This window comes from Diadema antillarum, unplaced genomic scaffold (assembly GCF_040938485.1).
Source record: "Diadema antillarum isolate AM-2024a unplaced genomic scaffold, OU_Dant_1.0 seq00000305_RagTag, whole genome shotgun sequence".
NCBI classification, from domain to species: domain Eukaryota; kingdom Metazoa; phylum Echinodermata; class Echinoidea; order Diadematoida; family Diadematidae; genus Diadema; species Diadema antillarum.
In genome coordinates, this window is record NW_027271328.1 from 124425 (window position 1) to 196513 (window position 72089).

General features: G+C 40.0%; 1 protein-coding gene across 1 annotated transcript; it reads right to left on the reverse strand.

Moving 5' to 3' along the window:
- Positions 1 to 14395: 14395 nt before the first annotated feature.
- On the reverse strand, positions 14396 to 54477 carry LOC139730382 (cilia- and flagella-associated protein 65-like). The gene is made up of 35 exons (XM_071641248.1): positions 54305 to 54477; positions 53171 to 53309; positions 52533 to 52663; positions 51680 to 51882; positions 50986 to 51131; positions 50153 to 50266; positions 48904 to 49012; positions 47987 to 48102; positions 47222 to 47371; positions 46343 to 46471; positions 45556 to 45714; positions 44571 to 44789; positions 44087 to 44140; positions 43386 to 43523; positions 36815 to 36918; positions 36238 to 36433; positions 35488 to 35658; positions 34707 to 34792; positions 34259 to 34325; positions 33168 to 33333; positions 31848 to 32277; positions 31005 to 31202; positions 30084 to 30168; positions 29078 to 29236; positions 28142 to 28330; positions 27137 to 27250; positions 26214 to 26516; positions 24913 to 25029; positions 24221 to 24340; positions 21721 to 22028; positions 21285 to 21413; positions 20113 to 20266; positions 18225 to 18406; positions 17445 to 17543; positions 14396 to 14735 (listed from the first exon to the last, which is right to left on the reverse strand). The coding sequence occupies exons 1-35, from the start codon at positions 54475 to 54477 to the stop codon at positions 14396 to 14398; spliced, it is 5697 nt and encodes a 1898-aa protein (XP_071497349.1).
- Positions 54478 to 72089: the final 17612 nt, after the last annotated feature.

Genomic DNA, 72089 nt, shown 5'->3' on the forward strand with positions numbered 1-72089 from the left:
GTCCCCTGCAAGCGAAATTCCTTCTCGAAATGAAAAATGCATATATCTTTAGAGTCTCAATCCTCTTACGTGACTCTGCTTTCAAAAGAGGGAAAACTTATCGGAAGGAGCTTAAGACGTTTTCACACTCCTAAAAGCTACGAACCTCTTGAACTTGTATACAAACAAGGTCCCTCTTTAGCTTATACATAGGGAAATGACAGCACGTGTTTTTGCATAGATCCACTTTCTGATAAAGACAGCTTTGTGAAAGAGAATAAAAATCTCTACCAAACAGGATGGTGAAAGTTCCATCAAAATATATGGGGACCAGAGATAAGGTCATCGTAACGCGAGGTCCATCACTTTTTCACGAAGTGCGGAATGATACCGATATCTTAAACAAAGATGATCATGATTATGTAACCGAAAGTGCTTATGTATCTCTTGCTTGTGTATGTTTGTGCTTGTGCCGAATTTTATGTTAGTTATAAATCATAGAAAGGAGAGACAAACATTGACAACATTTAACTTTCACGTTGTTATTTTTCGATATGACTCATTGTCTTCTCATTAACCTCTTCACTTGATAACTTCGGTTGTTTGTTTGTTTGTTTGTTTGTTTGTTTGCTTGTTCGTTTGTTATAGTCACATTTTCATGCATGCGTTTTTTATCAAGTAAAAATAAATAAAATGAAATAAGATGAAATGAAATCAAATGAAATGATGATAGTGAAAGAATTCTAATATGCAGATACCACGAACTCACAAGTCTTTCATTAATTTGTATCACACACAAGAGTCTCCTCTTGTTAAAATGTCTTTCTTTACATAAAACCAAAGGGGAAAATGGGCCTTCAACTCCAAACTACTATCTCGCAGTAACCTAGAAATAATGACTTTGATAGGGAGAAAGGCTTAAAGTTTGTAGAACATCGACCCAAAAAAAAATATATATATATATATGTAAAGACCAACGAGAGCCATAACATGACAATACCATGACATCAGCTAGGTTGCGTGGTACATATAGCATTGTTTTTTAGACAAACATCACTTTTTGTGAAAACAAATAAAACTGTAAAGATCCAAAGCTGTGTTATTTGAATTCGGGTTAAATTTTTATGAAACTTTGTTGTATCAAGAAGCCCAGTACTTCCTTTGTTGTGAAATCGATTAATTCGATTCAATTCAATCCATTTCCATAATTTATTATATTCGTCTTGTGTTAGTCTGTTTATTGGAGTGAATTTGAAAATGGAATTGAAGTTACACTCTAATCTATTTTGTAGCTGGTATGCTCATCTGTAGATCTTAAAAAGCTTTCAACGTCTATAGCGAGTTTTAGCGCATTCCGATTTATACGAGAGCAAAACACTTTAGGGTAATCGTTGCTATGTGAATATAGATATCACAATTTCATTTTGGGTGGATGAAAACAAACCTCCGAGTGGGTTTAAGACGCTTATGCATATCTGCCCGAAGGCTGATAGCTATTACCATTGATTTAGTCTTGTGGGAGGTTTATTGAATAAGGACGTTCCTTTACGTAAGCAAAAAATGAAATAGATAAGAACGTTTTGTGTAATCTGATTTGCGGTAAGCAGGTAAAGAACTCAGAACCATGGGTCTAATGAATATGGCGGGTGCAAGCGATAGGACCTATTCGAAAGTGCAGTGGTTGATGAACCTTTTAGGATTAGATATGCCTGTTAACATGAAGAAAATGGGGAGAAAACATAATACTGCATTAGTGCATAGATAGTGTACCTGATGTTTTCCATTTTGGGCACAGTATGCTTCGTCAACTTGTTCAGTTATTACCAATGTAATGAATGATTTGGTAACTCATTTATCCACTCTTGATACTCGTCATTCGTTCTTCATTTGACAGGTTATAATGCAATCACTTAAATTATCTATTTTAGATTCATATTAATTGATTTATAAATTCTTTGAAACAGCTGCTCACTTATTTTTCCATTGTTAACCTTCGTCCCTTCGTCTTCGCTGATCACGAGTTTCCATAGCAACCATCCGCTCCTTCCCCTGTCATTTCTCTGATTATATGCCGAATCCCGCCACAAAATTCCGGCATCAGATGGAGATTAGAAGTAATTCCCTCCCTATATCGTCTGCTCCTCGAGCCATGAAATATGCCGTATAAGTGGCATACGTGATATCGAGATAAATGATTACGCGTGACACGGCGTGTCAGCCATGCATAGAGCCTATATTTGTCATTTGTGAAGGGGAACATTTTATGGTAATCGAGTGGCGCCAACATGCCATGCAGTAAGACACACCGACCGTGTTGCTCCCTTACATCATCTTGCATTGGAAATGCACGTCGTGCCTAGCTCCATATTTCGGTTTACAAGGGAAGCTCCAAAAAACACAGATGTGGTTTCGGCGAAGGCAGATAGAGCAGTTATTATGGGTGATGTTCGTTATTCTGAAGGTTCGTTAATCCGGAATTTGAAAATGGGTTCGTAAATCCGATCATTGTGGCGTTATTCCGAAGGTTCGTTATTCCATGTATAGGTTCGTTATTCCAAAAATGAAAAAAAAAAAAAACTGCGTACTAGCGAACCTTCGGAATGAAGAAGCTTTATTCATTTTCTTGTAACGGACCTTCGGAATAATGACGCTCATTCAATTTTCGGACTAACGCACTGACGAACTTCCGGAATAATGAACCTTCGGAATCACGACCCTTATTTTTATTTACGGATTACCGAACCTGTGGAATAATGAAATTTCGGAATAACGAACTGTAACCGTTGATATACATCGATTGAAAGTTTTAGGCGAACCGGGCATAAGGTGCCTGTTTCATTCTGCTTGATTTAGATTTATTTTTATTTAGTTTTATGTGCGTTAAATTCCATGAGTCTCTGTCTCGATATCGAATATGCGAAACAATCCAGAGCGTTGACAGTACGTGTTTAAGCAATCCCTTTTTGCATTTGCTGAATTCATTTAATATACGTGTTTTTTGTTGTTGTTTTGTTGTTGATGTCTTTTTTTGGGGGGGGGGAGGGAGTCCACCTCATTTCCTAATTAGTTCACCTTCATATACATGTGGATTAAGTGAATGCAGCAATATTATTACAACACATTAGTGAAAGTTTGGGGAAATTGGATAATCCGTTCAAAAGTTATGAATTTTGAAATTGTCTGTGCGGTCACTGCTGGATGAGAAGACTACTACAGTGTATGATATCACGTGCGTACAACGATATAAAGGAAATATAAAAAGAATTTCACAAAATTCTATTTTTTGAAAAAAGTGTACATGTCCTCAACCGGCCACTGATGTATTTTAAGGGTAATATCATTCCCACTGCCTTCTGAAAGAGGCAAGTCAGGCGTTCTTTTATTTTGCGAGAAAAGTGAAAATATGTTGCATTTTCCTTGTGTTTTCTTTATAACGCTGTACACATGTGACATCACAAGTTGTAGTAGTCTTCTCAGCAGTGACTGAGCAGAAACTTAAAAACTTCATAACTTTTGAACGGGTTTGCCCAATTTTCCTCAAACTCTCACTGATGTGTTCTACTAATATTGCTGCATTCTCTCAATCCGAATGTCTATGGAGGTGGACTTGTCCTTTAAAGATTGAGAGCATAATAAAAGAAACAGAGTATAGCGCATATCAGTGTATACATATACATAGTGAAGAATTGTGCTCAAACTAATCTACGGAGACATGCATGTGTGTGATCGAATTAAGATCATGAACAAATTTAATAACTTTCATATTCTTCTTTTTATTTTGTCTGCTTCCAAAAGTATTTCAGCTGTTTTGATTGTTTGTTAGATATTGCTTTATCTGTTACAGCTGATTCGTGCATGAACGCAGCTTCACAATAAAATGATGGCATTTTCGCCTTAAAATAGAAAAGGTATACGGGTAGAGTGCGACTCTATTTGAGTAACTTTTCATGAAGCGTTTGCCCAACGAGCTCCTAAGTTTAAAGGTTAAATGGACTATTGGGAGAATTTCTCCAAAACATGTATGACGCCCAGACGCTTTTATTTATTCATAAGAAAAGAGCCGTAACGTATATCTTGCCACGCAGGATTCTAACAGATGTGAAACATCAAGTTTTAAAGGGAACTCTATTCCGTATTTGAGTTGAGGGAGGAGAGTGGCGGAGGGGGGAACGCGGGAGAAGGAAGGACGGAAGGAAGGAAGGATGAAAGGAGAGGAAGGAAGATGGATGAAAGGAAAGGAAGGAGGAAGAAGGAGGGTGGAATGTAGACGGATTTCATCTCTTACGGCTATCACCGTTCCGTTTAGAGAGGCTTCACACTGTTCCGGAATTGACACAAGATGGCCGTGTTATGCGAAGGGAAGTTGGCCCCGAACTTGGTTAAAAGCTAATCAAGAGCTGAAGCAAATACGATGCCTTCAGAAGGCGACACGATGACACCCGAACAATACAAGAAAATGACGCGAAGATGTGAATCTTCTATATATATATAAAGATAATCAATTCCAACATCTTCTGACTATTTTTTTCCCATGAAGTTGCTGCCGGAGCCTGAGAAGCTACATCGGCAATGATCGGCGGTCATAGACGGCTTAGGATGTCCTCACAAATAAAAAGAAGTTTATATGATCAGATCCGAACCTGAATATTTCCTTCTTCCTGCATCCGTCTTTGCTGAATTTTTGGTGAGTGTGACGCCTGCATTGTGGAACAAATATCAATCCGCATGTTTTAACAGGCTTTCATGGCTTTGGTGACTTATTAAGAAAAGTTCGTCGTAGAATTCCTTTCATAACGTCCCAGCGTTTATGATTACAAACAAACATACATACGCACACACACACACACGCACACTCACACACAAAGGAAGGTGACAAGTTATTGTTAATGCTTTCGCAAATATCAAATAATGGTTGATACAAAAAGCTCTGCGTCTGCTGCCGATTTTACCCCCGTGAGCCCGCACTCTAGACTTGATCAGACCTGAATAATCGCCTGGTCGTCTGCCTCCGAGAAGGTAATCTCCCCAATCAATCCCACCAAAGGCTAACGATAGGTTGGGTGTGGCGCCAATCTTCTACTAATCTATCCAAAAAAAAAAAAAATAAAGATTCTTTTGGGGGATGTTTGCTACACCTATCGTCATTTCTCATCCTGTGCCGACATGGCCGAGGACGAATAAAAACAAGATTAGTGTATAAAAAGATTTGATAAGAATGCATAAATTGAGACCAGCGATGCAATGCTCAGTGCCAACCAGCAGTGTAATAAAAGCATAGGGAGCAATCATCACTAAGATGCCCCAGATAATATTCCCGAGGAGGAATTGTTTGCGTCAGACAGTTGAACCTGTTTCTTTCTGTCTTAACCATTATAAGAATATACAATATTATCATAAAAAACATTTTTTTTTTTTGGTAGTGGAATAGCACTATCATTCAGTGTCTCCTTTTTATCGATTTTCGTAAGTGTTCATTCTCAATTTATTTGGTCTAGCTGGAACACTGAAATGGCTCTTTGATGTTATTCTTTACCAGCCCTTTAAAAAGACGACAATTTCCTGTAAATTCAAAACCTGATAACACCCTCTTTCCTCCTGTCCTGTGTAAAAAGATCGTTGGCTGCTACACTAACGTTAAGGCACTCCCCCTTATTTGTTCCTGGAAAATGCACCTGAAACGCCTGTGGAAATAGATCAAATGATCTCGAGGTGTATAGTGACGGTAATTTTGAGTAGGCGAGTATACATGCGGCCATTTGTTCTGAGGCTGGCATGTCGACAGCCCATTACCTGACTGCCGTTCGGTGCTCTGTATACTTCAAACATAGAATGAACATAATTTTCTGAGAGGGTTATATGTACCTATTCTCATGTCTGAGTCAACTTAAAGGCCCTCATTGTCTCTTGAAAGCTTTTTTATTGTAGTTTTACACATACACCTATACACACGGACACAGACACACACAGACACACACACAGACACACACACACATAAAACCTACGTAAATCCATGGCTGTAGTACAGACTGGTGTTTTAATGGTAGGAACGAAGTGACATGGATGTCTTACATAGAAGTATTTCTTGCTTATTATGGCGTAATACATACAATTCGAAATTATTTAAGCGTATAATCTTTCAATGCAGATCTGCGTTTATCTTGATACAGTGAAAACAACATTCTCTAGATTGGAAGTTTCTCTTTCCCACTGAATAAAAATTGTGAGTGGGTACAAACATCATTATCTTCAAAGCAGCAAAAAAAGGTTACTGTACGCGCTGATTTCATTCCCACAGCACCAACGTTAATATTCTTACCGGGCATCCTCATCTATAACGCTCAACTCTACTTTATTTTGATATTTCTGACGAGGACAACATTGAAGAAAATAGGAAAGATCTCTCTCCACCTCCCCGATAAATCCTACCTTTCCCCAGCATCAGCCCTTGATCTTTCAGCAGGATTTCGACGAAGAATAATATGTATCCTTTCTGGGACTGAAAATGTTTTGATGACTGGTTCGTCTTAATTGCAAATGAAAACTAGTTCTCGGTAAAGATGATAATTCCCACACCCTCAATTACTAGGGTAGCAGTTTGTTTCGCAGCTACTTGATGGTATAATGAAACAACAGATGAAACTCTGGATTCGTAGTCTGGAGCTTCTTCGGTCCGGATCTTATCCGGAGCTCAACATTACTTGGATAAGAAGTTTAAAGTCCAGGTGGGTAGGGTCCGCTTTGGAAGATTATAGCGCTGTATATCGCCGAGGAAGCTACCCTGGGTGTAGATGTTATCATGGATGTAGTTTCTTGTTTCCCATCGAGGGGATGACTCAATCCTCATGAGTAGGCATGCATTTTCGAGAGCTCGAGGGAAAAAAACGACTGCTGAAAGAGGGAAAAAACAAACCCTGGAATAATGCACTGCGAACTCTCTGTTCCGAAATTTGAGAGGCTGTATCTCTTTCAACAGAGTGAGAAAGTACTGTGCCTTCGCAGAGGAAGGATGTACACATGCATTTGTAACGGAAGCTTGGGAATTCGTATGAACTTTCGTCAGCCAAACGGGGGCGTGGGAGGGGGTGGAAAGAGAAGCTGATAACAAAATTATAAGCGGGGGGGGGGGGGTATAATCTGAGGCACTTTTTAAAGTGGGAGGGTGTGGGACCAGGGCACACCATTATGTCCCTGCGCTGATGTGGTCCGGGTGCAAAGAAACTGGCCCGGTCCATGGTCTTCAAATATTACATTTATATTGTTTGTTTGGTATTTTCTTCTGCATGCCCTTCCCTCACCATCCGCCGGTTACAGCTCGTTATTCCGAAGGTTCGTTATTCCGAAGGCTCTTTAGTCCGAAGATTCGTTATTCCGAAGGTTCATTTTTCCGAATTTCATTTTCGAATTAACAAATCTCCGGAATAACGAACCTTCCGGATAACGCCACAACTGTTCGGATTAACGAACCCTTTGTCATTTTCGAATTAACGAGCCTCTAGGTATAGGGAATTTGTGTGTTTCGGATTAACGACCCTTCGGAATAGCGAACCTTCGGAATAACGAACAGCACCCCATTGCCCCTATCTCCCACACCCACCTAACCCCAGGTGTTCCCGCGGCTCACAAGTTATACGTACGAGTACTCGTTGCTTACCAACTTCCGCCGCCAGAAAGACATTCGCCATGTCAATATTGCCATTGCTTTTTGTCGCCTATCTCTCTGGAGCGCTTTACCGTACAGCGGCTTTCATTCTCGGCTATGACTCTTCCTGCCTTAGTTTTGTCCTCTTTTTTTTTTAAACTCACCGAGACCCAGAATCGACATTTCTATTGTTTGATGTGGCACCTTTTTACCATATTCTCTTGTTTTTCATTGCCGGTATTTTATGTAACAAGAATAAACATTTCTCTTCAACTTAAGCCATTTTCCGGTCATATACCATTATTTGTGTTGGTTGCAGAATTATCAAAATCATCTCAATTGCTGTATTCACAACTGATCATAAATTGACAATACATTTTACGACATTATGTTAGTGTTTCTGTCTCGAATTGGCGATTTTATTTTAGATTTCACTCTTATTCTTCTCTTCCGCGTATACTGACATGCATCTATTTTTCAACGAAATACATTTCCAGAGAAATAAAGTTGTATGTTAGTTTATACAATTGTTCTCACAAAAAATACTGTCGAAGGATAAGTGCTCAAAAGGTGAGGTGAATTCAAACAAAAATAAATATCTTTTGGTGAATTACACACTTTTCCTTTTTTCCATATCTGTAACCATTGTTTTATTGATTTCCTGGCGCAATAAGTAGGCCGAAGTACGTTCTTTCCCAGTCGTTCATGACAAGGATAATTCTTTACAAGTACGTCAAACCGACGACATCACGACAGATGGCTGTAAGGACTTAGAAGGAAGAAGAAATACAGATAGAATCGATGGCAATATTAGATGTCTCCCACAGGTTTTCATGAAACCACCCTTTACTCATTCAGACATTCATGAACCTTTCCATTCTATCTTCTTCGTAACTATACTTAAACAGTGAATAATTCCTTCTAATTCTACCTCTACTATACTTCCTAGCTCTTAATCTGTGACTTTGCTCCACCCTACCCCCCCCCCCCCCCCCCCAATCGATTATGGGCGATATTGAAGTTCATATTCTCTCGTGAGACGCGTCTTCGGAGGGTGCGGGGGTAACCCGATATTTCGAGGCGAGGAGGCAACGGCTATGTACCGAAGAGTAAAAGTAATGTCACTTGGGCACACGCTGTCAGCTGATGGGGTTATGTGACGCCAAACAAGTAGGGCCTTACGGACGTATGTATTGGAAATTCGACAGAGTTTGAGGCCGCCGCTGGGGAAGAGGAATCGAAGCTGCCGTACCCGATGCCCCGTCACGGAGATAACCATGGCCTATCCACCCCCGAAAATCTTGAAGGATTGTCATCCACACCTCGAATGGTGGAACATACGGTTCCCTTGAGCCCGTGCGGCGATCTTCCCTGTATTAAACTTGACCTTGACATCGAGAGGCAATAAATGTTCGCGTGTGCGTGCGTCAGTGCATGTGTGCGAGTATGTGTGTGCGTTTGTGTTTATGTGTATACATTTGTTTACCTATTATGATTACACTGATGATGCTAATGACGGTCAGTAATTACGATAGGGTAATAATGGTGACGACGATGATATGAACTGGATGAAAAACTGAAACGATGGTTTAATGGTGATTATTAAGTTAATGACTAACACGAAGAGCAACCAGGGAGGCGAGACGAACCCCCCTGGAGCGTCAAAGGTGATGGCGTTATTGCGTGTACCAACATGGCCCGTTGCATTATTATGAACTACAATGATACCTTTTATGGAAATTTAATCATGGTATCTACCTCGAAATTTCCAGAAATCCTGACAGCTCACTAGCCGTTGCCATGGTAACTCGTTATCGCGGGTCACCATCATGATAAGTCCTTACGCCAGGGGGTTCTTTGGGCGGTGTGTATGTCGTTTACCGAACTCTTCTCATCTTATCTCGTCTGCATCGGATCTCGAGTATGCAATATCCGGGATATCAAACGTGTAAATCAGACCTCCTTTAAGGGGCGTCCTGAAAAATGTCACAAGTTGTGGAAGGGGGGAGGAGGGGGGAGGAGGGAGGGGGGAGGGGGAGGACTGGGAGAATCTTTTTACATCAAGAAGGAGTCGACTTCAAGAGCAAGCGACCGCACTTGATTTGGGAGGTGACGATTTCGTAGTGCCCACTACCGGAAGAATGCCAGCAACGAAGACATTTTTTTCTCTAAAGTCGTGATATAGTCAACTTAATTTTTAGCTGTGTATCATAATCTCATAGTCCTCTTCGTGGAGTGGTAACAGCTCTTCTACCAACACTTGTGAATGAATGTCTTTGATTGCTCGGTCTTTTTTTATTTTTTTTTCCAATTTAGAAGAATATTAAGTAGTAGTTAGTTTTCACATTCGCTGAAAAAAAATATCTTTGTAGATTTTACTCTACAACAAACGGATTTTTATAAGCTATTCGTATGATTTTGCTTCCCTCCCTTAATCACCCCCCCCCCTCCATTTTGAAACAAATGGTGCTCTAAATGGCTTACTATGAAACAGTGTCCTAATTTCAGTGGACATTTCATGAAGCGTTCTGTCATATTTTTTTTTTCTGACAAATTTGCTCTCAGATAATCAGATGCAAGGATTTCAGTAGCTTATGACAGTTTTTAAGAGAAAAAAAATCTGACAAAACCCTTCATGAAATGTCCCCCTGAGGACTGACGGATCCCAAATGTGTAAAAGTGGAATAAAATTTTTAGGATAGATTTTGTAGAGCACAGAGAAACAGCCCCTTGGTGCCTGTAGTCGGTCTCACTGTTATCAATTAAAGTCATCAAGAATACTCCATCACTGTAAACAATGACACTCACTTACCTCTCCCACTGTCTGAAGAACATCCGACAAGAAATGTGGTAGCAGCACTTTTAAAATCTTCAGGCTATCCCCCCCCCCCCCATCCTTCCGATGCCTTGGAGAATATATTCCCACATAACAAATAGTACTTCTCCATGGTCCCAGTAGTAAGGGGGATTGAGGGAGAAGGTTGGGGTGATTAGCTAGGCAAGGGATGAAAGCAATTATATCTTTTGTGATGAATGTGTCAGATCCCTGAATTTATCATTTGAATATGCTGAAAGTACTGTGTGTTATTGCATGTATCATTCTTCATTACTTATCATTTTCTTCTGTCATATATGATACTCTCACAAGGGCGGATCAAGGAATTCTGTAAAGGAGAGGCGCCTTTACAAAATTAAAGGGGGGCGCGCGCCCCCTTTTTTCATTTTGATTTCTTTTGTTTTAACAAAAAATAAAGAGGGGGCCTGCCCCCGGCGCACCCCCTTCTGGATCCGCCACTGCTCTTACCACTGACAAAGACATGATGTGTCACTGCCCTTTGTAAAATGAGCCATTACACTGATCACGCACTGTTCTCCACGAGATACAAACATAAAGCAAGGAAGATTTGAACAATGTCTTTCACACTTTCGCAAAAAGATAAAGAAAGTTTATTGAACTCCAGTTAGTTCCAGTACATATACTTTACAAACACATCTTTATCTACACGGATAAGATATCATATTTCATAGATATGTACACATCCTATTTACAATGGAAAGGTGATAGCAACTGTACATAAAAATATCAACAACAGTAATCTCGACTTTGCCTATATACACACTGATGTCGAAGATATGAAAGTAATGGACGGTTCTGTTTGGTTTGGTTTGGTCTGTCTTCTGCTTCTTGTCTTTTTTTTTGTCTACTTGCATACAGACATACACACAAACGGCCTTGGGCAAAAAGAACAGAGTGCTCTCAATGGTATGAGTTCTGCGGGCTAAAGCTTGGATCTAAGCCGCAATGGATGATAATCTAGATCTCGATTTCTATCTCGGTTTCCCGAACCACCGCAACCAACACAACAGTAGCCGGGAGCAAAGAAAATGTCATTAGCATCGCAACTTCTCCGTCCAACTAATCTCCAAAGAAAACTTGGAGGACATTGCCACCCTTACGGTCTTCCAGAAACTTCAGTCTAACTCAGCGATGGTGATTCTCATAGCTACTATCCCTTGCTCTCCCATTACTTCAAATCTAACCTACAGATATTCCCCAAGCCCTTAAAATATGACCAAAAAAAAAAAAAGAATTTCAACAAGAAGAGGAACAACTTTGTACTTTGGGGGAAAGCTAATGCAGGCATTATACAGGAGTTGGACATGCTACACACTTCTAAATACTGAATGTCCCTCAGGTCTCCATGTTTTTGTACTTTTTTCAATGTTCTTTCCTTGGTAGCATATCTTAACCTGCAAGAGTGCATGATGGTACAACAATAAGGAAAATGAAATAATACAAGTGCATTTCATGTACTTTTGAGTTTTGTAAACTCCAACAAAGCCAGTCGAATCATGATAACATCTACCACCCATAGCACATGAAATACAGCAACCAGAAAGTGGCATGGCTTGTACATTGCTAGAAATTACGGACCAACGGAATCTAGAATGCGCATATCCAGCGAGTTTGCATAGATCTGTATTGATATCATTGTGTAGAATCCACAGTGCACACACACAAACTCACACACACAGCCTTTGCCGCACATTGGTTCTTTGCTGGCTAACTATCTGTTCAGGTGGGGGCAATTTCTATTCTATTATATTTCAAAATGCCTGAAGCTACACCAGATTCCCAAGACTGTATCAAAAGAAATACGATACATATTAATAATACATTTTTTTTTAATCCATAGGCTGTCATGGGGATGAGCTTCCAAGCAAAGAAGAAATAATTTGATGACAACTAAATGAATATGCGAGACTGATTGATTTTGCAGCAGCGTCCTGACAAACTTCCCAGAGAAACCCCCTCTCTCTCTTGCAGACCGTAACAAAAACAAGCCTCTGGGCAGATTTGTAAGAAATAGATCATCATTTCCTACGTTAATAAATTTGACGTTTGATATTTGTTCAGACTCTCACAGAGAGGTGAAGAGGAAGAAGTGAAGATTCTGTATTGTTGCCAGCATGGCATATGGCGTATTAGTGGTGAATTTTTACTCTGAGAAACAGCAGCTTCTAGAGCCATTTGCGCAGTGTATTTGTCGATGTATCTACTTATGATGAGTTTAAATAAAAACAACAACAACAAACAGATAACGCCATTTTACAATTTGTTTAAAGTAGGGCCATTATCAAATAGGGAAAAAAATCATATCTTTTTCAATGACACTGCACTTGCTGCATAACAAGAAACATTTCTGAAGATACCAAAATAATCTCAAACATTTCGCTTCATATTTTCTATGTTTTTCAGCAGATTAAATCTCAGATATCTCAAATTGCTGAAAATGGATATATCGGTTTTTGCATTTAAACTCTTCGTAACTTCTTTCACGCAAGGAAAAGTGATACGGATTGTGTGCAGTTTAATGAGGGGCTTCTGAGGCAATGACATCATCACCTCGGCCCTGTTTTATGAGGAGTTAAAATTGATTATATAGTTGAGTTTAACTGTAAGTCTATGGCAGCCTGTGTGGTAAGGAAATTTATAATTGATTTTATCTTTTGATAAAATGGGGCCCTGGACTAATTTACAGAATTATACACTTCTCTGATCAATATCAATATTTTTTAGTGGAAACTAGGAAAAATTGAGAGTTCTACATTTTTCCTGTCTTACGTCGAATGCCAGTCAAAAAAACTTCTACCCTTTTATATGTTTGATTTCACTCTAATTACTGAGATGGCCTTAAATCATAGAGTGGCATTTCAACTTTAACGACCCTTTAGCATGAGGAGACACGTGTAGTCTGATTGATTCAATCTTCATTCGCTGATCATTGGAGTACATTCGACGACCACAAATAGCGCCCATCAGCTAAAATGAGCATCGAAGCGTACACTCAACAGTTAATGGTTGACTCCAGTTGATATTCTTGGGCTGTGTGTGTACTCACATGGAGATCAGTGATAGCGCTGTACATGATTTGTTGTGGGGACTCTCGAATATATCAGAGCTGAGCCAGCCTTCTCACTCCATGGTATCCCCATGCTACCTGGGCTCTGTTTCATAAAGCTGTTCTTAAAGTTACGAATGACTTAAGAACGACTGGTGATCAGTTCTGATGTGCTACACTTATCAGAATTTCAATAATTCAGCACAAGAACTGATCACCAGTCGTTCTTAAGTCGTTCATAACTTTAAGAACAGCTTTATGAAACACCTTCTGGGTCTTTGAGCAGTGCATCGCAGAGTAGAGCCAGGTACCGGTATGCTAATCTCCATAACTCAATGAACATCATGTAGGTCCATGCACACTTTGGTAGCATTAAGGAAGTCAAAGTAATCCGCTCACATGTACCTCCCCATATCACTTTATAGCCTGTCTGGCTTATGCATGCAAATTCTTTGCAAACCCATTATTCTCTTTAGCTGTGATGCTGCACAAACAAAACAAACACAGGGATGGGACTATTGCATTCAAGAAACTTGCACAATGTAGTCTTATTGTACTTCCCCTCTTGACGACAAAGTGGAAAAACTTTTGTTTCTGTTTCTGATTCTGATTTTATTTCTAAGTTTCTATTCCACAGCAATGCATCTTCGTCTGATGTCTTGCAGAAATCACTTGAAACTAAACCAATGTAACCTTTAAGACACATAGATACTGCCTGCTGCGTTTACACTTCAGGCAACTAGATGGTTAGGCAACTGTTTCAAATTTAGACTAGCTACCTTCCACATTTACTGGGAATAGGGAAAAAGAAACTGTGTGCAAATCCACTTAATCTGAACATACATCCAGCAATATATTGCTGGCCAGTTGAGATCTACTTCACGGATGCTTTGGAGCTAGCACTGCCTCTCCTCTGCAGAGAGTCCACGAGTTGGACGGATACCTTGGGCGTGTCTGTTCGTGCGTTGCCCGCCGAGCCCACCCTGTCCCCGGCATTGCCCGATCCGGGCCTGCCCCCCACCGTGGCGGCGGCAGCAGCCTGCTTTGGCTTGGCACCGGGCCCCGTGGGTGGGGTACGGGGTGGGGTGGATGGGGGCAGGGCGATGAGGCGGGGCCGGGCGGAGAGGTTCACCTCGCCCCTGAAGGATTCCATGATGACGTTAAAGATGGTGTTCTCAAGGACAGACTCCAAGCTTGTGGCAAACTCTGGCAGTCTGTGAAGGGATTTACAAGAGAAAGTCCAAGAAAAGTTCAAATGCATTGCACTCATGGAAAAACTTTGAGAAATGAAATATTAACATGCCAATAAAGTGACATGATAGTTTTTGTCATTCAGGTTTTAGACAGAATGATGGAAAAACAAAGATCTAAAGGACCTCTGTTGCGGCATGAATGAGATGGGTCTGTAATGAAAAGACTAAAACTATGAGTCTATACAAATTTATGCAAAGAAGACCCATTTTTCTCCCCTGGTAACAGTCCCCTCAAAGTGAAATAGGCCTACAGTTGGTCAAGCCCAATCCTAGCAAGGCCAAGTCCACATAGCAACAGTTTGCTCATTGGATAACACTTTAGGCAAACATGCAAATTAGCCCAAGGCTGGTAGGAGATGCCAACTCCTCACCATAGCCACATCACTAAGACAAAGGAAAGTCCAACGGCCAACATCATCTTTCATGTTTAGGAACTTTTACACCAAGAATTTGTGGAAACCAAGAGGCCAAACAATTGGTGAGTCAAACATTGAATTTAAAATATGTCATCTTCATTATTGATGTTAATTGTAGCATTATGTTGAGTGTAATTAATGAGAATTAATCCTCAAAAAGTTAGTAAGATTTCAGCGGAACATAAGAAAGTTTGCATTAGTTATGTGTGCACGGACGGTCAGTGCACTCTGTGTGTGTAAATATTATGCCTGCACTGTGTTGGTATATACTCTCCAGTGGAGAGAGAGAGAGAGTGAGAGACGGAAGGAGAATAGGCCAGTGCAGGGCTTTGTTTGTTGCCTAAGTTAGGGTTAATACTGCATAATTGTACATGTGAATAGTAGAATACACTATTATGTTCATTGTAGATATATTCCAATCTTATATCCCATGTTTATGAGAGTTTGAAGTAGTTTTAAGAAGTTTCAAAGTTTGTCTGTAGCTTTCTATGAACCTAACTGTGTATGTCAGTGTATATGTGTGCGTAGTGAAATTAGGTACATGTATTCAAGAAGGAGTACACACACACAGGGGTACGTTGTTTGTTCGGTGCACTGCGTTGTGGTAGAAAGTCCAAGAAAGATACTGTTGCCATAGGAACAGTTCTCCTCCGCAGTGAGGGTTGTTCGCACAGTAGCTTAATCGGGATTAAAGTTAGTCTCGTTTTTAGGTGCGTGTTAAGTTTAGGATTAAGCACTTGATTGCAAGGTGCATAGTTAATTGTAAGTAACATTGTATATATTAGTGTTGTTTACCTCAGACATGTATCAATGCTGTGATACTATTTCGTTTATTAGTTATAATTAGTAACTTCATGGTTAATGTGTACGTTACATATTAAGCGATTGTAAACATCAACTTATGTTGGTACAAAATGTTGTATATAGTGTATATTACACGCTGAACTTGCATTTATTATGTTTAACTTCTTATTGCATTTCAGCGAACCACTCCACGCCAATACATTACGCTTCAATACACTCCACTCCGCTACATTCCACTCCGTGTTTACACTTCAAGTTTACAATCCACGCTTCATTCCATGTATGACACCCAACAAGCACGTGTATATTCCATGTTTTATACGATGTTCTACGTTTACGTTCAACGACGATTAAACGGATTGGAACCGCACTTGTTGTTGAGATTGTTTGTTCATTGAAGGAGTGCGTTCGAATCAACCTCCCTGTAGCTTATTTACGTCGGAGAAGCTACAGACCTCTGACATGTTGTCTAAGTATAATCATTTTATTGTAATGGCGAGCTAGTACTATCATTAGAAAATATGCATTTGCCTTCTTTGTAGATCATTACGGGCAGGAATAACGGCTCAGAGACAGAGAAAAAAGGAAAAATGCTTTGAAAGAGGAAGAAAGACACAGGCAGTGACATATAAACACAGGTTCAGATAAATAAAGACACACTGTAAAAAGAAACACAGACTATGGAAAGAAGCAAGGGACAAGAATAAAAATAATAATGAAATGGTCTACTTTATGCAGGGTAGCTTCTTCAGTGTTGTCCTGCTCTACCAGATGAAAGAAGACCCTGCCATTATCATCACCCTAGAATTGCCAGGTACCAAACTTAAAACCCAGGGTCGAGATGGACCTAATGGGTAAAAACATCTTGTCCACCGACATGGGCAAGTGACAGGATTTGAAGTTGAGAACTATGATTGAAAGCTAAAGAGTTTTATCCACTATGCCACAGTGGTGGGAGGAATTCCGTACAGGGGAGGCGCCTTTACAAAATTAAAGAGGGGGCGCGCGCCTGGTGCACCCCCCTCTGGATCCGCCGCTGCACAGTGCTCCCCACAAAATATTTCAAGAGATGAAAAATGACAAATGAGATACAGAGACTGAGAACAAAAAACATAACAAACAGAAACGGTGAGATGGGGGTGAGACAGAATAGAAGACAGACATACATACATACATACAAACAGACAGACATACAGACAAGCCAAAGTGACATCAGAGAGTACCAGAAGAGATGCCTTCAATAGTAAATTGACTTAAGGGGATTTCACACACAGGTACACGAGATGTACGCAAAAAAATTGAACATGTTCAAATTCTTTTTGCGTACATCTCACATACATATTTGGCATCCCTTGGCGTACTGTTACGTATAGTTGTGTAGTCACTGCACGCAACACTACAAAACTCTATGTAAAGCCCGGTATGAAACCCCTTTTAGAAGAAAGCTGACCTCTTGAGGTTCTGTTCCTGCAGCCGCTCCCTCTCCTCCCGCAAGCTCTGCTGGTAGTCATACTCTGTGTGGCCTCCTGGAGATGACTGCAGCACAGACCTTGGAGGGGAACAAGGTGGGACACATCAACTAATGAGACGAAAACTTTTCTTTGCCATTTAAAAATCATAGCAATCACCTTGACAACTACGCCTGATTTGCGCTAGATTTAAGCTCTATCTTGATTATGTAAAGCAACAGTCATTAATGGTTTCTTTTGTCTTTAGATTACTATCACAAGTGATTTAATTTTCACTTTATCTTAGAAGCTTCAACAAGTCACCTAGAAAATATTCACATGTAAAACTTTTCAAACTAAAAAAAAAAAAAAAATTGTGGTCACTGCTTTAAACTGATGTAACATCAAGGACATGAAAGGAAAAGAAAATAAAATGGCTGGATTTCCATTTGAGGGCGAAAACTTTTTTTTCTGGTTTCAGTTTGTGTGTAAAAAAAAGGAAAAAAAAAGAAGATTCTAAAGAAACATTGTTCTTTGCAAGAAGTTGAAATTTCCACAACATGTACAAATGTTAGGGCACCATAAAAAAGAAAAGAAAAATGACATACTCAAGCACTATCTTTACTCTTGAAACCATTATTTTTTTCTAAATGAAAATGAAATAGCCATGAAAATATCGCATATTCCATTTTGCACAAACCTGTGTTGCTTCGATTTAATACTACTCGTACCATGGAATTTGGTTTCTTTTTTCCTTTTGTATTTTTGGTATGTGCAAGTACCTTGACGGAATGAGAGCAACTTCGTCTCCTGCTTGGGCAGAGGGAGGCTGCTCAGGAGGCGAGTCAGCCCTGGTGCCCTCCGAGCCATGCTGTTCTGCCATTTCGTCCTCTGCCAGCTCCCCCTCTGAATACTGCGCCTCAATCTGTACCGTCTTGGTGGGGCTACGAGTAGAAGTGACATCCTCCTAGTCAGAGATACAAACAAGGAAAAGTAGAAATTACGCGGCGTAATATATGTCCCCGCCGGAAGTAGCATTTTGTAGCAAAATGTACAATACAGGTCACAAATCAAGGTCAAAGGTCAAAGAAGTCAAAGGTCAAAATTCTGTGTAGAAAGTTTTGAAGCCCTCACCTGCTGCCATCACATAAAGCAAACGGAATCGAAATCGGGTTAGAAATGGCGAAGGAGTAGCATTTTGTAGCCATTGTACAATATAGGTCAAAAATCAAGGTCAAAGGTCAAAATTCTGTGTAAAAGTTTTGAAGCCCTCACCTAGTGCCATCACATAAAGCAAACAGAATCGAAATCGGGTTAGAAATGGTGAAGGATTAGCATTTTGTAGCCAATGTACAATATAGGTCAAAAATCAAGGTCAAAGGTCAAAGAAGTCAAGGGTCAAAATTCTGTGTAGAAGTTTTGAAGCCCTCAGCTAGTGCCATCACATGAAGCAAACGGAATCGAAATCGGGTTAGAAATGGCGAAGGATTAGCATTTTGTAGCAAAATGTACAATAAAGGTAAATAAATCAAGGTCAAAGGTCAAAGAAGTCAAAGGTCAAAATTCTGTGTAGAAGTTTTGAAGCCCTTAACTAGTGCCATCACATAAAGCAAACGGAATCGAAATCGGGTTAGAAATGGCGAAGGAGTAGCATTTTGTAGCAAAATATACAATATAGGTCAAAGGTCAAGGTCAAAGGTCACAACTGAAATTCTGTGTAGAAGTTTCAAAGCTCCCACATAGTGCTATCATATAAAGCAAACAGAATCAAAATTGGCTCATAAATGACAGAGAAGTAGCAAATTGAAGATTTTGATCACACACGGACGCACGGACGCACGGACGCACGGACGCACGGACGCACGGACACACGGACACACGGATGGACACACACGCGGACACACACACGTACGGAGCCCGTTTCATAGTCCCCTGCTCGAACTCGTTCGGCGGGGACAAAAAAGAATAAATGAAACCAGAGTTAGAAGAAATTACAATACCAAGGGACATAAAATGTAGAGCATACATGTATCAATGATGCTAATTAAACCAAATCTTTTCATTTGATTGTAAAGAAGTGTATTAGCATGCAGAAGTCTGAATAATCAGATTTTATGGGAAGGAGAGGAACAGCAAGTATGTCATATTTTCCTAGTCAATTTCTGGAATTGGATATCAATAACTAAGACTAAAGCAAAGTACAATTCTGCTATTCTAAACTACTATAATGTTTACCCATAATGACTGGATTGATTATGGTGCTAGCAGGCTATCCCGGGAGCTAATGCACTATATTTATGGCCGCCTCAACTTTAATCAGGTATCTTATACTGAGCCACATACAAACTTTTATACTGAATAGCATGGCACCTAAATACACAACACAGTTTCTGATGGGCGAAACAATCTGCATTTAGTCCTTGACAAATTTTCTCACCATATGTTTATGCTCTGACCTTGGCAAGTTGTTACTCCACATGCGTCTACCTTGACAAATTCTTAAAGATCTGTTTACGCTTTGCCCTCGATGCATTCTTACTCCATCAATGTCTACGCTTTACCCCAATGACACATTCTAACACCATCTCTTAACATTTTGCCCCTAGTGTCGTCTAGTTAACAATGAAGATCGCCCTCTCTCAAAGGACCCCGTCATCCGTCACCGCTCACCTGCAGGGCTTGGGAGGGAGGGGGCGTGTCCATCTTGAGATCTTCCATTCTGGAGAGGGACTGCGGCCTGTCACCAAACTGAGTGAAGTAAGGGATGGGCTCCCTGGGAATGTCTCTCAGTGCCTCGTGGAAGTCATGGTCATCCAAAAGGGCCCTGCAGGATTATATGCCAGATAGAAAATAGAAAGTCACACATTAACAGGGTGGGGGAGAGAGAGGGGGTTCAAAAAGTATCATGCCACCATCTGTAAGAGAGGATGCAAACAATTCTGGCTCCTTCTGCGTGACTCTCTCCATTCAACACAGAAAAACCTCACCAATGTAAATTAAGCTTCTTCGAATCTTATCGTGGTACACACAAGAGAGGAGGAGCTTTTCTCATCTACGCATTTCAATCCTGCAAATGGCTTGTTTACAGTTTTTATGCATCACAGTTCCTATAAAGATGAGCATGTGAGCTAAGCATTTGCTTGCTTGCTCCATTCAATTCACCTATCTACTTTTTGTGACTGTTCTCAAATAATTCTATGAAATAGAGTACCATACAACTGTTAGTATTTAGTTATTGGTGAAGATCTAGAGTGGTCAAGAGTTATATAGGTGTGAGCACTGATTTGGTAACTGAAAGCAATGCATTTATGAATTTATTTCATTATGAGATCACATCTACAAGGCTACAAAACAACAAAATGAAGAAGCTTCTCAGTCACAGCCTTCTGTGGATTCTTGTGAAAAAGTTTGATGTGGCATAAAAAATGCGACAGACATAACAATCATCTCACTCTCCTCACTATCTATTCCTTGTTCCCATCATGCTCTCATTCTCTGATGTCAAATTTGGTGCTGACACACTGCAAGACAATATCTATCAAACTTACTTTTCATTTTGCAGACAAAGGCCTGGAATAGCTTTTTTTCTAGACGCCCTTCTTCCTTTCTTTCTCTTACGCACACACACACATACATTTTTTTTTTTTTTATAACAGTTTGCTCACAGAAACACACTTTTCATTTCTATACATCTTACTAAGACTTCATTTCATCTGTCATTTCCTTCAAAGTTATAAGAGGAATAAACACATGCACACACACACACACACACACACTCATATATACATTCACACCAACTCAGGCAAAAAAAAAATAAAATCTTGTTGACATGGCAACCATACCTGACAATGGTGCTCATGACTCCGCCCACTGTGGTGGTCTCCTCCTCACTACAGTCGATGGGCATCATGGTGTCATCCAGCTTGGGTCGGCTGGTCTTGCTGCTCGTCTTTACTCGTTCACTCATGTTCCTGAGGACAGAAAGCAAGTCAGATTTTTCTTTCTTATTTGTTTAAATTCCCTCTCGCTGCATAGAGCAAAGAGACTGTATATGACTGAACATTTGCTGTCAGGATTATGAACTATCATATCCACAAAAATGGCAGCAGCACAAGGTTTGCTGGATCATAAAAGCAATTTATTTTTGCTTGAAGTTACCAGTATAGGGGTCTTTCTGGAATCTAGTTATTAAAATTTGGATCTCTGTGCAGTTTCCTTCCCCAACCCTGACTTCAACATGGAATTTGTTTCAAAGTGAATCTCAAAAGGGCACCGTACCTGTCGATGAAAAACTTTTGGACCTCGTTGGGGAAGTTGCTCTGGAACTCTGCGATGGTGTGGGTGCGGCCAGTGACGCCGAGGTGCATGATGAAGGGGTCAGGCTTGACAGGCTTTGGCCACAGCTGGCTACCATCGTCGGCTGTGTGCTCACGCCGGTACTGCTCGTCGACCTCCTTCTCGTTCTTGACGTGCTTGATGGGTGGCAGGGTCTGGTAACGCTTGAACTCCTCGCTAGGAGGGGGCGAGTCCCGCGCCAGAGTGCGCTCCCGCTTGCTGCGCCCCTTGCCGGACCCAGTTCCACCATCCTGCAAGGTGTGGGCAAACACAGTAGACTACAGTTACTGAGAGTATGCCTACTGCCCTTCAGAGTGAAGGGGGGGGGGGGGGAGGGGGAAGGGGTGGTAACTTTTGCATATCCAGGGTTCCCAGCATTTCAAAAAAACAAAATTCCCTGATTTCTCCCTGATTTTTCCCTGATGAAGTATCAAATTTCCATGATAACTATTTTAACTCATTTCCGGTTTCACATCCAATTTTCATCCAGTTTCATCTAATGGATGTTGTTTTGATACGCAACAAAGTATACCAGAGTCTTACTGACTACTTTCAATTTTGGGGCCATTCAAAATTCCCTGACTCTTCCCTGATTAGAGGCATTTTTATCAAATTCCCTGACTTTTCCCTGACTGGAAAAAAGTAAAATAATTTCCCTGATTTCCCTGATGGGCTGGGAACCCTAATATCAACTGTATACAATTGTTGCTATACCACTTTGCTCTGAATTGCATACTTCTCAGTGTTCGATATCAAGGAATAACCAGAACTGGATGTTTCTTTGATTAAATCTTTAAGAGTGACGATATTTGTTTGTGCTAGTCTCCATGATGGTTTGCGTGCATGAAAATACAGTACTATACAGCAAGTAATGTTTGCGGCTTGACATTTTTGCGAAATGGAGCAGATGGCCTTTTTGTGGCATGGCCTTTTTGTGGCATGACATTTTCGCAAATTGCCACTGGCATTCAAATGCATAGAATGTAAATTAGAACATTAGTGCGCATTTTAATTTTGCAAATCTTGGTTCTTGTGAAATTCACACAATTAAAGTGCATGAGAAAATTTCTGATTTTACAGTATTACCACGCAGGACAAGCTTGAATCAACTCATGGCTCCTAGACTCTCGTGGTTGTGCAGCCAGACATAAAATATTCTCTGAAATTTTGCATACTGTCTGTGCATGCTGCATTTAACTCTTCATGTGCCATGGAGGAAACCCCCTGTGTGCCACATTATTCTGAGACACTAACGTGGTCATGCTTTGAGAAAACATTCTGTTTTCAAGTCTATGTAACTTCTTTAGATTTCTGTTGAGCTGGACAAATAGTGAGTACAGTTGTAGAGAAAATGCCAACTTTCCTGCGATGTATCATTGTATGACAAATCTATGATTGTTTTTCTTTCACATGACCTGTAGCTACATTACTGAAAAAAAGGATTGACTTTTGCACACAAAACAGAGACAGGAACCTACAATTTACACGCAAACCCAGTAGGAAACACCTCTTGATATAGTCAATCACCACATAAAATGCAAGCTACATGTATATGTGAGCTATATGTGAGAGGAACGGAAGCGCAAGAAACGCTTTCATTGTACCGCGGCATTTGGCGATTTGTCGATCGGATTGGGCGGGTTTGTGCATTTGAGCAGAATATGCGAGGTTGGCATGCCGTCAACTGAGTCGAACATGCGAACGTGGCACATAAAAATTGAATCATTCTATAGTTGTTGCTGTTGTTATTATTTGAATGTATATAAATCACAACAGGACCACGAATTACACAAACCATAACGTGGAAGCAAAGAGAGCCCTCTACTGTCTATGAAATGTCATGACGCTCTACAATTAACAAAGGGTTATGACTTACTAGGGCTCCATTTTACAGAAAGTTGCTGCAGTAGGCAGCAACTCTTGCTGTAATGGCAAGTGTCAAGGTAACTACAAGAATCCAGTTTCCTGACTGGCTGCTGCAACATGATGTTGCTATTCTACCACTGCTACCCTAACATCATTCATGAAATCAGACCTAGGGGATCTAATGGCTAAAAGCACAGTATGAGCTTCCATAACAACGCTATTAAGATATGTGAGTTTGGTCTCCTCTGGAACTGCTCAATAACAACATTATACACACACACACACACACACACACACACACACACACACACATACACACACACACAAAGAAAACCAACTTTTGAATAAATTCTGCTTTAAATGATTTTTTCCAGCATTTTAACTGCTCCCTAAACGGCACAAATACACGGACACACCCAAACACATAATTATGTACATGCACACGCACATATTCGTGCCAATGTGTATGCAGTGTAAAATCTACTCATGTGAAAAGTGTACCACTGGAGGGAAACCCATCACATCTAGCCGTGGCTGCAGTCGGAAATTTGTCTCCAAGACTCCAAGTTTGACTTACTTCCTTGTTGGAATCATCGCTGAACTCAGTGATGGTGAACTCGTACTTTTGGCGTTCTCTCTCCGCCTCCCACTCAGTCAGTTCCTTCTTGTACTCAGCCATAACGGTTTCGTCTGTGACCTGCATAAGAACACGCAATCATACGGAATAACAGGGCTTTACATGAAATAGTGAAATGATTTGGGTCTCTGGGATGATGTTTATTTGTAACCATGTATGCATCGTATATCTGTAGGACTTTAACTGATGACAGAAAGTGTACGAATCATTGAGAGTCTTTCTTGAGAATGCTCATGATCATACAGTGTTATCATTATTAGGTAGCCCCTGTTTTCCAGTTATTAGTGAATGTGAAGTATCAGAAGGCATAAGATGTTGATGAAATCTGGAATGATTCTTTTTTTTTATATATATAGAAAAATCTGACATCCTGACAGAGTTAATCTGAGAAGTCTTTCTCACTTGTTGTTTGGTTTGTGTTTTTGATTTTTGTAGCTGAGAACGAGAAAAATATTGGACATGAGAAAGTTGAGATCAAACCTTTGCTTGTATTAATAAGTCATAATCATAGTATAACTCGGGGGAAGTTCTTACATATCAACATCAAGGAGGGCCTGAGTCTTACTTTCAATTGGTTAAAAAAATAGTATAATAATAACAAAATGAATAAATAAATCGATTAAAAATCCTACCTCACATACAACATCCAGGTCATAAAAGGAAGGCTCTCCAGCGGCGGTGAAGACCACCTTACACATACAGCCCTGTCCAGGGTGAAGTGTGCCCTGTGAGGGCACTATGTCCAGTACCTGAAGGAGGAGGAAGGAGGAAAAATGTCAATTCTGTCTTCTTCTTCTTTTTTTTTGCCAGTTAAACATGAAACTTTCACCACTTTCTCTCAACTCTGCACTCCTCTGTACCCATGTCAGATCCACAAATGTTTCACCATCTTAAATGAACTTTCTTTTCTTCCCTTTTTTCAAAAAATGAATAAAATCTTGTTGGTGATTCCTGTATCTTACGTCATGAATATCACTGTTCTAAATGAAACATGGTGAGAGAAATGGACAATCACATCATTGCTTATGTAAAAATTACCCATCACAAAGTTAGATGAACTAAAGCTGCACTAATGACATAAATAAGGATAGCTGGAGAATACACTGCATTATAACACAATTTGCTTTCTCATCTGTCAGCAGAGAGATACTGTAAAAGTGGTTTCTTTCGCGTACAGATACTTTCGCGGTTTCCATCGGTGCCGACTTTTTTGCGAGCGTTTAAATTCATGGTCGGAAAAATCTGTGAATTCACGGTCGGCAAACACTGCTTTATTTTGTACATGAAAACCCAAACTATAATCCAATTATTCTTTTATTTATTAAATAGAAATTAAAATCAAAGGCAGGCTTACCTGAAATCCCATCTCTCGAGTACTTTATAACATGCCTGTACTTACATTGCGCGGTATCGCTGTGTGTGTGTTGACCATCAATACACTCAATGCGCGGAATCTTCGTGTGTGCATGTGCGCAATAGCGTTGTAACAAGCGGCGAGTTCAAAACATTTTCGCATGATGTTAAATTTGCGGTTCAACCTCAAAGCGCGAAAATAAAACCACCACGAAAGAAACCACTTCTACAGTACGTCAATGAAGGGTAATTTGCCATAGCAATAACAAAACAACTCAAGGCAAGAATAATTCATTTGAGAAACACAATACTGTACTTTCTCTAGCTACTTGAATGACTGTATGATTTCAAAGCAAGAGGACAAATTATTTGTGGATTCATCTTGTGAATCAGCTGAAAAACCTGTAATGTCGCTACATTCAGTTTGAAGGCTACCATACCATACCATATGACCTTATGCAACTATGTGTGAGAACAAACACAGGCATCACATTAATAAAGTGACAGGCGAGTTTACACCATGGAGTGGTCTTCATTTATGGTGTCCAGACTTTACAAAATCCTTGCGAGTCCCACCCACCTGCGTGTCGTCCTCGGTGGTGACATACCACTCGAAGGAGACCGTGTGACTCGAGGAGCGGTTGGTGAGGTAGATGGCCTTGCGCTGCTGGCTGAAGAGGGGAAGGTTGCCAAAGGCCACCCGCTCCTCGCTGGCGTAGATCAGCTGCTCCCTAAGGGGGATGCTCTGGACGGAGGGCACGCCCGCCAGCTCGGTGCCGTCTGTCACCGGCATCGTGTCGCCCATGGTGCGCTTGTCGTAGCCGACCCCTGTAAATGTGATCAGGGCCGTGTCGCCACCGATGATGTGGATGGGAACATCAACCTAGGGCGGAAAAATTGATTTAGATACCAGTCAAGCTAAAATGTCTTACCACACGCGATCATACCAGAGCACGAAATGTGGTGCACTTTAGCACTTGTCTTTACTAAGACAGAATTCAACTACTTCACTTAAGTTGCAGGCAAGCTCAGAATTGGGTCTGTTGAGTGGCACTCTACAAGTCTTTGACTTACTAAGCATCATCATTAGGTAATTCAGACAATACAATACACTATAAGAAACACGTTGAAATACACATGTATGAAATATACTGACATGCCATTTCCTTTGGTTGTACATCCTACCAGAGATTGGAATGCTGTGCTCTCACACTCAATCTTGTGTACTTATACCTTTCATTGTCTAATTTTCAAACAAGTGTGGAGCCATTTTCAAACAAGTGTGGAGCCATTTTCAATGCGGTTTATCTCATTATCACACCCTGTGAACCTAAGAATCATGACATCTATAGCTGTAGGCAATCCGCACTTTATAGCACGCTCTATGTTGGCCAACATTTTTGTGTCAATACATACATAGGCAAGCACTGTGCACACCAAAATTTGCAAGAACTTATTGGCTCTGCTATTTGGGGAGATCTGTAATCATTCTGCAACTCTTACCATGTAAGTCTTTGCCTCAAGAGGGGAGAAGATCCACTCAATGTTGGCCGTCTTTCCCGATGGAATAACTCCCTTGGGATTAAGGCACTCAAAGATCTTGTGGTTGAAGTTTTCCTGTGGAAGGAACATGGGCAGAGACACAGTTGAAGCACATCGAGATTATACACACATGTTAATTATGTGTCAAAGCACTAAACTACACCACATTTACCTTTGAATTCAACAACCTCTAAGCCAGAACACAAGCAATTCTGTGAATAATGTAAACTCTGCAAAAATAAGGACTGCTTCCAAGAAGTAACTAAGAAACTCCCACCATGGGTTGAGACATTTGGTTGAGCACAAAAGGTACGAAGATGGCTGAAGATGGATCATCCTTTCATTTTATACCTTGTCATTGACTACAATCTGGGACATGCTGCCCGACAAATTAAATGAAAAAAATAAAAAATGTTGATTGGGCCTTCTGTACATCAAGACCAATGTGTGGATCTTCTGTGTAGATTTACACTAAGAATCAAGCTGAATTACGATTTGGTTTACATGGCCGCCGAGAAGCACTGAATGCTTACAAGCAAGCAACAATGTGACTGACAGCTTCCTACGTCCCTTCCGAAGAACTAGGCAATGAGGACATAGTGCCATGTCTAATGCAGGGCTCAACATGGGCTCGGGGCCACTAAAAATTGATATCGGGCCACCATATTTCCAAACAGTTTATCTTTTTGGTGGCCTGATCGGGCAACCAATATTCAAAATGGATTTTATGCTTCCATTTACTTCTAGCAAATACATTTTTTTTTTTGGGGGGGGGGGGGGGGGGGGCACCATAATTTCACATCTATAGAATTTATTGTGGCCCAAATGGGCCATCAGAGAAGAAAGTTAGCATCAGGCCCTGCTTAAGAGCACAAAAGCTGCAGCCAAGAAACTTAGACCAAGGACCTTGCAGTCATATCAACTGAGCCACAGTCGCTCCTTAACAAGAGCGTAGTTCCACCATACCTCCTGGATCAGTTCCAGGGCTGTCAGGTCCAGCTGGTACATGACCTCCATGCTGCCGCCGTTGTAGAGTTCGTAGACCTGCTTGGGGTTGATGACGCCCCCTATGGGCACGGGGGAGAACATGTGCTTGTTGCTGGGGAAGTGGACGTAGCGGCGCGACTCGTTCACCGTCACTCCCGTGAAGTTGAGCTGGCAGAATGAAGAAAGAGGTAAGCAATGCAGTGTTCATTGTGTATGCGACAAACAAAAAACTTTGTACATTTGACAAACAGTCACAGACTCACAACTCACAAGTCAGAAGAATGCAGTGTTAAATTCTTCATGATAAATATGGGAATGTCCTGGAGTCAGATGAGGTTTTTTTTTTTTTTAATATATACACGACTCCATTTTCTTCTGCTTACAGGTAATATGGAAAACTATCATTTTCAGCTGTGCACAATTACCAATTCAGAGGAAAATTTGAGGGGGAGAATATCAGGAGAGATGAATTTGCCAGTTTTAGGTTTAGAAAGGATGGACATCATGATTTTTGTTGCATAATAAAGTAAACATTGTTTCTAGGTAGTGCCAAAGCCAATCACAACAGATATTGCATACTGGTACAACTGCATCTTTAATGGAGAGTAATTCTTCTCCAAATCTGCAACTTAGGATAGAGTCATTAGTCAAGTAACTTTGAAATTTCTCAAATGGCATCAGTCGAAACATGTTCACATTAAAAGCAAAAGATTATTAAGCAGAGGGGCGTAGTTATGGTATGATTTTTTTTAAACTTGTCTCCCTCGGTACAAATGAAATTTGTAAGATCGCAACTGCTGATCTACATTTTTAACAAACACGTTGGTCTAAATGACATTAGCTTCATTACTAATTTCAAACTGAAAATTGGGGTTATTGGCCCTACACTGCCACGCCCAGGTTAGGGTGTCTTACCAGGACCTCTCTGCCCCTCATGATCTTGAAGAGGACGGGGAGGCGGTCGGTGCCGGCAAAGTCATGGGCGTAGGTCAGAGTGACCGTCTGACACTGACCGGGTGCCAGGTCGCCCTTGTTGGGCTCCACTGTGAACAGCTTATTGTCCATGATGCGCATCTAAGAGCCAAAACAGGCAAAACAAGAATAAAACACGTCTATCATACTACAGCTCTGTTAGCAAACAATTAATAATAATTCTTAAAAAAATACTCGCATATCACACAATTTTCCAGTGAAAGTATAGGTATATATCTTTTTAATATTTAAAGTAATCTTTGTAAAACAATTATACAATACCAAGAACATGAATAAACTAGATGCATTATTTACTGAGTGGGCACTAATTATTACATTTTTCTACTCCCTCAAGGGACTATTCATACAAAGATATCAAGACTGACAGAAACACATGTAGTAGTCAATATCATGAAGAGATTATCACACCCAGGTGTGACTTATCCACTCTTTACAAGGCCAACATTTTTGTTTGTGCAATGACTGTCTTTTTCCACATCAAAAGACTCCATATAGGTACCATAGCTTGTCTACTAAATGCCTATTGACATTTCCATTTGACAGACAACCTAAATTTACATCTGGACATGAACAAAGTGATGATCATAATGATCATCATAATCTAGAAAGTAATAACAGTAATAATGACATTGATACAGATTTGGTGTTACAGCTCTTCCATGGTATATAAGTCTTAAACTCAACAGCTCCAAACTGCACAAAGAAACAGCATTAAAACAGTCACTGAAATCAGCCATCTGTAGTGAGTAAGTATTACAATGTATATTACATCAAAGTGATGGCAAATATTATGATGTGATAAGATCCTGGAGTATGCTATTAGTGATTTTATAAACGTAAACGAGGTTGTTCACATCACATAAGATGCAACATGTGGGACTGCCTTGTTCCTAGAATTGGAGTGTGGCAGCTGTGTGTCTCCACCTACCTCGTGCAGCTCATCATTGTCAAACTCTCCGGTCTCAGCCCAGTACTCCATCTCAAGCTGAAGGTCAGTGGGAAACAGGAATGCCCTGGGATGGAAAGAAGGAAGGAAAGAATAAATGAACAAATAAACCAACCAATCAATGATGAATGAAAGAAAGAATAAAATATCAGGAAGGAGGACACAGTGACAATTGGAACAGCAATCTTGATACATAACAAACTTGGCCATGAAGAGACACCAGCCCCAGTCCCAAGCATTGAACTGAAGTAACTCAATTTTCCATACAACATATGAACAAAACTTTGTGACAACAAAGAACAAAATTCCCTAGCAGAGCACAAAGATATTTGTCATCATGAGATCAGTTAATAATGGATATAAAGACAAACAGATGGGAAAACAAGCATGGGCACACACTAACTTTCTTTGAGTGAACATCATTACAGAGTTTAAACATCTTGGACAGAGGTGAATAATTTTTCATCTTTCTTGAATTCAACCTATCAAAAAGATCGAGGGCTGAAGTAATGTAATTTGAGACCGTACGGTATTGAAAGTGTATTTCAAATAGGGCACTTCACTATATTTCAATCACCCGGCAATACATCTGCACATTGGTTAATTTATTTGTCTCATAGATGACAATATGATGGAACTAGTAATCACAGTAATGTTTGGGCTATATCTCAGGGGCACATCAAAATATATTACTACTCTGAGACAGACATTGTTGTAAGGTACAGCAATGACAAACTATAACTCAAACAAAAATATATAAATGGATTAAGTTGATCATGCATCAGGGAATACAGATACCAGTAATTACAGGTACAGAAAGTGCAAATGGCAGCCGTACCAAGCATAGCTTGAAGGAATGGCCAGCCTTATGACAAACAACAAGAAGGGTTAGATGTAACTTACCACTCAGCGTCCACAGTGCCCGTATTCTCCAGCATGAGGTGCACCAGGCACTCCTCAGCGCCGACCGGCGAGGCGCTGAAGTTGAAGTCCAGGATGGCACGGGTGAGCACCACCGCCTTGCGTCGCATATTGTGCCTGGTAATGCGGGAGAAGATGAGCTCCTCTTGGCACGGGTCAGAGTCCAGGCAACTGTTCAAGCTGGTGGGAAGGGACAGGCAGTGGACAAATGTGAAACAGATCTTTATATTACATGTGTCCCGTGACAGGAGGAAAAGCACAATGACCATCAACACTTGTGATTTGCAGAATTAGTGCCTGGACATATATAGGTCATTTCATAGGACATTTCATATCAGAAGATATGATCTGAAACGATTAACCAGACAAATCAAATTGAAACTATTTTGATAGCTCTGCAGTTTGATGTATGCACATCTGACACATATATCAACATAAGATATATCATGATCAATTTTTATTTTTCGCTGTCTGAAAACAAAACAGGACTGCTTAGATGATTTTCATTTATCACTACAAGACATATTCTGATGAATGCATTGTATTTTGCTGCATATATACTTGTGGGTACATTATCATCCTACTGATTCTCAACATATGAAAACAATTTTCTGTGACGTGAGTCATATAGCATATCAAAGCAAGCTAAAAAAAGAGAGATCTCAATCAATAAAATTAGGTGAACAATCACAAAACACTATCAACAGGTCCTTCACTTATTTCACATATTATAGTTTAATGAGATGCAATTTGATATTTGCACTCAATTGCAGATTTACCGGTAATGGTAATGGTGGGGTTAAGGTAATGGTAGTGAATGCTTACCTGTCAAGGGAGAAGAGACTCCAGAGTCTGGCTTTACTGATGCCTGCAGCGCTGCCATAGCAACGGGCATCGGTGATCTGGAGTGTGGGATAGACACCGACGGCAGTCACTTCGCACAGGGCGTGACTCTCCTCACTGATAGGCACGAGGGAGCCCTCCTCCTCACTCAGCGTCTTCTGACTCTTGTTGGATGCTACCTCAGAGGCTCCACCGCCCTCCTGGGGGCCACGCCCCTCCTCCTGCTTCCCCTCCTCCTCCTCCTCCTCCTCTTCCTTCTTCCTTCTCATCTCAAGGTCTGGGATGGACGGGGTCAGGAGCCGGTAGCTGATGGTGAACGTGTAGCCGAGGCGACGCTCTGGTCGCACTGTGGCGCGGATGACCCGTCGGGAACGTGCTGGCAGGATGTCACGAGTTCTATCCAGCGTCAGCGCTGAAAGACAAAGTTAATGGCTCATTTTATTTAAGTGTTTGATTGCATGTTGATGATGCTTAGTGGTCTCAGGAGATCTACAAAACACTATTGTATAAACAGGGACACAAATCAAATGCCAAGGCTTGAATTAAGGGATCTGCCGGATAACCAGCATTTCTGTTCAGATTCTATGAAACCCATTTTAATTCATTTTATCTAAAGATTATCTCATCATGAAACTCATTGCCAAGTTGGCTTTATATCATTACAATGGTAGAATTCACTGGGTACTTCACGGTTATAAAATTGACCAATCTGGCATCTTACACACTCAGTGACACAAGCAAAATTCGGCAAGACTGCACTATATTGAGAAGCTAACCCATTACTAAGACATACCTAAGATGATAGCAATCATGGAAATATCTCAACTTAGGCACACTTGAAGTGCAAAATTGCCAAGGGAACAAAGCATGTTTGTCTGGCAAGTGTCCTGGGTTTCAAAATGAATTTACAAGAGCAAATCAACAGTGGACGCAGCTAAATACAGTGAATGCATTTCTACTCAGAGTCAGACAAGTGCAACATTAACCCATGATTTTTATCACTTTATACATTTTTATTGATTTTTATCCCATGATTAAAAAAAATAAAACATACAAACCTGTTGAGGACGGACTGATTTTGCTACAACACGCATTTCTCGTAGACACCTGCCCGAGTATACTTGGGACTTGTCCTCAACGGGCTAATGAACAATTGAGTTATTAGGCCTCTCCCAGGAAGCAAAATTGACACCAGTCTTGTCCAAGGACACTGGTGTCCTGACCAGGGCTTGAACCCATGACCTATCTATTACAAGTCAAAAGGTTCAAACCACATGACCACGTCATCACCTCCACACTTACCGATCTCATCCGTCCGGGATGCCTCTTCTGCGTAGCTGCCCTCCAGCGTCTGCTCGACGTCCAGCTCGTAGTGCAGACTGCAGTTGCTGCAGTTGTGGAGTACCACCTCCCGGGTGATGGCCGTGTTGACGATCACGTCAGACAGATCGAGGACGGCATTCTCACACTGGAAGGAGAGCAAAGAAATAAAGATGGGGAATTCCCAGATTAAAATGTATCTACTTGAATGTGTGTCATGCAATGAATACCAACCATTACTTTTAAAAGTTTTGAATTTGCCTTCCAATATGCATAGTGAAAGGTTTTTCATGTTTGTTTTTTTCATTCAATTTTTCTTTTCTTTTTTTTCAATGAAGCACGATTGAATCGAACTGAATTGAATTGAAGTGAGCAAAGTTTGATTATCTCAAATAGAACAAAAAAAAAAGTATTATGTTTTAATACCAATAACGATAAAGAAATTGTGTAGTCAACAATAACAAGAAACGTATTGACAGGCATGTGTCTCACATTTTGAATTCATTTTGTCATCTCCCAAATGTTTGAAGCTCTATTTACACTCCCTTTTGTTTCATTTTGAGAAGAGTATACCACCTACCTTTTCTTTGCTTTTACAGTAAAGGGGAGAGGGGGAGAGCGGTATGACTGGCAGTGTGTTGAAGTCAGCATGAAATATTAATTCGTTGTACAGAGGATATACCTGGCTCAGATAAATGGAGAGAAAACAATGCTGATGTTTACTTCCCCAATGCCCAACAATCAGTCTTTCAAGTTTCTGAGAATACATTTTCAATTTTGCTGCAGATTTGGTATGTAAAAATTTCATCAGCAGATGGCCTTTAAGAATCAGCACTTGGTATGGCTTTTGTCGCCCTATCTCCCACAACTCGTCAATGACAATCCTTTACGCACATGTTCCAACTTAATTCACAATAATGATTCCTGGACCCTGTTTTATGAAGAGTTAAAATCAATTATATAGTTGATATCAACTGTAAGTCTATGGCAGCCTGTGTGGTCAGGATATTTAAAATCGATTTTTTCTTTTCTTTTCATAAAACGGGGCCCTGATCCTCAACAAAGATTCTTACCTTAATCCTTCCCATGGATCCTTCTCCTATGACTCTCAGCAGGAAAGTCTTTCTTCTACTGAGGTCCCTGCAGAAAAGATATATTGGATGCATTAGTGCCCTTGTAACACTAAAAGACTGACATAAGCATTACAGTAACATAAACACAACTGGAATTGCTACTGTTGAGATTCAAAACTAACTTCAGAACAAATATCAACACGGTTATATGTGCCTATACATCAACGCGGTTGTGTGTGCTCATATGAAATCATTATGTATGTGTGTGTGCTCAAATGAAATAATTAAATTGGTATTAAGTTGGAGGCAAGTAAGGGTGACAAAAAGTTACAGGACATGGACAAGATACCTCTTAAGCTTCTTCCTAGGGAAGCAGAAAAGGTTCAAGACTAACGGGGAAGGAGATGGGTGAGTGGGGAAGTGGGGGCAGCAAACATGAAGTACTTACCCAATGTGCCTCATGTCTTCAACATACATGGACGGCTTGATGACATATTTGATCTCTTCACTTGGCGTGAATGTCCATATGTGGGACTGGGGGAAGAACAGAGCAATGTTTTGAATGTTACAAAACAACATCGTCTGTTGAGAATGATAAGGGCGTTAAGTTGCCACAAAACCCATAGTGTTCAAGACCACTTAACGCCCTTCTCATTCTCAACAGACGACATATACTCATGATTTACAGACTTCTGCATATTGTACATTAAATGAAAAAGGTGGATTCTTGTGGCAACATGCCAATAGAAGAAATTATTAACAAGAATAAACACACTTATAAAGAACAAGAGCATCCAATACACATAACTTTTAAAAAAACATGGTTATAGCAAGAATGCTTCACAAATATTCTGATGAGTGCAGTCACAACAAGTTTCTAAAATAACACTCCAACCAAAGAAAATGTAAACTATTTATCATCAAATCCAGTGAATACAGCCTTGCTCTGCTCAAAAGTAACCTGCAAATGCCATGTCATGAAATTTACTATTCAGGTAGAGCTTAGACACTACGAAAGAATCAAGAATGATAAAGCATCATTCTTTTAATACATCTTTTATTTGTATAATCACTTTAAAAGTGGAGTCGCTGTAGAACTGTTCACATCAGTACACTCATGATGTATCACATTTTCAAAGCTTAACAAGAAGTGTTTATGGCCACAAACCATTCAATCTCCACCTAATTCATTTCCTCTTTAACATTATAAAAATTTGTTCAAGGTTTACCTGTGTCTCGTTTGGCAGGATGATACCAGACGTTGGGTAGACTGAGAGCAGCGCCCTCTGGTGGTGAGGCACCTTCCACTGGTATTTGAGTGTGATGCGGGATGTGTTCTTCACCTTGTAGGATCGCCGTGACGAGGTGCCAATGCAGGTGGACTTGAAGTAGAGCACACCCTGGGGGAAAGGTAACGCAAAGTTTGTAAGACACAGCTGCTCATTTTGGGTCTTTTGATGACCCAAGTACTCTGATGTTACAAGGCAATCATGGAACTTGATGATTCATTACTACTTCATAAACACATAGGGTGTGTTTGAGCGCTCTAAAGCGAACTGAACCAAAGCATACCATACGGAACTGTGCCAGATTTGGAGCATTCAAGCGCTCTGTTGAGAAAGCGTACCTCATGAGTTATTTTTAGAGGGGGTCACGCATCTTGAAGCAAGAGGGTCATTCACCTGGTGTGCTTAAACTACCTACAGATGTCCCGAACAAAGAGAATTAGCTCTTGGTATTACGACGTATGTGCATGTTACGCACATTCTCACATGCAAACTTTTGGTACCCTATTGGAGCACATTGCGAAGTGGTCCACATTTGGCTCGGTTTAGCTCGGTACGGTACTCTTTAAGAGCATTCGAGCGCTCCTCTGGCGCGAGTACAGTACAGTACACTTCACTTTAGGAGAGCACCCGAATGCACCCATGGAGTCAAAATTAAGGACAAATCCAGCATCCTTAGGGTGTAGATGTTACCTCTGTATCCAGGAGGACCTTTGGCTGTTCAGATGACCCAAGAGCTTCAATGGCCTGGATGTGTTTGTCCGAGTCATTGAGGCGGCACAGGAAGCGGTGCCTGAGAGACTTGTCCTTGACCGTTGGGGTGACCCTGAAGACAAAGAGCTGGTGCTTGTCCCGCAGGAGGCCGGAGCACGGCTTGACCTTGAAGGTTCTGTGTGGGATAGAAGCCCATGATACAAATCATTTCTATCACTTCAGTTTGATATGGTCATACTCATTGTCCTTGAAAATCTTATCAGGAAACTTGTGCATTGCAGCCATTAACTTCTACAAGATAGAACGCAGACTGAAATGCTACTGATTATCGTACAGTCCTCTTCTGAAAAAACTCTGCGCTTGCAATAACGATAAACAGATCTGAGATACAGGACTAAGAATATCTCGGTGAACACTTCGCTGACACACAATGGTGTAAACTGTGAAGTAGAACTATGTGCAATGACATTAAGTTTGCACTGAGAGATCTTTGAGGTCAGAATTCTTCACGAACAAGCAACTCAAGAGAAGTCACTGTATGAACAAATCTACTTACGCCGATGGGTCGTCTGGAATGTTGAAGTGGATGGGTGTGGTCCCCTCGTTGCTAAGTAACAGAGTCTTGTAGATTGAGTCTCCGATGTCTACAGCTGGGAAAACCTGGGGGAGAGAGAATCATCCCATCTTATCATTCATATCTTACTAAAAACCCATCGATAGTTAAAGACCTGGGCCCTGTTTCATAAAGCTTGTTTGTAAAGTTATGCATGACTTAACAAATGACTTAAATATGGTAAGCCAAGTGGGTTTCCTAATCATTGTTAATTTCAATTCAGTTAAAGCTGAAATTTGCAGATGATAATGATTTTTCTTACATTTTAACACACGTTTTTAGTTGAAAGTGTATTTTTGCCCCAATGTAGATGAAATATTGACATACAGTCGTACTTCGTTAAAATGCAAGGAAAAACAAAATGGGCACACATATTGGCACTTCATATTCCAGTCGTTAGTAAAGTCATGCGTAACTTTACGAACAGCTTTATGAAACGGGGCCCTGGTAGAGAGGGAATACCATGGAGTGGGAAGGCTGGCCAGGCTGGGATACATTCGAGAATCCATGTAACAAACATGTGTACAGCTTTATCACTGATCTCTATGAAAGTACACACACAGCTGAACAACTCTTGACTTGAGTCGACCGTTACAGTTGAGCATACACTTTAAAGTGGGTCTGCACTGGAAAGAAACATGTCTAGCGCCATCATAAGGCTCATTTTTCTCTGTGGTGCCCAGCATTACTCCCATAATGCCGAGCGGTATTATGCACTGCTTGTGTGTGTCCTCCACAGCGCACAGTACAGCTGCTGTGAGATCGTGCGCTGACCAACAGGCTGGCGGCGATCAGCCACAGTATAAAACGATATACCCGGAAGTTTTGATAGATGGCGCTCTTAACAAAAAAAAAAGTTCTGGCATCAGAATAATGGCTAGTGCAGACCGGCTTTAAAGCACATGTTCGCTGATTAGGCCATGGGGTGAGCTGGTTTTTTCGCTTGTTTCGTTCCGACAACTGCGGCACTAAAATTTCTCCACAGCTACGTGTAAACAAATAACCAAAAAGACTACAGGAAAAAGTTCGACACAAACCCTCCTGTAGTATTTTGGTAATTTAGGGGGAAACAGTGAACTTTTTTGTCACTGAGGAGCTGAATATGTACACTTTGCCGTGTACGATATTCATTCGCGAACGATCATGTGATGTATGTTATCCAATCCGAATCGAGAATTATCGTTTACGAGTCAAAATGGCCGCCCCCTGTGAGCCTGTCGACGCGTCTACGTCGTCTGCTCTGCCGAAACTTTTAAGATGCGTTATTATGCATGTAACATCGATGAAGTTTGAAAATTTCACGGCCATGACAAACCTAAGATAGACGAAACCTATTTTATGTGCCAAAGAGTGGATCAAATTGAGTGGGGGAGACCGTGAAATCGCAGACCAGAACGAAGTGATTCAGCTGCTCGGGGGACTGACTGCAACCTACGTAGGATAATTTACAGGTTAGTTTACGTGCGTACAGTCGTAGCAGTCGACACTGCAGTGCAGTCTCTCTCATGTTATATGCGTAATGCTAATGACCATGATGACTACTCTACAAGTACAACGTTAGCTATGTTATGAACGTTGCTTGTGTATGTTATAATGGGCGCTAATGCAGTAGCTTAGCCATTACATTAGCGTGTCTGTTACATTTTAGATAAATTATCTTGAATTTCACCTTGGCATGGCATAGCGCCGTTATAATGTAGCCTAGATGTAATTTTACATGTTGTTCTATGTACAGCCCAGGTTAGGTTGATGTGGCTGATCGGTGATATTCTTTTGTAAAAATCTTGATACACAGGACTGGATTGACAAAGGTCTAAACTGCATGTAAATTTATATTTTCATAATCATGGCCATGGAGTATTAATATCAAAAATCCATCCTGTTTCTCTCACCCCGAAATTGGCGAATCCCCCCTCAAAACACACATTTAGCATCTCATTAAATTAACTTATTAATATTTGATATAAATTGGTCTAAAAAACCAACAATGACAAGAACATAATTTCAACAATTAAACTCCCTAAAACATATGATTACCATTATGTTGTGCCAAACTATAAAGCAGTGGGTGGTGGCTATAGTGAAAGGCCAAGGATTACTAGTATCAATGATGATAAGGCAGTTGTATTCATAATTATGATAATTGATATTGCATGTGATCAGGTGCTGAAAGCTGTAGATGTAATTTAAAATCAGTAATTGGACTGCAAGTACAAGTTGAAGTAGTTGATGATGACAATGATCATGAGGTGTTAATGATTACCTGGCATAGTACTAGGGCCTATTGGTAATTACAAGATTCAAATATTGGCAGTCAGTAGTCTACCGTACATTTAATGATATATTGAGTGTAATGTTCAACCCCTCCCTCTAGCGTTTAGCCTTTTTTCCCCCCTAACAAAATCCAACGGCTAATCATTGCTGTTCATTTCTCCATTGTATTGAATAGGATTCCATGAAACGTGCTACAAGAGGTTTATAGATAGCAAACGCCTGAATCTCGCTGGGAAACGAAAGCTGAAGGAGGAGCCTGGTCCGTCAGCAGGAGCATCTGTTTCCTCCCCTAAGACGCTCACATCAAGATCAAGATTTTCTTCTGGAAGCTCTTCAGGTTCTGCTGTGTTGCCTGTAAAATGCATCATTTGCAACAGAGTCAACCTGCTCATTACTTGCCAAGGGAAATAGGTTAATATGATTGATATTGAAGCATGAAAACATTGTCATGTTACTATAAGTTGTCCTTGATAAAATGGAGCAATATATATACACCACTGAAACATTCACACACATACACAAAGAACTTCAGTGCAAAGTTCAGAAACAACAGAATGTACTGTATATGCACCAGTGCTTTGGTCAATGTGATTGATATTCAAGAATTGACATCTTACCAAAGTTGTGCATGATAAAATGTCTTTGTATAATACAGATTGCTTCCTGTATTTTGAATGCCAATGTTTATGCAACATGTTTTGACTCCTTGCCTCAGTATGTGATTGTTCGCCCTTTAGCAAACATTTCTGCCCACTATGATGATTTGATTATGGTTGAATTATTCTAAGAACAAAGATGTTTTCCTAACTGAATGACTACAATTAAAATTTGTTTCTCCCACTCTGGGAAAAAGAATATGTAAATATTATTAATACTGAAACAGAATGTTCATGTAGAAAGGTCAGTACAATGTAGGTGTGAGTACAAAATCAGTTTGCTAAAACTAATACACACCAGCCAAATGAAAATTGTGCATAAGTTTAGTCAGGTTTGCACAGATCCTCTGATATTGGAAGTTAATTGCAATGTTATCATAATTTTTAATGCCAAACCTGTTTTATTCTCTCCAAGATTTTCAGGTACACATTGCCTCCAATACAGAATCCAACAGTTTTCACTCATGAATGGGTAAACTATAATTTTGCCTTTATTTTATATATTGGCATTTTTCAAAACTTTTACACCCTTTCAAGGATATTTGGACCATGGAATGTTCCAGGAAATTTATTAAAACTAGAAAATTTGACTGATTATCATTTTGAGCTATCTTACATGAAAGGAGGTAGTGTCCCACCATGCTGTAACCTAATGATAGCAATGAAAACTTCAAGAAAAATTATGAAGATTAAATTTTCTAAAGTATTGTATAATATTTCACGAACAACGTGATTGCTATGTGATCTAAGTATATAAAAGCTTCTTAAGAAGAAGAAGAAGAAGAAAAGAAAAACATGTTTACTGATAAACAATATGATCTGTTTAATAGTAATGTCTCGTGTGTAAATGAGTTTGTATGTGTGCGTGTGAGTGTATATAATATGTGACCCTGCACCTCAAAACAAACAAAAAGTCGCCAGACATGAATTTTTAGTAAGGACCATATTCTGAAAGAGCAGACTTTAAGCTTTAAAATGATGTATAACTCAAACCAAATGGACTCTCCTAACCTATCTAAATATTGGAAAGAAAGCACAAACTCAGGAAAAGTGTGAACTGAGAAAAGAGGCTCTGAAGTACAGTGTCTATTCAAGCGCTTAATCTTTACCAAACCGTGCTGGCTGTGCGATGAATGGGACAAAAAACAGGAAGTAAACCACCGGAGTAACAACAATGAAGGAATTATCAGATTAAAGTGAAATTAGGCATGCCTCATTAACACATTCTGTCCATAATCAATGCCAACTTTCAAAGCAGTAGCACTATCCTTTCAAAAGTTATTAGAGTTGAAAGTGAAGAGTGTGGACAAGGTTTTTCAGAAATGAAAAAGGGATTCTAAAGACACACCTAATCACACTATTCTACCAAAAATGTTCGAGATAAATTGCTAAAAAACACACTTTCCTCCCATTTTATGATACTAAATTTTAGCATAATGTAAAAGAAGACCCGCTCTTTCAGAAAATATGAAAAAGTCAAGTTCGGCTAGGTTGACCCATTTCACTTATTTTCAGTCCTCACGCAAAATCAGTGTGTGCGACTTTATGTTCGTTTTGAGGTGCACGGTCACATATGTCAGTGTTTTTATGCACCTGTGTATGTGTAATGCACTGATCAATACATGTATTATATCATTGTGTGTGTTCATGTTTATGATCATCTTTTTTATGATGCTGATGTGATAAATGGCCAAGGCATGTAGAATAATATTTTAATACACTTGGGTATATTGAATCTTCATAACTATGTGTGTGCGTATGTGTGTGTGCATGTGAGGGTGTGTGTGTGTGTGTACAAGAAGATTCTCCCACATGCACGCGGACACACACACAAACAAATGCACTGAATTTTTTCTTTTTTTTGCCTTGAATGATTAGTCATTTGATTAATAACATGTCTTTGAACAGAATATAAGGCATTTGCCTTGACCTCTGACGGTCAGTCAGTGCTCTCTCTCTTATGGTCTCGAACCACTTTGCTCTTGTCTTCCTTTGCATAGCCAGCATCAGGAAAAGCTGAAACATGAGATATAATGCAACTATTAAACCAAAACTTCACTTTTTTTCTAGGTATATGGCTAAAAGCAGTGCTTTACAAATGTGTATATGTATTTCAGCTTAGAAACTCCATGGGAACTATACTGCGGCTAGCAGCCCCATACGCATAACTGCGGCCAGCAGCCCCATACGCATAGCGTCATGGGGCTGTGAACTGTAGCATACAGGATCATGACGGAAGTTTTATCGCGGACAAATATCAACTTAAAATCGGGGAAAAATCTTCAATTTGAAGACTTATTGATAAATTTGAAGTATTAATAACAGAGTTCGTGCAAGGTTTGCTTCTGCAAATAGTTCCTTTCTGTTCAAATTGATGACTAAATGTGACTCGGTCGAGAGGAAACTGGGAGAGCTACACTGAATTGACGGCCAGCGCATGCACACACAGACAGCTTAATATCCAGTCAATGGATTCGAAATTTGTGCGCAGTGATGTGTGCGCCTGCGCTGACCGTCAATTCAGCGTAGTTCTCCCAGTTTCCTCTCGACCGAGTCACATTTAGTCATCAATTTGAACAGAAAGGAACTATTTGCAGAAGCAAACCTTGCACGAACTCTGTTATTAATACTTCAAATTTATCAATAAGTCTTCAAATTGAAGATTTTTCCCCGATTTTAAGTTGATATTTGTCATCGATAAAACTTCCGTCATGATCCTGTATGCTGCAGTTCACAGCCCCATTACGATATGTGTATTGGGCTGCTGGTCGCAGTTTATAAAATATGGATTTTCGCAAAAACTACAGGATATTTCGAGGAGAACTTTTTACAGTATATTTAGGATGTACAAAACATCACATTTCCGCATTCAGAAAGTAGTGCCAGTGTTGCTGGAACGAAACCCATTTTCTAAGCCTCTTTTACAGCTTCACCCCATGGCCTAGATGGGCACTATTCATGGTTTTTGAATCTACCCCGCTGGGCAGCAAATGAGGATTGATTCCATCTGGCCACTCATGTCTCTGCATGCTACTCGGTCTTGAATTTCATTCTGGCATTAGCTCACCAACATTAGGCAAAATGGAGGCCTACATTCTTCATCACTTAAACAAAAACAAAAAAAAATTATGTAACATTGTTTCACCAAGTACAGAGTGGTTAACTCACTTAGCTTGACTTTACAGGAATAGCACCTGAGGTATTAGAAGTACATAAGCCACAACATTGTGCCAAATTTCTTGGAAGATGATCAAAGACAAGAAACAGACAAACTGCTTGTATCATCAGTGATATTGTTCCTATATAACAGCAAAAGGCTTTAAAATGCATAAATCTAGTTGCTTGCCCCATAATATTTGATGCACATCTCTCTCTCTCAGCATAGACAGGAGGCAGATGCTCAGCATCTAAATCATTTACACATGAAATATGACAAAGTCTCCACAAAGTCCCCTAACAGATGCACTAACTACTGCTCATGAGCAACTGATCATGATAACTGCTACGCTACTGAAAAAAAAAAAGTGTGTGGAAGAGCGTAACAAGAGATGGAGCTGCCTTGCACAACAATGCTGGCCTCTTACCAGTTTTCTCGTGTCCAGTGTGTACCGGGGAAGGAAGGTCTCATTGTTTGGCTGGAACGTCTGGCCGACGGCCGACACGGTCAAGCACCAGGGCGGACAGAACGTTTCATCCTGGACCAACCTGTAGTCTCGCATGCTCTGCCAAAACGAAAAGACAACACGTGGAATGTTTTCTTCCTCTTAGTCCAGTTACTGTATACGCCATATATTTATCAAGTCTAAATTTTCGCGAATCAGGACTTCCCGACCACTTCGCGAGCTGTTAAAGTACTGAATGAAGAAATGTATACATGCACGTCACATTCATATCAGGATCAGAGTCAATATTTTCGTGTGTCTTTAAATTTGCAAATAGCACCTAACTTGCGAAATTCATGAAAATATAATCATCGCGAAATATTTGGCATATACAGTGTAGTTTTGACCATAAAGAATAAATATACATGAGAAACTTGCTTACATTGTTTTGCATAGCTTACACAAACAAACCCTCATGTATTCTTCCCAAAGCAAACCTTAAATTCTGAAACAAAATCTTGGAATCTACACTTCAATATTTGCATCACATACGACCTCCTTCAAACCACTTTTATGTGTCTTCTTGTCAAGAGTTGGTACCTTAGTTTGTTCAAAGTCCTGTGGTATGTCTTAAAAAGTAGAATGACTGATGAGAACAGAAGGTTGCATTTGTCTTGACTCACCTTGTAAAACGCAAAACCTTCAAGTTCCACACCAAAGAACTGATTGGGGGCATTCTGAAAAGAAGAATGATCGATACAACATTTTTTCAGATGTTTATTTAGATTTTCTCATGTATAACTGCCACTTTAAGTGATTTGTATCTACACATAGAGATATTTAACTTATCACACTGGATTGCAAAGTTGTACAACTGACCAACGTGGTTCACTCACTCTATATCCTTTGATTTCTTTTATGGTAATTTATTCTATCCTTTACACTCATGGTTGGTATCATATGTCATGTTCAACAGCTCAAATGTACAAGATACTGAAGCTATCAATCAATGAATGTACCTCCTTGACATGAAACAGATGAAATAGATTTTGAAATTTGGAGTTACAGCATGGCATTAATTCCAACATCATAATCCAAATGACATCTCACTCAAACAAGACATGACATCTTACTCATCACACATTTTGCCAGCTGCACTCGTCTTACCGGTTTGAACGTCACCCTGAAAGACGACCTCTTCAGGGGTGGGATGTCGGCGGTTAACGGGGTGACGGAGAAGATGTGATTTTCGTCTCCCATCCAGGTGATGGTGATCTTGCCCTTGGTGTGGTTGGTGATGTCCAGCGTCTTCTGCTGGGGTCGACGGAGGTCCATCACATTCCCAAAGTCGACGTGGGTGTTGTCAAGGGTCACATGGACGGGTTGCTATGGAAACAGAGCAGATAGATGGGACAATTTATTGTTAGATCACATAGGGCCTCATTGCCGTTGCTGCTGAATAATATAAGACAACTGGGATGGACGTTAAGAAGGCTGAGATGTTCTACTGTAGCTAATTGGACTGCTATCATTAACAACCACTGTAAACACAATAATATCAACATTAGTTACAACAAATGTACTAGAGAACAATCATTGTATAACTTTGGAATCCTGGACACAGATGGCTCACGACAAAAGTAAATTCTATAAATTATTCTATGCCATGATTATCATAGTTTGCACTGGACAATTTGTGACCAACCCTTAGAATGAATTGATTGAGTTTAATCATGATCTGATCTGGCACCTTTTCAGAATACGGACAATAAACACAACAACATACTAATCTCACTTACAAAGAGGAATCATAAAAACGGATGGTATGGAATCATTCAGCTGGTTGAAAAAAGTCAAAATATATGAAATTCTATTTCCTTTGTTAAATTTACACTTGCACTATACTACCACAAACCCCACTAGTCTGAATAAACTATGAGCTGAGCTTTCTTTGTCTCTGCTTTTTGCATCATCAAAGAAAACCTTATCGTGAGTAGGAAGATATAGGCTAGGAAATGACTCTCACAGCTTTTTGCATCATCAAAAAAAAACCTTATCATGTGTAGGAGGATATAGGCTAGGAAATTACTCTATCTCCGACTACAACCCTGCTAGTCTGCAGTCAACCCTACGAGTCAGCAGTTGAGCTCACCGTGTGCTCGCCATGTCTGCCGTCGTCAAAGTACTCCTTCATGGGGAGGAGAGGTGCTGGAAGTTGGAGGAGATCCTCCATGGATTCCGCTGTCGGGTGCATCAGGCAGCTGTTATCATCCAGGCAGAGCTTACCGTCCTTCACCATCTCATTCAGGTGCTGATGGGGTCATGGCAAGTTTAAACACAGGCAAGAAGATGAAGGGGTGGGGGGAAAGACTCACTTCACCAAATTTTCTTTGTTTTTAAACAAATCTATCTATAAGTAGAGTTGACAACATCAATGTAATGATAACAATGTTAATCATGATGATGATTATGATACTTCCACCATGCACTACTACTATTACTACTACTAATAATAATAATACCACCTCTACTACTAAGGATACTTATAGTAATAATACTGACAACAATGACGACAACAGCAAGAAAACAACAACAACAACAACACTCATGGTAGTCTTGTCCTTATTATTGTGGTTCTTCCAAAGGGTCCCAATTTTATCCTTATCCCAGTATTGTCAAGTATCTACCTGTCATACCTCGCCAATGAGGGACAACTTGGGAGTCAAATTACCTGTCGAATGATGCAAGCTCCATGTAGGGTTCGAACTTCACACATCTTGTCTAGAATTTAAGAGCCTTATGCATTTGATATCTCTAAGTATCCAAAGGAAAATGGATTTGCTTTTCTTCAATTTGTCTTGAAATGATTTCTCCGGCACTGTCTTTGATGCATGTAGTCATTTTGAAGTGGTTACAGAGAAGAGAAACATCTCGCTCACCTCCGGTGGGAATACGGAGAATCCCCTGGCGACGTGCTGCCTGTATCGCGTCAAGTGTTTGGGCTGGAGAACAGCCGGTTTGCACAGCTCTGTATGGCAAGTGCCGATCATGTCCACGAACAAGGGTTCCTGCATAAAATAAAGAGTCATACCAAAATTTTAATAGAGGCCATTGAGAATACTCAAAATTAGAGAGTGCCAATTGCCTCCCTGATGGGTAAGATAGGTTAGGAGGATTCATTTGCAGTAGTGGCATTGCGGTGTGTATGAAGATGGAGAAGGTGACACATAACTCAATTCTTACATTTGTATACATTAATTTCTTTATGGTGTACTCTCTTGTTTGGGGGAGGAGGAGGAGGAGGGAAATTTTTCCACAGTGTAACTACACTACTGCTGGATATGAATTTGAAAATTGTGTTAAGGCCGTCTTCTGAACTGCACCTGTAGTGGTAGAGGGAGCTACTTAATAATGTTTCACTTTAACAACAGGTAGCACAGAAGACTCCAGAAAATTAAACCAATTAGATGGCTACAACGTATCCACATCTTGATAGTGAATGAGCTTGAAAAGTAATAATAACCAGCTTGCAACTTTCAGAATTTGAAATGATTTGCATGATAGCACTAATACTGCTTGAATTAAGTGGGGCTCTTCATGTGTACATTGAGTGAAGGCCAATCTTTGTTGGGATTACCTTGCAGTACAACACTACAAAGGTTTACATTTGAGGATCAAAACCTTCAGTTTTACTTCTGGAACGACTGTATATCATCCTCAATGGATGCTTCCTCCAACTCTACCTACTGCATTTCCATTGTGCAATGCAACTTCTATCAATGTCATCACTGTTTGTGTTGCTGTTAATTTCTTCCTACCTGGTTCTGGACAACACAGGCCACCCTGCGGTAGTGGTTGATGGGGTGGAATGGGGTGAAGTTGACGATGATGGTCTGGGTGGTGTGTGGCTCCACTTTGCCGCACTGCACACTCATCTCAAATACGCTTTCCTGGCAGTCCAACATGAACTATAAGACCAAACAAAAGTATACAGATGGGGCAATATTAATCATTTAAGAAGAAAGATGAAATATCAAAAATAAAAGACAATTTTAAGTGATTCTCTACTTTACTCCTCTGCATAAACACAAATTCAAGAATTGACTGACAAGCTTTTTGGAATGGTAAACAGTTATGCGTACAAAATTTGACTGTGCAGAAATGATGAAATGTGTCATAGACCTCTACACATGTGGTATTTAGCTTTAATACAATATTTTAAAGCATGATATGTTTTCTTCCCTACCAACAGGAACTTACATGCACTCATCGTGAAAGTGGTTGGATGAGAACAAGAGGATGTTAAACTGAACAATATCTACAGAAATTTGGGGTACTTTTAGTAACCATACAAAAATATTGCGGCACACCAGACAGTACGTGATAATGGAACAATATTCCCCCATATTTGAACTTTCACAACCATCTAAACTCAGAGGAGATGTTGATAGACCATTTTCCAGCATGCTGCAAATTCATTCTGTACCAAAGGCATGTTTACTAGCTAAATTCATCCATGTCTTTTTCTTATTTGCTGAAAGTAAGTTGTAGCTATGACAGGAGAAGTTGTTAGGACAACTCACCTGATATGAAGCAGCAACATCCGATTGGTTGATGATGTCCAGGGTTCGGGTCGAAGACTCGCCCAGATTTAGTAGGCCAAAGTTTAAGACACTGGATCCTAATGTCACATGGGGGCCTAGTCATAAGAATGAACGAAGGTTCAGATTGGGTGTCAAATATTCCTTCATAATCCTAACATTATCAGTGTATGCGCAACGTGTGTTGCAGTTGAAAACACAACTGCATTCCTCATGTGCTATCAAGACTTCCAATATGAGATGTGGATATTGCTCCACCATGCACAAGCAAAATTACTCAAACTGCTGATATGTTGTACTTTATTACAACAAAACAGTCATTTCAATGATGCAGATTATACTCATTTCTTACAATTATGATTTCTTTTAAGCAAAGTTCATCAACACATTTCAACAGATTCTAATGTTTAGTGAATAGTAGTTTTGCACATTCTGGAACATCCAAACTCAAGGTATGACATACAAAGTAACTTTTATACTTCTGTTATTGATGTCTATTCATGGGAATACATAAACTACGGTAGTAGGACATGTCTGGAGAAAATGTTTCAAAAACGGTATATTGGTATTCAATTTCACATGGAATGTGCATTCAAAACAATTCTTACTACACACAATGCTATTATGCACAATTGCCATGAAAGCTGACCAACTAAATGAGTAATATGATATAATCTTCACCAAAAAAAAAATTAAATAAATGAATAAATAAAAATACAAACAATGAAAAGACTACAAAAATTTCAATTCAGAGCCATTATTCCCTCACAGCTTTTGTTAATATTACATTGTGTTTAGAGTTTGAAAGTGCCAACTGAAGTATTTTACACCACATTACATATGGTAATCGTTTTGGATGGACGATGGAGTCAGAGTCTTAAAACAAAAGGACAGCTTACCTTTGCATCGGCCATGGAGCTTGACCACCGTTTTACTGACCTTCCCGATGGCCTGGATATGGAGGTAGTCCACACTCTCCTCATTCACAGTGTTGGGTGTAAAACTCACCTGTAGCATGATACACAGGTGATCACAGTGACCAGAGTTAATTCAGATACAGCGGTCAGAGGTCTTTATGCTTCATTATTGTTTGCTCAAATGTGTACCATACATAAACCTGAAATGTTATAGAGCTTTCATTTTCATTAATTTGCAGGTTATCTGATATTTTGCAGTAATCAACAACATGCTGGTGTATTTCCTCCATAACAAAAATGTAATATGAACTGTAAAACTAGCAAATTTTCAAATACATGAAACTTTCAAGAATTTTGCAAGGCGCCACGATTCGTGAAGTAAAATGCATGCAATTTTTTTTTTTCCTTCTTCTTCTTTTGTAAACAATGCATTGAATGCTAATGGCAATTTGTGAAAGTATCATGCTGCACATGTCTCTGGTTTTACAGTAGACTGTCTCCAAGCTGGGAAATGGCAAACTTTGCTTCTTTAAAATGGATAACACTTAATTCTCATTCGAAGTTCATGCTGTCTGGTGCCCTATTAAAGGGGATGGCTAGTAACCGATCAGTGGGAATCAGTGGGAATGCTGAGGGATAATTGTTCCAATCCTTGTGGGATTCATTGAAGAGTACATTATATATCTACTGTTGTGTGAAAATTATTTGCTTCAGAACAGTCTCATAGTCAAGTAATGTGCAGATTAATGCCCCGTCACTGACCAGGCACGCTAACCTAGAAACATTAAACTGCACATCACTTGAATATGAGACCATTCTGAAGCAAATCATTTTCACACAACAGTAGATATATAATGTACTCTTAAATGAATCCCACAAGGATTGGAACAATCATCCTCCAGCATTCCCACTAATTCCCACTGATCAGTTACTAGCCATCCCCTTTAAATTAGGTAGATTCTGACTGTTAATTCATTCAACTGACAATTATCTCAGATTACTGTAAAGCCGGAAAATTTTTTCGCGAGCATTTTAATTTTGCAAATTTCACGAGAGTTAAGATTCATGAAATTAAAGTGCATGCAAAAGTTCTTGTCTACACTATAATGCACTGGAAGTCAGTGGCAATTCACTAAAATTTCATGGGGTGAAAATTTCACGCCACGAAAATTTCTTGCTTTATGGTAGCACAAGTGGACTAGTCTATTCAGCAGGAGGGGAAGAATCTCACCGGTATTCTGCTGACACTCTGCGGAGGGGCAGTCCCGGCCTTCTGGTGACAGGCAAACACTGTGTCCATTCTGGTGGTTGCTGTGGGGTGGTCCACGGTGAAGGGGGCATTCACCTGTATGGCAAAAAAAGTTGGTAAGTCTATCAATACTGTCTTGACCAACCATTCAGTTTTCTATATCATTCACTTTTCATAAAATTCATCTGAAGCAGCAGGTATTGGGTTCACAGCCAGCATTGTTTAAATCACATTTTTTTGAGTAGCAGAGATATGCTATATCCTTGCACCACATGAAGGGTCAACATAACTTTGAGGCTAAAGTTTGTATTTGTGAAGACACATCAGTCTATTATAAACTCAAAAGAGTTTAACCTGTTGAGGACGGGCTGAGTTTGCTGCAACGCGCATTTCCCATAGACACTTGCCCGAGTATTCTCTGGACTCGTCTTCAACGAGTTACTGTGTCAGCATATCAAGTGCTAGCTGGAGCATGTTTAGTTGCCATACTAAAAAAGAAAAATGGATTATTCCTATCTGCGATTTCCATGCAAAATCTATCGCATTAAATTCAAACAGAAAATATCAGTTTACTCATGAAAAGGATGATCATGCTTATGTTCATCATGATAACAGCAATGAAGGCAATGATCAAAATCACAGTCAGCTGTGATCCTCATTATCAGCATTAGCAATAATATCATACTACTAATTTCCTTACCATACGTAGCTACTACTACTACTACTACTACTGCTATTGTTGCTAAAAGTACTAATTCTACTACTACAAGTAATGCACAAACGTCTGGAATACGTCAAACTGAATTTTATTTTACCGGAGCAAGGTTGTGTAATTCAATCCATTTTTCTGCTGTGGAGCCGATCGCCACATCACCAAAAGACACAACGCTCTCAATATTGAGGTTCTCCATGGCTCGGGGGCTCTTCCCAGATTGAGAGACCAGAAGGTGGGGCAGTTTGCCTGAAATATTGGAAGGCACGGAGGAAGAGAGAGTGAGAAGAAGATTTACAGATATCTGAAACAGATACAGGAGGGAAACTTAAAACATCAGATTAGCACACCAACCCTTCAAAACAGGACATATGACATGCAAGGAGAAACACAGCAATGTTTGAATATATCTTTTCTTCTTCTAAGTAGCATTTGCTATAGCATCTGTAACTTCAGTTGTGTATGAAACAAGTTATAATATGATGAAATGAAACATTAGAATAATGATTTAACGGGATAGTGAAATATACTGTGCCTCAAATCACTCTTGATGGAACATGGCAGACAAATATTCAATTTTTTCTTCACTTTGCTTAGCATGCCGCTAGAATAATTCGTATGGGGCATACAGCCACTCCCTTCATAGCATTATATGAGCTAGTTTTAGAAGGCAGCATTTGCATCATTTCAAATGATACACATCAGACCCGGGGGAAGTCTCTTAGACCAATGGCTCTGAATTGTTCCTATGAACCTTACCCAAGGACAGTAAGCTCATTTCCCCCTTCTATACTAACCTATGCCCTCAAGTCGGAGTGTCTTTCTGCATGTGAATGCATCTGACCCGTAGTGGACCTCTGCGACAGTTTCGTACACGACTGCGGAGGTGGGCTTGAAGGTCGCAGTGATGGTACACTGAGTCTTGGGGTCAAGCACACCCGTCTGCGGCTCCAACACAAAGGGCAATGCCACGGACCAAGCAAACTTGGTAACCAGTTCACTATGAGAGAAGCACGGCAGACAAATGAGATGCGAAAATAGATTAAAACTACATTGCATCAACAAGATTTTCAGGCAAATGTGCAACCTAAGCCGACATGGACATACCATTGATCAAAAAAATTCAGATGACAGTTACCACAACTGCAAAGAAGATATCACACATGAATACATATAATATTTTGGTATCTCATTCAATGTAACGAACAATTGTATCATGGAAAATCACTGAAACTTTATGACAAGCGTCACAAGAATAAGACACCACAGGCAGCAATAATTTGCCTTTGCAATGAATTACTACTTTTGCAGGTCTGTTCTGTCCTACTTCATGAATATGGGCCTTGGCCACAGTAATCTTTGTCTCTGATATTAGTGTAGCTTCATCATTTATTTCACATCTTTGCAATTGTGCACTCATGCAATCATCCAAACTTCTAAAATGAAAAGTTTTTCTTTTTTTGAATTATTATCACCATGATCATTATAATCACTGTTATTATCATAGACAGTAATGGCACCATGATGACACTTGCTTGCAAAGCAATTATTAAATGAAATCACCACAACTATGCACTTATAAAGAATCCAGAAGTCCTACACTGCATCATCAAATACAATTAGTAAATAATTGACTTTGATTCTGCCTACCTGGTGTTTGACAGCTGGAAGTTGAGGGTCACCATATCCTGTGTGGCACACATGTCAAAGTTCAGCTGGCTTGGGAGAGCGAGTTCATGCTTCGGGAGGACGGCCCTCATGGGCACTTCAAACACTCCATCCTAGGAAAGGAAAATAATTTTATATCAAACAAAAATTCATACTTATAGCCCTGGTAACTCAATCGGCCTATTATTTGATACACCTACACTCTGACATGGAGCTGATGCAAATGCTTATCAGAGCATGTGGTATCAGTCTGCATCGTATTTGGAAAACCTGATCAAAATCACCAAGATTAATCTTCACTATAAACAAAGTAATTCTGGACAACAAGTTTCTGAGGGGCATGTTCTGCATACAAAGTTTATCCTAATTCCTTATGATAGAAAAAAAAATTGATAATAATGAACATCCCACAAGTACTATTTTCTATCTTATAGCTCCTGAGAAAACGATGGGAAAAAAAAGAATGAAAATTGTCAGACTGACAGTGCAAAGGATATGCCAAAATTTTGAGAAAACATCACAGTGAACTACACTGTATGCACTTGGCATCCTCATCTCTATGAGGACTCCAGCACATACAATGTATGTGTATTAACATCTTGCTGCCATCAAAACCTCACCTGAGCTTGAAATTCAATCTTATCAACATAGATATTCTTCTCCAAGGGTCTGAATGTAACTGGGAGGCTGTAGCTGGTTCCTGCACTCAACACAATTGGTTCTGGGTAGAGTGTCGAGAAGAAGCGGGTGTTTGGTGAGCTGCGGACAGAAGGAATATCATATACATGCAATTTAACTGCATTCAACTCTCATCAATTCTAACAGGCTATACATCTACTGCAAGATCACCTATGATGTCACTCACACTTTAGAGTCAAGTATTTTGTAGCGAACCTATAAAACTTTTGCATAGGTCTTGAAACGAACAATTCTACAATTTCAACTCATGGCCCATCTAAAATTGTAATTCGGTCATGGTTTAAAAAAAGACTGATAACCACAAGGGCACAATTTCACCCTACATTTGGAACAATGCTTATAAATCGACCCACTCTTTATTAAATAGACTTTTTATTTCATGGAAATTGATTGTTTCATTTTTATTTATGCTCAAACTTTAGAATGTGATAGCCCCCACCTGGTTCTCAGCTGACGATATATATTGTGACAATTCTGATTGCTCACTTCCCATGAAGAGTTACACTTGGGGTCCAGGCAAACGTACAGTATTGTTACAACATCTGCAAATCTGTGCAAGCATTATCTGTGCTCTAATGTACAGTGCTCAAAAAACACATCTGACCTTTCAAATTTCCCTCATAATGCTGAGAGCAACTACTAAACATCACAACATAATTAAAGTATGCATATTAAAGTAACATGCATATTGCTGCTATCAATTGTGCATTGAGATCAGCTGACAGAGCATCAAATGCACATGATATATTATACCCAAATATACATGTATCTCAAGTTACATAATAATGTTTCATTACTGTGCTTGGGCAAGTGACTCTTCTCTTTACAAAACCATATCTCAAATCTAACCTGCTTAGCTGGGAATGTATAAAAGAATAACTTTTTTTTTATACATCCAAGAAGCTGAATATATTTATGTCCTTGCAAAATCACTGTAGGAAAAAAAAAAATCAGTCAACTAGATTTTTCTTTTTATATCACATTCATAGTACTCTTTAATCAACTCCATCCAAGCATACTGTACAGATTTTAATGAATAGCACTGGAAGATTTACCTGAATTTCAGCTTCTGTGTCTTGACCTGCACATTCTTCAGCACCACATGCTTGGTGTACTCCCCACCAGGCTCCCACCCCTTCCATGTTAGCCCTTTGACCACCTCTATGCCAAAATGGTTGGTCTTGTGAGGGTTGGTAGCAGTGGACTTCCTGGGCACAGCCACTGGCATGATGGGTGAGTTTTTCCAGTCAGTTCGTCAGTCCAGGGATCAAACTGGAATATAAACAAATAAAAGAAACCATTCCAGACAGGCTTTACCAGATTGTATTAATACACACTGCACTCTCTAAATTTCTATAGGTAGATCAGGAAGGTAGATTGTTGTTACATTCATATTATTAGTCTAATTTTACTTCAACATATCAACTCAATTCATGAAATTCTTCCGAGTTGTTTTTACTCGAACTGATGAACAATTAATTGCCCAGCATCAACTTATTTTGATGTCGATGCAGGGCAATTTGTTAACCAGTTGCAAACATATCAACTGCCTTGAAGTTGCAGAAATGGTCCATGCCATTATGTTTCACATTGCCCACATTCCTCACTTTTCTCATCTTTTTGAAGACTGTATAGCGATACAGCATACAAATGAAATACTAGACATCCCTGGCCTGCACATCCACACCATGCCTGCCAAACAACACTAACAAATTTTGGACCAAAGTTACAATACGCCAGAGGCTCGAGCCGCAGAGGTGAACTGTACTGAGCAGGAAGAAGAAGTAATGTAGGCCTCGTCCCCTAGATCTACTTCATATGAATCATACATGAATCGTAGCATTGATCAATTTCAACCAGCCTTTTAAAGTTTTGGCTTTGTTTCATGAGACTGAAGCCAAATCTTGCAACCCATATTCTACAAACGTAACGACATGTGTTACCCTGTTATTGAAATGGGTGATTGATAGACCTCGTCTAGATTTAGACTTGTCTATGAGTATACTATAGACTAGTCCAAGTAGTTTATAGACGTTAGACACCTCTAACCGTGGTGTTACTGTTAGACAAGGACCTCTGCTCTGTTGTCTGTGGCGACTTTTTGTTGCAACACTTTTTACATCAGCTAAAAACATGAAAAAAGGCTTCATTACTGTACAGTGTAGAGATTGATAGGCTTAATAATTGGACACAAGGGCATTCCTTTGTAACAGTGAGAGTGCTTACCGTGATATGTTTTAAACTGAACATAAAGTTCTATTCAAATGGAGTTTCTCCGCATTGTTTACATCGTATCCTGAACGAACGCCCACACGCAGCAGCAGACACTAGCACACACGCTACACACAAATCGGTATCGTCGCAGCAACAATGTAATGCAATGGGTAGTTCAGACTGCTGTGGCTGAGCTGTGCAATGCGATTGAAGAAAACTTCGAACTGAGGCCCTGAAAAGTGTTGGATACTTGACTTACTGATCTGAGTATATTTATCACAAAGCTCCATTCATAGTTACCTTTCTACAACGCAATCAACGACGAAATTTTCTGCCAGACGTTCAAATTACAGCGATTATCCGACAGACTTTACAGCCGACGGACGGCCATCTTGTTTGCACTGTTGCTAAGTTCTCAGTTCGTAGGAACGCCTAGCTCATCGAAAAAAGGTATCCGCTGCGCCGACGCAGATGGTGTAGTACCACAGAACTCCGCAAGTTCTGAACAAGAGTGTAGGCTGCTAACGATCATTCGTGGGACATTCTCAGATACCGTGGGGATTTAACTTTTAGTAATTACAGTGTAGCTCATAAATTCGTTTATCAATAAATTTCTAATGCTTATATATAATAATTATAATAATAAAGGACATTTATATTGCGCAGCTACTATAATAATATACTCTACTGCGCATTACAAAATGACATGCATACAGGAAATTCAAACAGAAAATACATTACTTCAAGAGATGACTTTTAAGTGTCATATAGTGTCATTGCGCAGTTCATGTGCAGCATAAGCCTATTATACTGGGGCTTATGGCTCTATCCAGCCATTTTCTCAGATGGAAATATTAAGCAAACAAAATATTTGACCTAATGTGAGCGGGGAGATTGAAAGAATTATTTTGCTATGATAAATGACAGAGAGATCAAAGATATGTTAAAGAGATAAACGTTTTGATACTTCTCCATGGGTCCCTTTGCTAAATAGTCCACTGTACCGATGTTGTCAGAACTTTAACCTCTCGACACATAGTGCATATTCGTAATTTTTATTTTTTTTTTATTCAGATGATTCAATCTAGCCCCATTATCTTGTTCAGACTAGAACACGTACGTGGCCAAACACGACACTACTTCCCTATTAATTATCATTAATGATATCGTTACAAGTTGGTACTCTTGTCTTTACTCCCCCCCCCCCCCCCCATACATCCTCTCCCCCCCCCCCTTTTTTCTCTCGCTCCCGACCCTCGCTCTTTTCACCATCTTGCTCCGTCTATCAATTCACCTCTACTCTGACTAAAATCAAGTTTGCAATGCTTATATCCCCTCTCCATTCAGTTCCATCGGGGAAGTTTCTACCTCCCTGGTTCCAGTCTTCGACATACCCCTCTATAGATTAGAAGAACAACAGGCGATGTTAACTAATCATGACTATAAATACCCCTCCGGAGTCGAAGCGATGAAATGGTATCTCTCCCAAACAAAAGAAAGCTATTAACTCTCAAGTCATATGAGAATCCAGGCGAGATAACGAGGCGGTGCGGGGTGAAAGCCTTCAAAGGTGCACTTAGATCTTCCCGCCCTGGGAAGAGGGCTAACTTTGGCCCGTCAGTCAATGTCAGAGAGTTGAAAATCATTGACAGGTGCAAGCGCGGACCCTTAACATTGACCATGAGCATATCGGGGACGGATATTGCGTCACTACGTCACAATCATGCGTTCTTGACAGCGTCATTATTAACTCGCTATATCACTTTCTAACTTAAATGTTAGATATTTCGCATATAATATGCAAAACCATTTCAAATTCACTATGATAGACTACTAGTAAATCAAACAAATAATGTTGGCGGTTTCATCAAAATCTTACATAGAGTTGGAACATGAGTATGGCATTTTCAAATTTCATATACGTTTCATTAAATGTGATTTTAATGAGAACCATGAACATGTTCAGTTCAGATGAGGGGAACAGCATGATCTCACAAGCCCCTAACTGTAGACATGCAAACAAAATAATCGTAATTCAATGAACTTTCTTTTTTTGACGAAATATCAGCAAGAGAGACTTCTCCTTTATTCGCATCAGGTTGTGTTGAAATAACTTAGCAATGGTGACTTGTACTTGCTAAGTCGTTCAATACAAGGGCAAAACGATTTCTTTGAAAAAAAAAAACTAACAAGAGAGGTGTAAGACATTATACACTATGCACCTCTGTTTGTCTCTTATTCAGGAAAGAAAAACATATGACAATAGAATCTATATTTTTCAATGTTAGAGTTTGAAGAGACTGCTATATACCACTCTGTTCATCTGTTTTCACTGATGAGAACTTTGAAATTGTGTTTAATTATCATACACTGTAGTATAGTATAAAAGCACAAGTGTTCATCATGGCATCCCGAAAACCGTCCTCCTAAAGATAATGAATTAAGAAGCAATAAATGGTGCTGAACTTACAACCAAAACAACAATATAAATTGTATCTCTCTCTCTCTCTCCCTCTCTCTCTCTCTCTCTCTCTCCCTCTCCATTTCTCTATAGTTCTCTCTTGGTATACATGTACAGCTCTACTGTCCTGTGTGTACGTGTATCTGATTAATGTTTAAAATTGTGAGTGCAGATTTCCGCTCCAAAAACTTTAAAACTAAACCTGAACTATATATATATGGGATATTTTCATGACACAGATTTGCTTTAATTCAAATGTGATAAATGTGTAGAGTTCTGGTGAAAAAAAAAGTCAAATATGATGAATTGAATCATATTATTGATAAGAAAATGCCATTTTCATCCTTTATGTGCGTTTCATCAAAACACGAGAAGTAAGGCGAATATCAATGAGTGCAATGCCGTTTGAGATATTATATAAATAGATAATCGATTTGCAGGTAGAATGTTAACAAAACGTTGTTATTGCTGCTGTTGTTGTTGTCCATACAACGCAATGTCCCTATTCAATACTGATATATTTGGAAAGATGATCAGGCCTGTTGCCATATCTAGCAAAGTTTTGTTAACAATCAGAAGTGTAATGAAGCATGTGCATGGCTAAAGAGGAGAAATCTTACGCAGTCGAAACAACGAACATCCCCCCTTTTGTGATGGAAACTACACTGACAACTGTTCTTATTATGACTTTATCATGATATTTCCAAACAAACTCTTCTGGTAAGATCTGGTAACATATAAGAATAGAGGGTGCCTGAACCCTAAAAATCTGCGCGCACACACACACACACACACACACACACACACACACACAAGCTATTATACATCTTATATAGTTCAATCGTCCTTTCGTATTCTTAGCAGTTGAGCTGCAGTGGACTGCGATGACCTACTCACGGTTGAAAGGACAAAATCCCGAAGCTTCTGGGATCGAGACTATATACTGCTTCCGAAGTTTGGCTGCTCATCATCCTCAGCGCAGCGGTCAAGTGCGAGCGGTCATTGGTCGATTACCTGTCATCACTGACCCTCTCTCGAGAAACAAAGGCCAGCGTGCTGTTGATTGGGAAGCTGATTGACATGATCAGACGGGATCTGGTCGGGTCTGGTGCTCCGGTGGCGGCCGGCGGAAGAGATCAAAAATGCCCACTCTCATCTACAGGTCCCTATTTTTAACCTCATGGGTGCTTCTTCGGACAAACGAGTTAACACCATCGACAGACCGTGTCCAGCCATGAAAATTATGCGGAGCTGCACTCCATGTTGCTAATCAAGATTCTGTACTGCAATTCACAATTCTCGCTATATCTTGCGTTATATTTCTAGAATTTGTTGGCAAGTCTGTTGGCGGTTTACAGTGGTGAGGACATTGAAAGTAGTTGAATTCCTAATATGAAACAAATTTTTAGTATGTTTCCCGGATCTCTAGGTTGAGAGATGGGATAGAGTGGAAACATAAGGTGTCAAGAAAGTGAACGGAAAGACAGGGGAAATCTTTGCATAATTTTATGGTTGAAATGTGATGTGAGAGAGACATTGCACAATATAGGGTGTATCTATTAGGTATTCATGAATTACCCAACTGCATGGTGACGTTAGTAAACAAACCAGTACTTAAAAGATAAATGAATAACTGCAGGGAAGAAAATAAACAAATAAACAAACGACCACGCAGTATAATGATAGGAAAAATGTACATCGGACTCAACACCATGGTTAACATGACACCGATGAATAAGGGTATCCTAAAATCAAGCAAGCTATTGGTATACAAACTGGTTATGGCAGTTTCTTCGAACCTCCATTAGAATTAGAAAGTCATGAAATTGAATAGTGTGTCATACGTTTCTAAATCAGTCTTACCAATTCCACATAAAACTCATCGTTATGGCAGGTTCAATCATAACAACACTTCATTGGTTTGATGCACACAGGAGTCTGGTTTTGATGAAAAATTTCACAATCTATCATCTAATAGTGTGCGTTTTGCAGCCTTAAACGAAAAAAAAAGGCGTTTTGAATTTACATTTTTCAATTAATTATTTCAGTCAACATCCGTCTTGATACAGCTATAGGCATGAACATAAGCACGAACAAAATATATTGTACACATTATTTTACGCAAACACGTATCCCCCTCTCCCTATCTCTCCTTCTCACACACATGATCGTATCTGTATTAGATAATGCCCGTCCCCCAATAGATATCAGCCTTTCATTCATTTCTCCTCCAGGCAGTCAAAGTAAGGTCTCAATACCATGTATGGCGTACAAGACTTTTGTACTCTGCCCACTCTGCAGGTTGGCTACGCAGCTCATGAATACAATAGGAGGCGGAGAATAGTTTTCATGCAGTCTGAGTACGATGATCGAGAAGATTACGATGTACTCTTGGCTATTCATAAAATGAAACAAAAGATGGCTGCTATCACTTGGTCCATCCTGGAGAATGCTAAGCGAACGATACGACACGGATGAAGGAGATCAAAAGATAGCTCAGATCTTACCGACTCGTCGAAGTATCCTCCTTTCGCCTGTCAATCTATGACCTGGGCATAGAATCATCAAGTTTGCACATGACATTGTCTGAATCGCAACAGACATGCACCATACCCATTCACATTCGCATGCCAGTGTTTATCAATAAGTTGTTTTTTTTTTTTTAAATCACATTACTTTCTCTCTTTTTTTTTCATCTTATGTTACTTTTTTATCTCTATGATTATTACAGTGTAATCAGAAGGATTTGTGGAGAATATCATTATAATACTGTTTAGCAATGTAACAATTAATCAGATATATAGGTCTATAACCTCTGTACAATCAACGCTCGTGCATGTTTGGTGGTATGTTTTTTTTTTTATTCTTTGTCATTATTACCTTGCGTTATTCACGTTTTATTGATATTCTAATTAATGCTCTCATAAAGATTGAGGCGGGCGTTGTCATGGAAGCAAAACGGCAAGGGAATCTGAAAAAAAAAATGTTTCAGACGTTTTCACGGAAACTAAAATCGTGGAACAAACGAAATAAACCACCGAACTTTGTGATACATTGAACTTTATGGACACCATAATGACGAAGGGCTCGCCATGGCTGTGTTGTGCAACATAGCACTACCTGATGCATGCAGACTGAATTACAAGCATTGAAGGGGAAAGCCAGTCCAACTAAAAGTTAGACTGCTAAAAGAGTAAAATTTTGCGAGTTCAACGGTAGAAATTTGACTCAATTGGGACAAAAATATAGAAGTTATGACATCTTGAAGTTTTGCTAATTTCTGCAAAACAGTTCTTGTACAGTGGATATGAATATGCAAAATGAGGGAGCTAACATGTCATAACCTCACAATTTTCCATTGATCGTGTACCCCCCCCCCCAAAAAAAAAAATGACGAAAATTCAATGTTTCTGACAATGAAGTCTATAAAACATGATGCTATTCCCGGTTAACATTCCAAAAAGTGATCAGTTATAGATGTACCAGGATTTGAGACTCGGGCATAATTGCATTGGAATTAAAAAGGTGACATTTCAAAATTTTATGTCCCAACAATATGGCAAGTTGTAAGGGGATGACATGCTCACTTTGCCATTTGCATATTCATAATTTTATATCGACTGTTCAAGACAGAACTGTTTCCTGAAAAATTAGCGAAACTTCAGTATGTCATAACTTCCTTATTTTTCACGCGATATTGATCAAAATTTTACCGTTGAATTCGTAACATTTTACTCTTACTTATCAGACTAACTTATTTGGACTGGATTTCCCGTTTAAAATACAGTTAACAAATAAACCAGTTTAATTTCATATGCAAATCTATGCATGTTTTGGCCTTTTGAACAAGTAGTACTGGTGCGTATATAAGACTTGCCTGATAAAGTGACACTAAATCTATGCCAATTCGATTTTAAATACTGATATGAATCCCTGATAAGTTCTTCAGAAAATTTTTTCCACTGCCACTTGAATAATTCATAAAACTGGTCAATAATGGTGCTTATACTAAAAATACGCTGGATAGAAGAATTTCAATATGCACCAGTCTGAGAAAAACATGAATAAGCATCCCAGTGGACCTATGTAATGCATTATGCTTGTTGACTTATACAATGTATAGTTTATCCCCTGATCATTATTATGTGGCCAGAAGATTATCTCAGTATGTGCCATATTTTTCCATCTTTTTTTTCAGACAACGTGGATACGCCCACAAAAACACTTTCTAATGCAGATAATATCATCTATCAATAACTGGTAAAGTGCTAAGACCAACAAATCGGAATGTACATTCCCCTATAAACTGGGCGTAACTTGCATTATTCCATGTTTCTGATACGAGTAACACAAGACCTTGCGTGGAAACATGCAAGTTATGTTAAATCTAGACCGCTTCGCTCAGTCTAGTCATAGCTTCGGCCAGATGGTCAAAACAATAGCTCAGTGCTCTGCTTTGTCCGTTGCTCTAACGCCTATCATCCACGGTCACGGTCAGCGAGTCCGCGCGGTCATTGGACAATGAGCTGTCATTGTCAAAGGGTTGGAGGGATGCGGATTGGATGGGACCGTTGACTGGCGTGGGGATTTGACAGGATGTGATTGGAATGATTGGACTATTCAAGAACACGATCGGCGGAGATCACACGCCACCTGTGATCTACCGACCGCTATTATTACAACTTTCCTCCATCGTGATGAAGGTGAATGGCAAGTCTATTGGCAGACATGGTATAAATACTGCTGCTTCAGAAGGAAGGCTCATCATTCTTTGACTTCCAACCATCGATACTACGTCTGCCTCAAGTGCTCGCCTCCAAGTTCTACATACTTATTGTACCTGAAAGTGTACTTTGGATTTACAGTACAGTTTATTACCATCGTGATACCGAACGAACGCCAAGACAAGGATGGCAACGAGTGTCAAGTCAAAGTATTTACAGGTATGTTTGCACTCTCGTTATTTACCGAGTATGTACTCTGAAACCATTATGATTTTCTTTGGATGAAATGTCAATACATTGTATATGGTGCTTAATTTTTCCTCTTCTTTTTTTTCCCCCAAGAACTCTTTTTAATTTCAGCTTGAATCGTTCATTTCAGCTTGAATCGTTCATATCAGTTTCTATCAAGAATTATGTTGCTGTAAATGTCATTTAATTAATAAAATCCCTCTTTCATTTTCTTCATTCCAGCTCTCCGACGAGGATGCATCTAGTATCGGCAAGCCGAGCCCTCTGGCCTTGTTGGCTGCTACCTGCCGGAAGATTGGCACAGCGTCGCCTCGTACTGCAGCTAGAACGCCTTCTCCTCGTCTCGCGTCCGACTCGACGTCCGACTTGTCAGCGCCGGTCACCAAAGTACCCTGCCATCAGCTACCACCAACACCACCACCATCTCCCCCGTACGTCTCGGTGTCTCCTGCTGCTTCGCCCGTGGGCATCGAATGTTCATCACCACTGCCTGCGTCAACCACCTGCTACACTACGCAACCAGCGGTGTGTCCGCCAGCCCGTCAACCAGGCACCACTCACCCGGTTTACCATCCGACGAGCGTCCGCTACTCTCCGTACGCCATGATTCCAGCTCGCCGAAGTAACCGTTACCCAGTCGCCTGTTCCAGCCCGTGCTATCTCGGACCGCAATACCTCCCATACCCAGCGGCCTACCACCAGGGATCAAGCATCTGCTCTAGCAATTGCTACCCGTTACCCTTCACGCATGTTCCCGTGTTTGGAGTGTACGACCAGCATCAGCTCAGGGCACCGGTTGCGCCGATCTCGTCGCTCAAGACCCGACCAGCGAGACGTCAACCGAGGAAAGCAGCAGAGGAGGAAGACGAGGAGGAGATCATCGACGTCGTGTCTCTGTGAAGTGGAGATTGATATGGAATTTGTGATGCCCTAGGAGTTTCTTTATGCTAAAGACTTCTTGTTTTGTCAAATGTGTGTTGTCTGAATCGTTTGAACAAGCTTCTGTTCAGGTGAGGAGGAAATGAATGAAAAATAAATTTATATTGAACATTACACCGCTTTGTCTGTGAATTGATTACGAGAAGTATTAATGTGTCCACGAATGTGTTGGTCTGTGCGCAGTACGGGTGTTCTTACGTGTTTGCGTGTGTGTGTGTTTGTGTGTGTGTGTGTGTGTAGTCTGTGAAATGCACATCCTTCCTCACACAAAAAAAAATGAACGAAAGTGACGAACTGATAGAAATGAATATGCAGGAGTAATTGTACACATTACCACAACACCACACAATACTATACACAACAAGGCTGCTTACATTATAATCCAACTTCAGACTGTAATATCCACATCTTGTTTAAATAGTGAAGTATAAAGTGTGCTAAGTCAGATAAAGGACCTAGTAACAACAGACTGATAGAAGTTTCGTAATGAATGCTGCGTGTGTGTGTGTGTGTGCAGTATGTGATGTGTAAGATTATGTCAACGAAACGAGAGAGAGAGATTGCGTTAATACAGTTGAAATAAGTGAATGACACAAGCAGGAGGGAATAAACTAGGCATACACATCGCCATTACAACACATGATACAACCAACACAGCTCTTTATCGTCACGAACTCTTACAATAATAATCGACAACAATACTGGAAGAAATATCCAACAAACTCCCAAATTCCAATTGTTCAAGATGACTTTGATAAATGGGATAAAATCAAGCAAGCTCTAAATAGACGAGTAGGAGCTTCACCATAAACACCCTTGACACAAACAAAAGAAAAGTTATGAGACTCAATAAAAGTGTAATGTTTCAGATGTCATATCGAACGGGGCTATTACTGGCATCCACACACACGCACACACACACACATACATACACACACATAAAGTTGACGATTATGATTATCTTACCACACTCATCATCAAAACAAGTTTATGAGACACTAATGTTTCAGATGTTTTATCGTGCAGGATATTGCTGGCAACCACATACTCACATTAGTTATAACGATAGTTATACCTCACAACACTCTCCCACTGGATTTTTATACAAGATATATAGGATTATGATCGATTTTTTTCACGTTGTTTCAAACCCATTCCGAATAGCAACCCATTGTCTTCCGGGTTATAAAAAACTGCATTTGATGATGAAGGGCATCTTGTACGTATTGATATAAAGTGTCCCCCAAGAAGATTAAACCAAGAAATTTGTTTAAACTGAAGAATCTTTCACTCTCTCACATTTACACGCAAGTTCTTGAGACATAATATATTCACATTTTTTTAATAGTTTGATACTAAAAATGCCAAAATTTGGTTATATTGGCCATTTTTTTTTCTTGACACCTATACCATCATTATATCATGTGCGTATTTCAGCCTTAAACTTTGACAAGGCGTACATTTTAATTCATCACTTCATTCATGAGCTATACATGCATGAATATTTTAAGCACATGCAAACACACAGGATCTCTCCCTCTCTCCCCCACTCTCTCTCTCTCTTTCTATCTTTTTCTCTGATACTAAATTTCACTTTAGTCTATCTATAATTAGATCATGCCGGTCCCGAGTACTAAAAGTCTTTCATTCAATCTCCTCCCAAGCATTATTATGTAAGGTCTCAAATTCAATACCATGGCATACGATTTGTATGTCCACGCCATAGGTTGGTCACTTTGCTCATGAACATAATAGGAGACGGAGAAAAGTTTTCATGCAGTCTGAGTACGATGATCGAGGAGATTACGATGCACTCTTAGCTATTCATACGATGGAACAAAAGATGGCTGCTATCACTGGGTCCATCCAGGAGAATGCTGAGCGACCGGTACGACACGGATGAAGAAGATCAAAAGATAGCTCAGATCTTACCGACTGGTCAAAGTATCCTCCTTTCGCCTGTCAATCTATGACCTGGGCACAGACTCATCAAGTTTGTACATGTCTGAATCGCAACAGACATGCACCATATTTCACATTCGCATGATAGTGTTTATCAATTAGTTTGTTAAAAATCACATTACTTTCTTCTTCTTTTTTTCATCTTATGTTACTTTTTATCTATATAGTTATTACAGTGTAATCGGAAGGATTTGTGGAGAATCATAGTGTTTAGCGATGTAACAATTAATCAGAGATATAGGTCTATAACCTCTGTACAATCAAAGCTCATGCATGTTTGGTGGTATGTTTGTTCTATTATTTGTCATTACCACATTGCGTTATTCAGGTTTTACTGATATTCTAATTAATGCTCTCATAAAGATCTAGGAGGTCGTTATCATGGAAGCAAAACGGCAAAGGAATCTGAAAAATGTTTCAGACGTTTTCACGGAAGCTAAAATCGTGGATCAGACGAAATAAACCACCAGACTTTGTGATATATTTTGAACTTTATGGACACCATAATGACAAGGGGCTCACCATGGCTGTCTTGTGCAACATAGCAGCATTGAAGGGGAAAGCCAGTCCAACTAAAAGTTAGACTGATATAAAAGAGTAAAATTTTACGAGTTCAACGGTAGAAATTTGACTCAAATGGGATAAAAAATATAAGGAAGTTATGACATTTTGAAGTTTTGCTATATAGTTTCTGCAAAACAGGTCTTGTACAGTGGATATGAATATGCAAAATGAGGGAGCTAACATGTCACAACCTCACAATTTTCCATTGATCGTGTACCAAAAAAAAAAATGACGAAAATTCAATGTTTCTGACATTGAAGTCTGAAATATGATGTTATTCCCGGTTAACAGTCAGAAAAGTGATCAGTTATAGATGTACCAGGATTTGAGACTGGGGCATAATTGCATTGGAATTAAAAACGAGAAATTTCAAAATTTTATGGCCCAACAATATGGCAAGTTGTCAGGGGATGGCATGCTCACTTTGCCATTTGCATATTCATAATTATATTGACCGTTCAAGAACTGTTTCCTGAAAAATTAGCGAAACTTCAATATGTCATAACTTCCTTGTTTTTCACCCGATATCGATCAAAATTTTACCGTTGAATTCGTAACATTTTACTCTTTCTTATCAGACTAACGAATTTGGACTGGATTTCCCGTTTAAAATACAGTTAACAAATAAACTAGTTTAATTACATATTCAAATCTATGCGTTTTTTGGCCTTTTGAACAAGTAGTACACGTGCGTAAGACTTGCCTGACAAAGCGACACTAAATCTATGCCAATTCAATTTTAAATACTGATATGAATCCCTGATAAGTTCTTCAGAAAATCTTTTCCACTGCCACTTGAATAATTCATAAAACTGGTCAATAATGGTGCTTATACTAAAAATACGTTGTATAGAAGAATTTCAATATATATGCACCAGTCTGAGAAAAACATGAATAAGCATCCCAGTGGACCTATGTAATGCATTATGCTTGTTGACTTATACAATGTATAGTTTATCCCCTGATCATTATTATGTGGCCAGAAGATTATCTCAGTATGTGCCATATTTTTCCATCGTTTTTTCAGACAACGTGGATACGCCCACAAAAACACTTTCTAATGCAGATAATATCATCTATCAATAACTGCTAAAGTGCTAAGACCAACAAATCGGAATGTACATTCCCCTATAAACTGGGCGTAACTTGCATTATTCCATGTTTCTGATACGAGTAAAGCCCCCGTTCCACTATGCCGTTCTCGCTACGATTTGACAATTTTCTCAGGTCGGGAAGGATCGGGTAAAACCTGAGCCGATCTGGACACAGTACGATGTTAGAACGCTCTAAGTACGCTGCAGTTACGACTACCAAGTGCTTGCTACGCTCTTACTACGATGATCGGGAATTAGACATTGCGATCTCTGCCGCTGTCGGTACGCTTTAGAACGATGTAGCTACGCGGTTAGTGCGATGTTGCCGATGTTATCCGATCAATGCACGCTGTATCTACGCTCTGAACGATCTATACGATCTTATCACGCTGTTACCCCGTTCAGAGAGCTGAAAAGTGCCCGATGTGCCCCGATGTACCCCGATTCGACTGTGGGTCAGCAGTCAGTCAACTTATTAGCATGCAGAACCGAAGAAATATACTGTGGACCTCGAAGATTCATTCTTCTTTTTTTACTTTTGATTTTCAAAGTTGTTGTTGCTTCGTTTTTCTCACTACTCTTTCTTCATCAGCGAGCCCGTGCTTCTGTGCCTCCAGTGCCCTGGTTATGACCCACCATTTCCCTCTCCTCTCCCCTCCTCCCCCCCCCCCCCTTGTCCACCTCGGACTTACTACCTTCTTCACTACTATATCTTTCTATCCTCTCATCAATTTTTTCCTTACAAGAGAGCCGCCATATTGTGTTTGTTAATGTGCGTCCGTATGTGTGCATGTATGTGTGTATTACTCTGTCTGTCTTTTTTTTTTGCTACCGCTTAGGGAAATTTGTTGTTGTTGTTTTTTGCAATTATATATTTTTCTCTATGAGGGGACTGCATTCTAATACTACAAGCTCTGCTTTTTAGCAGTCCCCTCCATTTCCAGCAATATTTTGTATGCATTTACCACAGTGACGTAACTGTTATTTGTATCTCTGTTGATAATTTGCCTGTATCTCTTTTACAATGTTATTCTGTTCATTGCATTGTGGTACTGATTTCATGACGTCTGCATGTGTATATGAGCGGTTCTTTGTATTTTTTATTATTTGTTTGTTGGAAGTGAAATAAATCAACTTGAACTTGAACTTGAAGAGCCTCCTCAACTCACGGTTCTTTTGCAGCGATGCATTGTATAAACAAAGACGTGCTGATTTTTCAAAGGATTTTTCTTGATGTCCTTGCTTTTATAGTCCGTCTTCCTCCAGTTGTAGATGATTTCATATTCTTCAAAATTCTGCTATGTCCTCTTCCTCCTCTTTCAGCATCACGTGCAGTCTCTCTTTCTTCGCCTTTCGGGTAGCTGCTTCGCTGCTTTCTTCTCTTCTTTTTCTTCATCTCTTCTTCTTCTTCGAAAATTACAGCTAAAATTACTTTCCGTTCTTGTGCCGATGTTACTACGCTCAGAAAGACCTTGTTACGCTCATCCCGCTGCGTTTACGCCGTCATTACGCTCTCCCCGCTGCGTTTACGCTGTCATTACGCTCTCCCCGCTTGCCGTACGATTAAAAATATGTCAATTGTGATCGGGGAGATCGGGAAGAAATTTTGAACCGGTTCAAAATTTCTTCCCGATCTGAAAAACTGCCCGCTCCAACCCCGACCTCCACACGCTGCTGCTACGATGCTTCCGATCCCCGTACGCTTTTGCCGCTCTCTCCCGATCTGCTAGATCGGGACAGATCGGGGTCCAAATCGTGATAGTGGAACGGGGGCTTAACACAAGACCTTGCGTGGAAACATGCAAGTTATGTTCAATCTAGACCGCTTCGCTCAGTCTAGTCATAGCTTCGGCCAGATGGTCAAAACAATAGCTCAGTGATCTGCTTTGTCCGTTGCTCTAACGCCTATCATCCACGGTCACGGTCAGCGAGTCCGCGCGGTCATTGGACAATGAGCTGTCATTGGCAAAGGGTTGGAGGGATGGGGATTGGATGGGATCGTTGACTGACGTGAGGATTTGACATGATAATGTGACTGGAATGACTGGACTATTCAAGAACACGATCGGCGGAGATCACACGCCACCTGTGATCTACCGACCGCTATTATTACAACTTTCCTCCTTCGTGATGAAGGTGAATGACAAGTCTATTGGCAGACATGGTATAAATACTGCTGCTTCACAGGGTGGCTCATCATTCTTTGACTTCCAACCATCGATACTACGTCTGCCTCAAGTGCTCGCCTCCAAGTTCTACATACTTATTGTACCTGAAAGTGTACTTTGGATTTACAGTACAGTTTATTACCATCGTGATACCGAACGAACGCCAAGACAAGGATGGCAACGAGTGTCAAGTCAAAGTATTTACAGGTATGTTTGCACTCTCGTTATTTACCGAGTATGTACTCTGAAACCATTATGATTTTCTTTGGATGAAATGTCAATACATTGTATATGGTGCTTAATTTTTCCTCTTCTTTTTTTCCCCCAAGAACTCTTTTTAATTTCAGCTTGAATCGTTCATATCAGTTTCTATCAAGAATTCTGTTGCCGTAAATGTCATTTAATTAATAAATTCCCTCTTTTATTTTCTTCATTCCAGCTCTCCGACGAGGATGCATCTAGTATCGGCAAGCCGAGCCCTCTCGCCTTGTTGGCTGCTACCTGCCGGAAGATTGGCACAGTGTCGCCTCGTACTGCAGCTAGAACGCCTTCTCCTCGTCCCGCGTCCGGGTCCACGTCAGACTTGTTGTCAGCACCGCCGGTCGCAAAAGTACCCTGCCATCAACTACCACCAACACCGCCACCATCTCCCCCGTACGTCTCGGTGTCTCCTGCTGCTTCGCCCGTGGGCATCGAACGTTCATCGCCACTGCCTTCGTCAACCACCTGCTACACCACGCAACCAGCGGTGTGTCCGCCTCCCCATCAACCAAGCACCACTCACCCGGCTTACCGTCCGACGAGCGTCCGCTACTCTCCGTACACCATGATTCCAGCTCGCCGAAGTACCCGATATCCAGTCGCCTGTTCCGGCCCGTGCTGTCTTGGACCGCAGTACCTCCCATACTCAGCGGCCTACCACAAGGTATCAAGCTTCTGCTCCAGCAATTGCTACCCGGTACCATTTACGCAGTTTTCCGTGTTTGGAGTGTACGACCAGCATCAGCTCAGGACACCGGTTGCGTCGGTCTCGTCGCTGAAGACCCGACCAGCGAGACGTCAACCGAGGAAAGCAGCAGAGGAGGAAGACGAGGAGGAGATCATCGACGTCGTGTCTCTTTGAAGTGGAGATTGATATGGACTTTGGGTCAAGATGCCCTTGGAGTTTCTTTATGCTAAAGACTTCTTGGTTTCGTCAAATGTGTATTTTGTGTAAATCGCTTGAACAAGCTTCTGTTCAGGTGAGGAAACAAATGAAAAATATATTGCAGATCATGAAGATTACACCGCTTATTATCTGTGTATTGATTACGAGAAGTATGAATGGCGTCCACGTTATTGATCTGTGCGCACGTGAATTATGAATTCTGTCATATACGGATATTCTTACATGTTTCTGTTGTGTGTGTGTGTATGTGTGTGTGTGTGTGTGGTCTGTGAAATGCCACATTATCCCACAAAAAAAAATGAACGAAAGTGACGAACTGATAGAAGTGAAGCAACAGTGAAGCAAAATATGTTAAGCCAGATATAAGACCTATACAGACTGCTGGAAGTTTCGTTACAAATTCTTCGTATGTGTGTGTGTGTGTGTGTGTGTGTGTGTGCAGTATGTGATGTGTAAGATTATGTCAACGAAACAAGACAGAGAGGGAGAGAGAGAAAGATATAATTAAATACATCTGTAATAAAAGCAGACATGCAGGAGGAAAAATACTAGGTCTACACGTCGCCATTACAACACAAAAATAATGATACTACCAACACAGCTTTTTATCGTTGTCACGAACTGTTACAAATAATCGACTACATACTGGAAAAAATATCCAACAAACTCCCAACTTTCAATTGTTCAAAGTGACTTTGGTAAATGGGATAATATCAAGCAAGCCATATAAACTAGTGGAAGCTTCATCAAAAACACCCTTGAAATAAAACAAGAAACAAAAAAGGTTATGAGGCTCAATACAAGTGTAATGTTTCAGATATTGCATCAAACGGGGTTATTACTGGCAACCACACATATACACATTCAAGAGTCAACGTTTATTGTTACCCCACAACACTCATCAAAACAAAGTTATAAGACACTAATGTTTCATCTAGCAGGGGTATTGCTGGCAACCACATATACTCACTTTAGTGAACGATTATTATACCTCACAACACTCTCCCAGTGGATTTTATACAAGGTATGTATGATTATTGATCGATTTTTTTTTTTCGAGTTGTTTTAAACCCATTCCAAATAGTAACCCTTTATTGTCTTCCAGGTTACAAAAAAATACTGCATTTGATGCTAAAGGGCATCTTGTACGTATTGATATCAAGCGTCCCCCAAGAAGAAGAAACCAAGATATTTGTTTACACTGAAGAATCTTTCACCCTCTCACATTTGAACGCAAGTTCTTGAGAAATGATATATTCACATTTTTTAAAAATAGTTTGATACTATTTTTTTTAAA

What these genes read in the sequence shown, in the direction of transcription:
- LOC139730382 (XM_071641248.1), bottom strand. Translation starts at nt 54,477, where the DNA reads ATGCCAGTGGCTGTGCCCAGGAAGTCCACTGCTACCAACCCTCACAAG. An exon ending in AGTCTCTTCTCCCTTGACAG is followed by an intron (nt 31,203 to 31,847) that starts GTAAGCATTCAC and finishes CCTTCCCACCAG; the next exon opens with CTTGAACAGTTGCCTGGACT. An exon ending in CAAAAGTTTTTCATCGACAG is followed by an intron (nt 21,414 to 21,720) that starts GTACGGTGCCCT and finishes TTCTGTCCTCAG; the next exon opens with GAACATGAGTGAACGAGTAA.